The sequence below is a fragment of the Apodemus sylvaticus genome, chromosome 6, assembly GCF_947179515.1.
Source record: "Apodemus sylvaticus chromosome 6, mApoSyl1.1, whole genome shotgun sequence".
NCBI classification, from domain to species: Eukaryota; Metazoa; Chordata; class Mammalia; order Rodentia; family Muridae; genus Apodemus; species Apodemus sylvaticus.
In genome coordinates, this window is record NC_067477.1 from 8,556,843 (window position 1) to 8,628,931 (window position 72,089).

At 39.2% G+C, this 72,089-nt stretch overlaps 1 gene segment (V, D, J or C); it reads left to right on the forward strand.

Moving 5' to 3' along the window:
* The first annotated feature begins 33,277 nt into the window (after positions 1–33,277).
* On the forward strand, positions 33,278–46,928 carry LOC127686868 (Ig heavy chain V region PJ14-like). The segment is given in 2 exon segments: positions 33,278–33,382; positions 46,474–46,928. Coding segments are annotated over 2 exon segments (486 nt in total).
* The last annotated feature ends 25,161 nt before the right edge of the window (positions 46,929–72,089 follow it).

The following is a 72,089-nucleotide window of genomic DNA, read 5'->3' on the forward strand; positions in this document are numbered from 1 at the left end:
TTCCATTGATCTGCCTGCCTGTCACTGTGCCAATACCATGCAGTTTTTAACACTATTGCTCTGTAGTATTGCTTGAGGTCAGGGATACCTCCAGAATTTCTTTTATTGTTGAGAATAGTTTTAGCTATCCTGTTTTGTTTTGTTTTGTTTTGTTTTGTTTGTTATTCTAGATGAATTTGAGGATTGCTCTTTCTAACTCTGTGAAGAATTGAGTTGGGATTTTGATGGGCATTGTGTTGAATCTGTAGATTGCTTTTGGCAAAATGGCCATTTTAACTATATTAATCCTGCAGATCCAGGAGCATGGGAGGTTTTTCCATTTTTGAGGTCTTCTTCCATTTCCTTCTTCATAGTCTTGAAGGTCTTGTCATACAGATCTTTCACATGTTTGGTAAGAGTCACCCCAAGATACTTTATACTGTTTGTGGCTATTGTAAGGGGGACATTTCCCTAATTTCTTTCTCAGCTTGCTTATCCTTTGAGTATAGGAAGGCTACAGATTTACTTGAGTTGATTTTATAACCTGCCACTTTGCTGAAGTTGTTTATCAGCTGTAGAAGTTCTCTAGTAGAAGTTTTTGGGTCACTTAGGTAGACTACCATATCGTCTGCAAATAATGATACTTTGAATTCTTCCTTTCCTATTTGTATCCCTTTGACCTCCTTATATTGTCTAATTCGCCGAGCTAGTACCTCAAGTACAATATTGGAAAGATAAGGAGAAACGGGGCACCATCAAAAGGACAAATCGGCAACCAACAAATTGGGAAAACCTCTTCACCTACCCTACATCAGATAGAGGGCTAATATCCAATATATATAAAGAACTCAAGAAGTTAGACTCCAGAAAACCAAACAACCCTATTAAAAAATGGGGTACAGAGTTAAACAAAGAATTCTCACCTGAAGAACTTCGGATGGTGGAGAAGCATCTTAAAAAATGCTCAACTTCATTAGTCATTAAGGAAATGCAAATCAAAACAACCCTGAGATTTCACCTTACACCAGTCAGAATGGCTAAGGTTAAAAATCTCAGGAGACAGCAGGTGGTGGCGAGGATGTGGAAAAAGAGGAATACTCCTCCACTGCTGGTGGGGTTGCAAATTGGAACAACCACTCTGGAAATCAGTCTGGCAGTTCCTCCAAAAACTGGGCACCTCACTTCCAGAAATTCCTGCTATACCACTCCTTGTCATATACCCAGAAAATTCCCCAGCATGTAATAAGGATACATGTTCCACTATGTTCTTGGCAGCCCTATTTATAATTGCCAAAAGCTGGAAAGAACCCAGATATCCCTCAACAGAAGAGTGGATGCAAAAAATGTGGTATATATACACAATGGAGTACTATTCAGCTATTAGAAACAATGAATTCATGAAATTCTTAGGCAAATGAATGGAGCTGGAGAACATCATACTAAGTGAGGTAACCCAGACTCAAAAGATGAATCATGGTATGCACTCACTAATAAGTGTATGTTAACCTAGAAAACTGGAATACCCAAAACATAATCCACACATCAAATGAGGTACAAGAAGAACAGAGGTGTGGCCCCTTGTTCTGGAAAGACTCAGTGAGGTAGTATAGGGCAAAACCAGAACAGGGAAGTGGGAAGGGTTGGGTGGGAAAACAGGGGGAGGGAAGGGGGTGGATGGGACTTTCAGGGAGTGGGGGTCTAGAAAAGGCGAAATCATTTGAAATGTAAATTAAAAATATATTGATGTGGAAAGCCGTGGCAGTATTCGCCATTACAAGATGGCGCTGGCTTCCACTGTGCCAGCTCGGCTTTCTTAGTAAACAAGCTATCTGCACATGTGCAAGAGTATTTTCGCGCCAAATCTCTTCCCATCCCGGGGCATTCTAATGAGGTGATGGGTGAACAGCCAATTAAGTGTGTACACGCCATGACAAGGGGTATATAAGCAGCGCCCATTTTGGGCTCGGGGTCTTCCTCCACGAAAAGCTTCAATAAAAGCTTGGCTGCAGAAGGATCCTAGTGTCCTGTGTGCGTTCTTGCTGGCGAGACAAAAGCGTAGGACATCTGGTGCCAAAACCTGGGGTATGCCTTATCATCGCTGGCACCGAGGAGACCCCCCCCCACCCCGTCATGGGGCAGGGTTCAGAACTGCAGTGATTTATGGTAAGGCTCTAAGAGGCATGTTTGGCCTTGATCTCTCCCACCTCTCTCCTCAATTAGCTGGGGCGATTGAAGCCTTCCCGATTGTTTTCATGGCATTCATTCTTTTTCTTTTGTTTTCATATTGCTTCCACCTACAGTGGTGTTAAATCATCATCATTAGGCACAGTTAGAAGGACGTAGATAAGCCGCAGTGCCTGCCCAATACATAAGCTTCTCCTGTAGATAAAGGAGCAGTATGGGGGCTTCACATTCGGTGGTCACAGCATTGTGGTTCCTTCTGATACAGCGCAATCTGAAGGTCTCAACAGAGACTTTAGATTGTTTTTTCAGAGAGTTGGATCGCGTGGCTCCCTGGTACGCATGTTCTGGGTCACTAACGCTTGCTTCATGGGAGAAGCTAGAGAAAGACCTAATTAGAGAACAAAAGGCTGGGAAACTAAAAGCAGGGACGATGCCACTGTGGAAGCTTGTGAAATCATGTCTTGAGGATGAAAAATGCCGCTCGTCCATAAGAGCAGGGCAGGAGGTTTTGGAAGAGATTCAGGACAGTCTGTCAGAAATAGAGTGAGGTAAAAGGGCCGGCACAGTTAAGAAGAAAAGGGGTGCACCTAAGAAAAAAGGCCCTTCCAAGGACTCTGGATCCGAGGAAGTGAGAGATCAGGAAAAGTATACCCCGGGAGAAAAAAGTGAAAAAGAAACAAAGAAAGACAGGCAGGAAACCCTGTATCCGTTCAAAGAGCTGGAGGCTCTAAACTTAGACAATTCAGACTTAGATGATTCAGACACGGAGGAGCTAGGTCCCTCCGAAGAGGAGGAATTGGAGGATACTTTATATCCATTAAAAGCAGTTGTGCCCCAGGGGATGAAGTACAAGTCACCCAGAGAAAATACTTTGTATCCATTTAAAGAATATAAATAGCCTTAGATCTGGCTAGCAGTGACTCTGAGCAGGAGTTGTCAGAGTTAAAGGAGGAAGAGTTAAAAGAGGAAGCAGCTAAATATGAGGAAGAAAAGATATGGGCTTGGGTAGGAAGCCACCGTCCCCCGCCTTATACAGACAAAGGAGATTGTGGCTTGTTAGCCTCGCCCTGCAGATTAAGGCGGAGGGGGGGGGGGAGTTCATGGTGGAACAAAAGGAAAGAGGATTTACATAATAATAAACTAAAAACAAACTTCACAGTTAAGTGAGAACTACAAGAAAGTTCACAACCCTACTTTTAAAGTAGCCTTTTGTTAGCCTGCTTGGTTATTTGGGAGAGCAAGAGCTTGCTTTAAGTATAGCCCTCTTAAAGGAGCTCCACAGAGGGCTGGCTCACACCTGAGGAATTTATGCAGCCTACTCGAGCTAAATTCTCTAGAGAAAAATTTATTCTTTAAAAGTCTGAGACAGTTAAAACGGCCAGACAAAGAAATTCCTGGGCTCTCCTCCCCTCCTACCTCTCTCTACAAGGTCACTGTGTCTTTCCTCCCTTCTCTGGCAGAACTCCCAGAAGGAAAAGAAGATAAGAAGTTAACTCTTAAACAAGAGAAAAAGCAGGTTTCTGAAAAGCAGTTTTTCCATGTACAGGACATGGTATTAAAAAGTATAATAATAATAATAATAATAATAATAATAATATATAATAATGGTTAAAAGATAATTTCAAAACTCTCCGGAAAACAGAAGAAAATGGGAGACGTCCTATTTTCTCTCTGAATCCTAATGGAGATATTCTTAGTTCTGGTTAAAGTATTTGGATCTTTTTGGGACATTAAGTTCCATTTCTGTCTGTTGTCTATTTTTGGTGCACCAAACTTGTCTATATGTGTGTCAATTCATGTTGTCTATTGTTTGAGTGGCTGAATGATTGTTGTGTTTATGTTATGTGTTAAAAAGAAAACATAAAATGGTAAAAAAAAAAAGGGGGGGGGGACGTTATCTACTGGCAGTCCTGCCAGTCTACAATTTACAAAGAAGAAGATGATTAAAGGTGTTTCACATTCTTAACTATGAGTTTAAACATAGCTGGAGAAAAAAAGCTACTTTTTAAGAGACCAACACCCTCAAACTTAATGGTTAATTCTCCTGAAAAAATGTCTACCATGGTGATTGTTGGGTTCAAAGTGTTTTATTCCCCTGAAATTACAGCTAGAAAAAATATATATTTGGTTTAAATTAATGAGATTTGTATAATTGCTTTATTTTTATTTCTAATTGGTCTTAAAGGTATAAATGTTTTACATGCCTTGACTATAGAATATTGGCTCATAAGTTAATGGACATGATTTTAAAAATATAATGATGTTAACAAAAGGTAAGTTTAAAACTGATAATTTAGGGTTAAAGCTATTTTAAGCAACATGTGGCATGACAGAAGCCAAGAAATACAGGTTTCTAAGATATTTCTAAATTGATATAATGTTTTATGTGATTCTTATCCTAGAACTCAGACTTATAAAAAATAAGACCTAAAGTAATATCTCTTCAATAAGTTATACTGTCATACACTCAAACACACAAGCTGGTGGACAAACTTTGCAATATGAAAATAATGTGTTTGCTATTATTTTAAGGAGAAAAGATTGTTTAAAATTGGGTTTTGCTTTCAAAAAAATTGTAGTTATGCTTTGACATTACAAGTTCCTTTTGTTATTTGACCTTCATACAGTGGGGTCTGGTTACAGGCTACTCCTTGCAAGATTGATGGGTGTAGGTCTGGCCTTATCTTACAGGCTTCACCTAGAGAGTTCTGGCCAAAAGAACATTTTTAACAGATACACTCAGATGTGGTTCAAAATAAAGTTTCAAACTTAGATCTATAAAACTTTAACAAGGCTATATAGAAATTATAAAGGCATTAAAATTCGGCCTTGGATTCACACCAAATATTAACACAACAGGCTAGAGTAGCCCTCAAAAGAATAGAACAAGGGTTACAAGATGCAGTATTGTTTAACTACAAAGAAAGAGAGAAAATTGCTTTATGCATTTTCTCTACCTTTTTGCTGCCTACAGGCCTGCTATGGCAAGAAGGTCCTTTGTTGTGGGTGCATCCTAGAGCCTCACCAGCAAAATCTATTGATCATTAATCTACTGTGGTTGCTAAATTGGCCCTTCTAGAGATACAATACATATAGTTTTTTGAGAAAAATCTTACATCATTGAACATTCCCTATACTGCCTCTCAGGTGCAGATTTTGTGCGGAACAATTAATGACTGGGTCATATTGAACTGCTGTTTTGATGGATTAATAGATAATCATTATCCCAGACATCCTTTGCTTTCATTTTTTAAAGAACATCCTGTGGTGTTTCCAAAAGTAACTGCACAAGCACCCTTGCCAGGTGCCCTCAATATATTTACAGATGGATCAAAACAGGCTGTGGAGATTATATGATCGAGCAAAATGAGCCCGTTTTGTGCCAATATCAGCCTGGCTCCCCACAGGTGGTTAAATTACAAATTATGTTAAAAGTTTTCAAATAATGCTCCTTTCAATTTAATTTACTTTCAGATTCATCTTATGTGGTGAATGCTGTTAGGTACGGTAAGTTATCTCATGAAAAAATTATAAAAAATTATCTGGTCCAGGGATTCAAAATTTTTTATACAATATATTAGAGCCCATTCTGGTCTGCCAGGGTAAGGGCAATGACCTTGTTGATAGATGCACCAGAATGGAATATGGCTTCCTGGCCTCATCCCTGGAAGCTGCACAAAAATTTCATCAACAATTTCATGTTTCAGCTAGGACATTACAACAAAAATTCCATCTTTCCCGTGCAGATGCACGAAAAATCGTGCTGGAGTGCCTACAACATATGGTTTTTCACCATCCCCCGGGTCTAGGAGTTAATCCAAAGGGCCTATTGCCCCTAAAATTATGGCAGATGGATATGACTCATATATCTGAGTTTGGAGCCTTAAAGTATGTTCATGTCTCTGTGGATACATGCTCTGGCATTATTCATGCTACTGCCATGAGTAGAGAGAAGGCTCACAATGTGATTGGACATTGCCTTGAAACATGTGCTGCCTGGAGGCAGCCTTGTCAGTTAAAAACAGATAATGGTCCAGCTTATACTGCTCAGTCGTTCCAGTTTTTCTACAAACAAATAAATGTACAGTTAAATCATGGCCTTCCCTATAACCCCCAAGGTCAGGGCATTGTAGAGCGTGCCCACTACATCTTAAAGAAATGCTTAATAAAATAAAAAAAGAGAGAGAGAGAGAATTGGCTATGGTCACATCCCTAAGGACGGCATAGCATTTGCCCTCTTCTGGTGTGAAGACAGCTACAATATACTTATCTATAGTTTAATTTTTAAAAAGAAGGTGTCTGGACAGGACCCTTTGGGACAAGACACATAAAGTGTGTATCCAAAAGAGGCTATATAGAAACATTCAGATATATAAGTATGTTTATTATTCATATCATAAAAAAGGTAATGGCTTAAAAAACAATTTTACATTTTTATATACATCAAATTATAAAGATTTGTTCTTGATGTATCACATAATGATGTTGATTCTAAAGGACTTAATTAGCTTTTGCAGATGGTTGATACTCATATTTCTAATTTAAAAAATCAATATATGTGCATATAACTATGATTCATCTTGGGACATCATTTTCATGAATGGCTCTTCTGAAGGAAGAGCTAGATATCTTATTTATAATCAACAGGTGGCTATAAAAATATATGGGCTCAGCTCAGTTAGCAGAGCTGACAATGATCAACTTATAAATTATACTTTTAATCCTTTTACAATTTGCCAAAGGGCTCATGCTCTGAGTAATCTGTCATCTAGCGCTGCTCATGCAATTGATGTGCAAGTGAGCCTTTATGTTCAACTGAAAGGAGGCTTAATGGTTATAAACCAAAAAAAAAAAAAAAAAAAAAAAAAAAAAAAAAAAAAAAAAAAAAGATTTAATACAAGAACAAATTGAGACCTTGTGGCAGCTAGCCCAATTGGGATGTCAGTGGAAGTATTCTAGTTTATGCATTACCAACATTCAGTATGAAAAATTTACAAGAGCTGCAAATTTGTTTAAACAAATGTCTAAGTATCTTTTAGGAAATTGGACTGGTGAATTTGACGCCCTGATGGAACAAGTGCGTGTGGCCACTGTGACCGTGAATTCAACACAAGTTGATGCTTCTCTCGCAGAGGGACTCTCTTCCTGGATCGCTTCAGCCTTTTCTTACTTTAAGGAGTGGGTGGGGGTAAGTTTATTTGGCGCAGCCTTATGCTGTGGATGCTGTGTTCATGCTTTGGCTGGTCTGAAAACTCAGATCTCAACAAAAATGTGACAAGGTTGTGATTGCTCAAGCACTTGCGGCTATTGAACAAGGCGCATCCCCAGAGATCTGGTTATCCATGTTAAAATAATTTTGCAAGTACTGGACTGCTCAGCTCTTGCACCCCTAGAGGCTAGACTCATTGCACAGGGATGAGTGAGCAAGTCTTTCACTCTGATGGATTGTCGGGCTAAGCACCGCATAAGGGTTGTTCAGAGTTTTGGACACTCTTAGAAGACAAGTCGAGTTGCATGAGGGTTGCATGTCCAAGTGTCCCTCCCCTAGGAAAAACGGCACAAGTGCAGGTCAGGACGACCCTGGGAAAAGGAACCTAAGGGTCTTGTTCTGTACATGGTACTCTTACGCATCTTACTAGGGATTCGACCTCTACCTTCGTCCATTACAGAGTGGCTTGCATTTTTTAATAAAACAGTAAGGGAGAGATGTGGAAAGCCATAGCAGTATTCGCCATTACAAGATGGCGCTGGCTTCCACTGTGCCAGCTCCGCTTTCTTAGTAAACAAGCTATCTGCGCATGTGCAAGAGTATTTTCGCGCCAAATCTCTGCCCATCCTGGGGCATTCTAATGAGGTGATGAGTGAACACCCAATTAAGTGTGTACACGCCATGCCAAGGGGTATATAAGCAGCGCCCATTTTGGGCTCGGGGTCTTCCTCCACGAAAAGCTTCAATAAAAGCTTGGCTGCAGAAGGATCCTAGTGTACTGTGTGCGTTCTTGCTGGTGAGACAAAAGCGTGGGACATATTGAATAAAAAAAAAAAAAAAAAAAACACCAGTGGGGGGAAAAAGAAAAAGAAACCTCTGTGAAACATTGTGTGGCTGAGGACAGCCAGGAAAATTTGGTAACAGATTGTTATTCACATGACTACTGTTTTAGTAACAGGTCTATTGTTTACTGAAATAATGTTTAAAATCAGTTGTATTCATCTTCTCTAACATGAAGCTTTCAAACACATGTCTGCAATTTAATGATGGCACACACATCATTCTGAGTGTTAATTCATAAGATTTGATATTCATACATTAAGAACATGATAATAAGTGTGGCCAATACACATACATATTATTAATGAAATAATCCCTCCCATCTAACTGACTGGTCTTCTCATTCTATACTGTACAAGCTATGATCATCCTGCCCTGATTCACTTTACTTCAGATCTGTTTGTTTGTTGTCCACTTGATATTATGGTGAGTAGGTGTCATTGAAAATATGCCCTACAGATTCACACAGATTAATGTGACATTTATTCCACTGTAAACAGAGCTGCAGTGAAAAGTATGAAGGAATGTTATCCTTGCTACATCAGGTGCCTTAGAACCAGTTCAATGTTTAAGGAAAAAAAAAAACTGTTCTTGGGGGAGAACCATGCTATGATCGTTTTGCCCACACTGTGTACATCATAACCTCATGTAATGTCAGAAAACCCAGTATAATCTTGGCTTCCATGAGCATTACACTGCTCCTACTTGAAAGATAGGTCCCACCTACCCTCTGTCGTCTTGGAGCCTCATGCAATGACCTCACTAATCCTTATAGTTTCTTTGGCACCACCTCAAGTACTCTGTACCTCTTTTACCAGTCTCTCTCTCTCTCTCTCTCTCTCTCTCTCTCTCTCTCTCTCTCTCTCTCTCTCTCTCTCTCTCCCCAAGTATGTGCTGATGCCATGCACATTATGTTATTATGACACCTCAGTGCAACTTCTTGAAAACAAGTGTGATAAGACCCCACCAGTATTTTTTTTGGTGGTTACCTTACCTGTGCTTTATATCACATATAGCAGGTCTTCTGTAAATGCCTGCTCATGCATAGCAAGCCAAGGAGAAGTAAATATTTGAGTTAATGTTATATCCAGCCACTTTGCCCAAGTTGTTTATCAGCTTTAGGAGTTCTCTGGTAGAATTTGGGTATTTGTATATATATACAATCCTATCATCTGTAAATAGTAATAACTTGATTTCTTACTTTTCAATTTGCATCCCCATGATCTCCTTTTGTCATCTGAGACAGATGCAGGTATATCCATAAATAGACTGAGGTCACAGACCCATTTGGAAGAGTTACGGGAAGGACTGAAGGAACGGAAAGTAAGGCAAGCCCTTAGGAAGAGCAACACTATCAACTACCAAGGGCTTCTGGAACACCCAGAGGCTGAGCCACCAAACAAAGACAATACACTGCCTGGTCCGAGATCATAGAAACTTTTGGGGGAGTGGGGTGCCTTGTGTAGACTCATTAAGAGAGGATGTGCCTAATCCTGTACAGATCTGATGCCCCAGGGTCCAGGTATACAAAGAAGACACCCTTTCAGAGGAAAAGGTAGGAATTGGGTGAACAACTCTTTGAGGGGCAGTGGTGGGAGGAAATATTTGTAATATAAATAAATAATTAAGAACAATAAATAAATCTTTTTCATTAATTACTTTATCTACTTTATATACCAATTTCACCCATGCCATATCTCCACATTACTCACTCACAAACACACTCTCAATATTCCCCTTCCACCTTTCCTCTAAGATGCAGGAACCAGCTCTCTGGGAAGAAACCCATCAAGGTGTATCCTGTCATTACAAAATGAAACACACCATCTCCCACTGAACACTGTCCATGGGAAGTTGATTCTACTATGACATTAGTGAATAATGCGGCTGCCTCTCAGAAAATGACACACACAAAAGTCTATGAAACCACAATCTCCTGTGTGAGTGAGTAGATAAGAGAAGAAGGGAGGGATGAAGGAAATCAGAAAAAAACATGAAAGAAAAACAGAAGAGACATGAGACTAGGAATTGACAGACGTGTCTTCAGGAAGGAGAGGAAGAAACAAGAAGGTAATGGAGATGAACCAATATAAGCACAATACATTGTACATAATCATGACATGTTTATTTTAAGTAGAACAGGTAACACATACTGAAAAACTATTTTGAATATCACAGGATATTAATATGCATATGTGTATCTTTTCTTGTATGTGTGTCTTTTTATAGTTTGTCTACTGTGTATGTCTGTGCATCTACATCGAGGTATTTATATTTGCTTGTGAGATGCATATTTTATCATAATATGTACATTGTCTACATAGCAAAATTTAGGTTACCATAACATCCTATGATTGCATAGCCAAGTTCAGGGGTCAAGTTCTGAGGGAAGGTGGGAGTGAGTTCTTCTTCAAGATTAGGTACCAAAACTACTGGGGAGCATAGCTCCACTTCCTACCTAAGATTCAAAGAGAGTCTCAGATGATCAGAGCCTGATAATGCACTTCAGCTCCTGCCTTCATCATTTCAATTTTCAATGTGTGGCAAAGACAGTCTTGATCATCTGTGCAGTCCAATCTTATTAGTTCATACTTTCATTCATGATTGTGGTGTTGAGCAACAAATTAGGAGATTCCTGGATATTCTGTGAGTCATCGTCACAGTACAATTGAGGATGAAATATAGGCCAGAATCAGAAGAAGAGTAACCAGTTGATAAAAATTTTCTTCCTCCTTTTCTTATTCCTGCTCATGCCTTCTCCCTTTATAAGTGTATATGAGTGTGTTCTTACTTAATATTCCTCCCTACTTCTACCTTCTTTAGGCTGGCACTCAGATCACTAAGCCTTGATATTTTATTTTTATATTTTCTGTACCATAAATGCTGGTTATCAAGAACAATATATGGGCAGGTAGTGTTTATTTTAAGATTAGATAAACCAGTCAGTCATCAAAACATTATTTTCTGTAGGAAAGGGTAAAGATTTAAAAGACAGAAGTGATATACAAATAGCTGCATGGTAGAATGCTTGGCCACACATGAAATATCTTGACTTCAAAAACCAAAACCAATAAACAAGAAAATACCAGTATAGGTATTTTGCACAGAATAATGTCATGTCTCATATTCATAGACTTGAATGAGGCAGTCTCATCACTAGAGAGGAAATGGCAGTCCCTAGAGTATAAATCACAGATGTAAAGTGGTACTGAGGGAACAAGTCTAGAGTGATTTCAGCTCTTGAGTTACATAAATACCACAGCTCAACTAAGTTCTGTGGCATCCATGAAACAGTTATAAATAACTTAAAACCATGAATACAATGCAAAGCAAAGGCAATGTTTGGACAAATGGCGAGGCTACTCTCTGAGACTGGGTGGTCACATATGCATGTTTGCATATGCCCATGGAGGCCACTATTTTATTCTGAGTATAATACAATGAATTGCTATTTTACCTTTTGTAAAAGGGTCACAGAGTGAAACTGGAGCTCACAGATTCAGATACAATGATTAAATATAACGTCCCAGAGACCCACAGGTCAGCACCTCTCTTTGTTGGGAATGTACTAATAAGACATCGATTCAGCTTCTTAGAGTTCGAAGTTCTTGTGAAGCAAAGCACACAAGAAAAGAAAGAATGAGTTGAATTGACTCCAATGACTGTGCAAGAAGGTGAGAGTCTCTCACAGGGGGAAAGAGGAAAAGAAATAGTGCTGAGAGTTACTTGAGTGAGAAAAGCAGAAAATGCAGGAGGACAATGTAATGAAAGAGGATCTTTTGAAAGGAAGTATTAATCTCAATCCAACAGTGCTGTTACATTTAGAGGATGGGCATCCTGGAGTTACAAGATCATAGTCAGCCTTCCCATTATTCATACAGCATATTCCTGATAATGGTGCATAGTAAGGTTTTGACAAGGTAGAATGGTACCCTATAAAATATATATAGATCTAAGGCATTATAAAGGGATCATAGTTTTATACGTAATACACTCAAGATAGCCATAAAAAATCAAGATACCTTGACATACTCAAAATAGGCTTATACCTCAAGATTGAAAGGAATTAGTAACATTTGTACTGGAGGCTCTTCTGCTGTTGCATTCATTAACATGGTGGAGGGAAGAAGAGTGAAATAGAGGAAGGGGAAAGAATACAGTAAAGTACGAGTTACTACTTAAAGGCAGTACTCTGATTACTTAGGAGGGCACTGCCAAAATATCAATGCCCTGATCCTTACAATTGTTGGTTATCAAGCCTATGCAAGTAGATCAGTAGCCCATAACTAAGGATAAATTATAGGCGCTTGAACAGCTGGCAGGAGAACAGTTGGAGTCTCAACATACAGGAGTTTAAAAGCCTATGGAACTCCTTTCTATTCGTTATGATAAGGAAATCTGGCAAATGGAAAATGTTAATAGATTTAAGAGCAGTTGTCAGAGAAATTCACCCAACGGGCCCTTTGCATCCTGGACTTCCTTTACCTTGTTTATTACCCAAAGAACACCTTATAACCTATAATAGTAATTGATTTAAAAGATTGTTTTTTTTTTTCGTTCCTTTTCATGAGCGGGATAGGAGAAGATACAGAATAGTAGGATAGGTTGGCTTCCACAATACCTATGTATAAAAATGCTTAACCTGTCAAAAGATATCTGTGGAAAATTCTTCCATGGGGCATGTAAAACTGTCGAACTTCAACTCAATATTTTGGGAAGCAACCACTAGAAATAATCAAAGGGCAATTTCCTCAATCCATTATGTTTGATTACATGGATGATATCTTTTTGGCCAATTCTGATGCAGATACTTTCCAGAAAAAGTTTAAGGATACACAAAGAATTCTGTAGCAGTTTCAGGCTCCTTCTAAAAATTAGAAAGGAGAAATTCTATTACCTATTTTGGTCTACGAACAGTAATCAAAAGAAGTTATGTCATTATGCATAATCTATGAAGTTTAGCAAACAACTTGTAACAACCATTTGGAAGAAATTGACAGCAAATATTCAAAAAGCAAGCATCTCCCCTTTATAAAAAGGACTATTTGGATTCTCGAATGAAATTTTAAAGAAATGCAAATCCATGAAATACCTACATTCTATACTGATACAAATAAGTTGGGAATGGCAAGCTAAACATCAGAAAAAAAGGAGCAAAATAATTCAAAGTTAATACATATAAGTTAAAAAATCAGATCTGTACACAAAACTTTTGGTATTATTACATTTTTGGAATGTCTTAATATAATTACAGGCTCTCAGTATGAAGAGTACTAGATACAGAAATTGCTGAATTTCTTTCTTTGTTTCTTTCCTTTTTCTTTCTTTCTTTCTTTCTTTCTTTCTCTCTTCTCCTGCTCCTCCTCCTCCTCCTCCTCCTCCTCCTCCTCCTCCTCCTCCTCCTCCTCCTCCTCCTCCTTCCTTCTTCTTCTTCTTCTTCTTCTTCTTCTTCTTCTTCTTCTTCTTCTTCTTCTTCTTCTTCTTCTTCTTCTTCTTCTTCTTCTCAAGGCAGGATTTCTTCATATAGCTCCAATTGTCCAGGAACTCACTCTGTATATCAGGCTAGCCTTGCACTCAGAAATCTGTATGCCGCTGCCTCCCAAGTGCTGGAATTAGAGGAATGCATCATCACTGTCCAGCCTGAATTTACTTCTTATAATTCAGAATTAAAATTGTCAGTTTTACAGCTGCAACAATCAATCAGAAATTGAAATTATCCATTATATATCATGGATACTCAGTCTCATAACAGAAGCACAGGAAATGGGCTACTGATCTATTGGCATAGGCTAGATAACCAACAATTGTAATAATAAGGGCATTCAAAAGTGAATTTATTAGGAGACTAATATATTCATGAAAAGCTCAATGTTAACACTAAATGTTTAAAGAAAAAATTCTATCACCTGGCCGCAATCGAAAAAAAAAAATATAAGAAAATTTCTTGCCTGTTCTTTGTATAACAAAATCTATCACCCACTGCAAGTAACTCTAAGGGTCCCAAAAGCTATGACATCAGGCCAATGAATGTGAAACATTTTGCAGTGAAACAAAAGTTTATACTCTGTAAATTGATAAATGTTCAGACCTTCAATGGGCAACTGCTTTGACTTCTAAAATGTTTGTTTTGTTAACTCACATTTACTGGAAGTAATTGCTATGATAATGAAACTATATTTGTGACAGTATGTGTTAGATGTGTGGAATATGACAGTAAATGAGACTGTTTGTGTGCTGTTGCAGTGATAGCTGTGCACACTGTAAACTTCCCCACATCCATACTCTAAGCAGAAGCATTTTATGTAGTCCAGGTATGTTATCTATTGATGTTATCAATACTATGCCTAAAAACAATTTGGAAAGAAATGGGTTTATTTCATCCTAAACCACATAGTCATTGATGATGTGAAATCAAGGCAGGAATCTGTGGGTGAGAACTAAATCAAAAACCATAAAGGACTCTGATTATCAGCTGGCTCTCTGTGGTAGTTCAGCATGCTCTTGGACACAAACCAGGAACCCATGCTCATTCATAGCAGACCTGTGCCATCACTCATCAATCACTAATCAGGAAAGCATGCCACAGTCTTGCTGGCAGACCAATCCGATGGATGCAGTTTTACCAAGTGATGCTTCTTGTTCCCTAATGACCCTATTTCCTACTATACTGACAAAAGTTGACTACACAAGTGATGAGGATGGTACTGTCATTTCAACATGACTCATTAAGTAAGTGTCCATGTGCCTACTACACTTAAGCAAACAAATGACTGCAAAAACACTCAAGAACAAGGATCCCCCTCCAAGAAAAATATGTGTACAAATAGTGTGTGGCTTTGCCATGATCTCATTCCTTTTGCAGATGACTTTTTCCTAGTGAGGGTTTCATGGAAAAGAGAAAACCATGGAGACAAAGAGTACAGAATGCAGACACAAACAAACTCTATAATAACCAACCACACAAACACATGAATAAGACAGTCAGCAGTACCCACCTTATAACAACAGTATTTTCTAGGCAGAAGAAGATGTAACTCTGTTAGTTAGAAGCCTGGTCTACTGTCAAAGCCATCTTCAACTAAATAAAATGAATGAAGGAGGACAGTGAATGTGGAGTCAGCAAATGGGATCCTTCTTAATATCAGCTGACAGGGATCAGATTACCAGGGTACTCGGGTTGGTTCAGATAGCAAATGACAGGGCCTTTGCTAACAGTGGCAGGCAGTTTATTCCATCAACACTAGCAGTGCTGATGAAAAAAATCTTAATTATCTGGGGCTGGGACTCTCTGTGAACTGTCAGAAATTCTGAGCTCTTTAAACTCTTTCGAAGAGAGCTAGAAAGAAAAGGAAAGAGAACTTTATACACTTATTCACAAAAACAGTGGGTAAATTAAATCAGGTCAAACAATTTCAAATATACACAGACAAACAGACAGATGGACAGACAGACAGGCAGGCCGGCAGACAGATATAATAAATGGAAGGACCAGAGCATCATCAAGCAGACTTCCAAACATTTAACATATAGACAGACAGACAGACAGACAGACAGACAGACAGAGATACACAAACACACACACACACACACACACACACACAGAGAGAGAGAGAGAGAGAGAGAGACAGAGAGAGAGAGAGACAGAGAGAGAGAGACAGAGAACTATATACTATTACAAATTGGATGGAGCAAAATTTCAACATGCAGGCTCCAACAATTTTAAATATGCATGCATATTTAACATGTATGATGGATGGGCAAACTCTAATGAGTTGGTTGCAACAACCCTACACATATTTATTCGCATGCAGATTTGATAGGGAAGCTAAGGTCCAATTACATTATTTTTTCTTCCTTGGTGTTTATAGACCAGAAAAATACTCCATAATTACAAAATGATTACATTGTGTATTTCATTTACTTAATGACTATGCAATGACACTATTTTCTTCAACACATTTGATTGAAAACATATTATGTAGTACAGGGGAAGAAAACAAATTAACTGAAGAATGCATGTATTTTCATAACGAAGCAAATTTTTAGATTTGCAAAGTGTGAGCAAGTGAGGTAAATTTTACAAAAGTGTTTTCAAATTGGCAGAGAGCAATATACCTTTACAGAGAAAGAATCTATTATTTTACTGCTTATCTTAATATTAGTCTTATAAAATCATTGTATTGGTTTTATTTATTTACATTTGAAATGTTATCCCTGTTCCCAGTTTCCCCTCCACTAACTCTCATCTTTATCCCAAATCACCCAGCCTCTATGAGGGTGTTCCCCCTCCCAACCATCCACTTCTGCCTCAGCACCCTAGCATTTCCCTATGCTGGGTCATAGAGCCTCCACAGGACCAATGGGTTCCCCTCCCACTGATGCCAGATAAGGCAATCCTCTGCTACATATGCAGCTGGATCCATGTGTATACTTTGGTTGGTGGTTTAATCCCTCGAACCTGTGTGTGGGGTTCTGGATGGTTGATATTGTTGTTCTTCCTATGGTGTTTCAAAGCCTTCAGCTCCTTCAGATTTCTCCTAACTCCTCCATTGTGGTCCCTGCATTGAGTCTGTATTGGTCAAGTTCTGGCAGAACCTCTGAGGAGACAGAAATATCAGGCTGCAAGCAGTAAGCATTTATCAGAATCAGCAATAAAGTCTGGGTTTGGTGTCTGCAGATTGGATGGATCCCTAAATGGGGAATTCTCTGGATGGTCTTTTCTTTAGACTCTTCCATTCTTTGTCCCTGTATTTTCTCCTGAGATTATTTTCCCCCTTCTGAGTATGACTGTAGCATCCACAATTTGGTCTTCCTTTTTTTTAGGTTTCATATGGCTTGTGAGTTGTATCAAGGGTATTCTGAGATTTTAAGCTAATATCCATTTATCAGTGAATACATACCATGTGTGTTCTTTTGTGACTGGGTTAGAGCACTCAGGATGCTATTTTCTAATTTCATCCATTTGTCTGTGAATTGCATGAAGTCTTACATTTTCTGCATCCATTCCTCTGTTGAGTGACATCTGGTATATGCTCAATAGTGGTATAGCTGAGTCCTCAGGTAGAACTATTTCCAAATTTCAGAAGAACGGCCAAACTTATTTCTAGAGTGGTTGTAACAGATTTCAATCCCACCAGAAATGGAGGAGTGTTCTTCTTTGTCCACATCCTCACCAGCATCTACTTTCACCAGCGTTTTTTATCTTAGCCATTCTGACTGGTATGAGGTGGGATCTCAAGTTCATGACAAAGGATGTTGAACATTTCTTTAAGTGTTCTTGAGCCATTAGAATTCCTCTGTTGAGAATTATTTGTTTAGCTCTGAACTTCATTTTTAATAGGATTATTTGGTTCTCTGGACTCTAATATCATGTGTTCTTTGTATACTTTCAATATCAGCCATCTATCAGATATAGGGTTTATAAATACTTTGTGTTGCTGTTTTGTCCTACTGACAGTGTCCTTTGACTTATACAAGCTTTATGAGGTCGGTCCCATTTGTCAATTGGTTATATAAGAGCGTGAGCCATTGGTGTTCTGTTCAGGAAAATTTCCCCTGTTCAGATGTGTTTGTGACTCTTTCCCACTTTCTCTTCTGTTAAATTCAGTGTATCTGGTTTTCTGTGGAGGGTCTTTATCCACTTGGAATTGTGAGTTTTCTACAAAGAGATATAAAGGGATCCATTTGCATTCTTCAATATGCAGACCATCATTTGAAACAGCATCATTTGTTGAAAATGCTGTCTTTTTTCCACTGGGTGGTTTTGGCTTCTTGGTCAAACATCAATTGACCATAGATGTGGGGTTAATTTTTGGGTCTTCAATTCAATCCCATTGGTCTATTTGCCTGTCTCTGTACCAGTACCATATCCTTTTTATTAGTATTGCACTGTATACACCTTGAGGTCACGGATGGTGATTCTCCCAGAATTTCTATTATTCTTTAGAACAGTTTTCACTGTCCTGATTTATTGTTATTGTTGTTGTTGTTATTCCAGATGAATTTGAGAATTGCTCTTTAAATCTCTGTGAAGAATTGAGTTGAAATTGTGATGGGGTTTGCATTGAATTTGTAAATTGCTTTTGGAAAAAAAATGGACATTTTTAATATATTACTCCTGTTGATCCATGAGCATAGGCAATCTAAGAGTTCTTAGATTTCTTTCTTCAGAGACTTGAAGTTCTTGTCATTCAGATTTTTCACTTGTTTGGTTAGAGTCACACCAAGATTTTTTTTTTTTATGACTATTGTGAAGCATGTCATTTCACTAATTTATTTCTCAGCCAGATTGCCCTTTGAGTAGAGAAAAGCTATTGATTTGTTTGAATTAATTTTATATCCTGGCACTTTGCTGAAGTTGTTTAAGAGCTGTAGGAGTTCTCTTATGGATTTTTCTGGGTCACTTATGTATACAATCATCTACAAATAGTCTTCACATCCTCCTTTCCAAATTGAATCACTTTGGTCTCCTTTTCTTGCCCAAGTTCTCTGGCTAGAACTTCAAGTACTATATTGAACAAATATGTGATGAGTGGAAAGCCTTTCCTTGACCCTGATTTTGGTAGGCTTTTCTCAAGTACCTTCCACTTAGTGTGATGTCGATGATTAGTTTGCTCTATGTTTCTTTTATTATGTTTCAGTATGAACCTTGAATTCCTGATCTCTCCATGACTTATAACATGAAGGGGTGTTTTATTTCATCAAAGATTTTTCAGCCTCTAATGAATTGGTCATGTGTTTATTTTTTCTTTTGAGTTTGTTTCTATAGTGGATTACATTGATAGATTCCCATATATTGAACCATCTCTTCATCGCTAGCATGAAGCCTACTTGATCATGCTGAATGATCATTTTGATGGGTTCTTGGATTCAGTTTGTGATAATTTCATTGAGTACATTTTCATCAATATTACTGAGAGAATTTTGTCTAAAATTCTTTTCCTTTGTTAGGTCTTGGTGTGGTTTATACATCAGTGTAACTGTAGCTTCATAGAAGGAAAGGGGTAGTATTCTCTTTCTATTTCATGGATTAGTTTGAGAAGTATTGGTATTAAGACTTCTTTTGAAGGTCTGATAAAACTTCTGCACTAAAATTATCTGGTCCTGGGCTTTTGGGGTTGGAATCCTTTTAATGACTGTTTAAATTTCTTCATAGGATATGGGACTATTTAGATGGTTTATCTGATCCTGATTTACTTTTGGTACCTTGTATATAACTAGAAAATCATGCATTTAATCTAGATTTTCCAGTTCTGTTGAGCATGGGCTTTTGTAGTAGAATCTGTTGAATTTTTTAAGTCCTTCAGTTTCTGTTGTTATGTCTCACATTTCATTTCAGATTTTGTTAAGTTGGATACAGTCTCCATGCCCTATGGTTAGACTGGCTGAGGGTTTATCTAGGTAGTTTATTTTCTCAAAGAACAAGTTCATGTCTTTGTTGATTCTTTGCATATTTCTCTGTTTCTACTTGCATTTGAACCCTGGGTTTGATTATTTCATACCATCTACTCCTCTTGGGTATATTTGCTTCTTTTTGTTCTAGAGATATACATTGTAGCTGCATAATGATTGTGAGGCATCATGTGGTTGTTGGGAATTTGAATTCAGGAGTTTTGCTCACTCCAGTTCACCCTGGGCACTCCAGTTCTGATTGCTCTGGCCTAAAGGTTTATTTATAATTATATCTAAGTTCACCATAGCTGTTTTCAGACACACCAAATGAAGGCATCATGTCTCATTATGGATGGCTGTGAGCCACCATGATATTGTTTGGACTTGAACTCAGGACTTTCAAAAGAGCAGTCAGTTCTCTTAACCACTGAACCACCTCTCCAACCCAGGTGCAATGTTAAGTAGCTAGTGTAGTCTCTCACCAATTTATTTATAAAGGCAATCAGAGATATGAGTTTTCCTCTTAGCACTGCTTTCATTGTTTCCCATAAGGTTTGGTATGTTGTGCTGTCAATTTTGCTATATTCTAAAAAGTATTTAATTTCTTTCTTTATTTATTCCCTGACCAAATAATCATTGAGTAGAGAGTTGTTCAGCTTCCGAGTGTATGAGGGCTTTCTGTATAAAAACAACTAGTAATTTCTCCTCTAAATCTACAGAAGTCACATTTACTCATTAATAATTTTATTAAACTACATTAGGGAGTCGAGGGCTGAAATGGGTATACGAAAACCATTACCTTAATCACCAGCTTCACTTCAACCAAACAGTTATATCAGCTTTAGATCTCTGGGAGTGCAAACCACCAGGGGACTGCCAGCACCCAAGAACTGAGCACATAGGCAATTCATCTGCCAGACCTCTGGCCATGGGACATGTTTCCTGCCTGGAGACCAGCAGAAGGAGAGAATCCTCGCAGCCATATTTGCTGCCTGCTGAAGCAGAAGAGCATCACTAGGTACTGTGTCACCCAAAGCTTTAGATTTCTGGGGGTGCAAACCACCAGGGGTCTGCCTGCACCCAAGAAATGAGCACATCACATCAGAACTCTGCCTCCAGCCAGTCAGTTACGAGAGAATCTCTCCCATCTTGGATCTCGGGCACCAGAGAAATCAGACAGACTGAGGTACATAAATATAACCCGAGACCAACATCGCAAGGGTCTAAGTGCAACAGGTGTTGGCCTCCCCCCACCCCCCAGGCCCTGGGCTGCTCATTGGGCCATCTGTGTGCCAACCCAGCCAGGAGGTTGTTAGCCTAGTAGACTCACCAACCCGGTTTGGAGATCTACTGCCCAGCACAGTGACCAGCACTCAGAAAAGGTTCCACAGCATACACCCTGGGCACTCCCTGAAAGTGCAAATGGGCACCTCCTGGTTCACACAGACAATCTGGGGCAAGGCACACTAGGGCTCCAAGGGCACCCAAGAGGAGGACAGCACATCAGCGATCTGTAACAGGGAAACCAAGCCATCCAGTGTTGCAGAAATAGCCCTACAGCCTCACAGGAGGCACAAACACCAGCCAGAGACAAGACCAACTAACACCAGAAATAACAAGAGGGCAAAGGGCAAATGCAGGAACTCTACTAACAGAAATCTAGGCAATATGGCAGCATCTGAACCAAACTCTCCAACACCAGCAAGTCCTGGTTATACAAACACACCAGAAAAACAAGATTTGGATTTAAAATCACTGTTCATGATGCTGCTAGAACACAAAAAGGACACAAATGAATCTCTTAAAGAAATACAGAGGAACATGAATAAGCTAGAAACCCGTAAAATGGAAACACAAAAATCACTTAAAGAAATTCAGGAGAATAAGGCTGAAGAGATAGAAGCCAATAAAGAAGAAACACAAAAAATAAACATAAAGAAATGCAGGAGAAAGTGAGTCAAACAGCAGAAGTCATGAAAGAGGAATCACAAAAATCTCTTAAAGAATTACAGGAAAACACAAATGAGCAAGTGAAGGAGCTAAGCAAAACCATCCAGGATCTAAAATCAGAAGTAGAAATAACTAAAAAATCAAAAAGGGAGACAGCTTTGGAGATAGAAAACCTTGAGAAGAAATCAGGGGCCGTAGATGCAAATAGCAACAACAGAATACAAGAGATGGAAGAAAGAATCTCAGATGCCGAAGATACCATAGAAACCATTGACTCAACAGTCAAAGAAAATGCAAAATGCAAAAAGCTTGTATCCCAGAACATCCAGGAAATCCAGGACACAATGAGAAGATGAAACTTAAGGATTATAGATATAGATGAGAGTGAAGATTTACAACTGAAAGTGCCACCAAATATCTTCAACAAAATTATGGAAGAAAACTTTCCCAACTTAAAGAGAAAGATGCCCATGAATATACAAGAAGCCTACAGAACTCCAAACAGACTGGACCTATACAGAAATATCTCTCGTCACATAATAATCAAAACCCCAAATGTACTATACAAAGAAAGAATATTAAAGGCAGCAAGAGAAAAAGGCCAAGTAACATATAAAGGAAGGCCTATCAAAATCACACCAGACTTCTCAACAGAGACCATGAAAGCTAGAAGATCCTGGGCAGATCTCATTCAGACTCTAAGAGAACACAAATGTCAGCCAAGACTACTATACCCAGCAAAACTCTCAATCCCCATAGATGGAGAAACCAAGATATTCAATGACAAAACCAAATTTACACAGTATCTTTCCACAAACCCAGCCCTACAAAGAATAAAAAGAGGAAAACTCCAATACAAGGAGGGAAATGACACCCTGGACAATGCAAGATAATTACCTTCTTTCATCAAACCCAAAAGAAGATAACCACTCAAATATAAAAATAACATTGAAAATGACAGGAAGTAATAATCACTATTCCTTAATATCTCTTAACGTCAATGGACTCAGCTCCCCAATAAAAGACATAGACTAACAGGCTGGATAAGGAAACAGGACCCTACGTTTTGCTGCATACAGGAAACACATCTCAATGTCAAAGACAAAAACTACCTTAAATTAAAAGTCTGGAAGACAATTTTACAAGCCAATGGTCTCAGGAAACGAGTCTGCATAGCCATTCTAATATCAGATAAAATTGACTTTCAACCTAAAGTCATCAAAAGAGATACAGAAGGACACTTCTTGTTGGTCAAAGGAAAAATCCACCAAGAAGAACTTTCAATTCTGAACATCTATGTGCCAAGTGCAAGGGCATCCTCATTTGTAAAAGAAACTTTAATAAAGCTAAAAGCACACATTGCACCTAACACAATAATTGTGGGTGACTTCAACGCTCCACTCTCCTCAATGGACCGATCGGGAAAACAGAAACTAAACAGGGACACAGTAAAACTAATTGAAGCTCTGGACCAATTGGACTTGACTGATATTTATAGAACATTTCACACTAAAACAAAAGAATATACATTTTTCTCAGCACCTCATGGTACCTTCTCCAAAATCAACCATATAATTGGTCACAAGACAGACCTGAACAAATATAAAAAGATCGAACTAATCCCGTGCCTCCTATCAGATCACTATGGAGGAAGAGTGGTCTTCAATAGCAACAAAACCAACAGAAAGCCCACATACACATGGAGGCTGAACAATACTCTACTCAGTGACCCCTTGGCCAAAGCAGAACTAAAGAAAGAAATCAGAGACTTTTTAAAATTTAATGAAAATGAAGGCACAACATACCCAAATCTTTGGGACACAATGAAAGTGGTGCTAACAGGAAAAGACCTAGCCCTGAGTGCCTCCAAAAAGAAAATGGAGAGAGCATACACTAGCAGCTTAACAACACACCTGAAAGTCCTGGAACAAAAAGAAGCCAGTTCACCCAGGAGGAGTAGAAGACAGGAAATCATCAAACTCAGGGCTGAAATCAGTCAAGTGGAAACAAAGAGAACAATACAAAGAATCAACAAATCCAGGAGCTGGTTCTGTGAGAAAATCAACAAGATAGATAAACCCTTAGCCAGACTGACCAAAGGGAACAGAGAAAGTATCCAAATTAACAAAATTAGAAATGAAAAGGGGGATATAACAACAGAAACTGAGGAAATTCAAAAATCATCAGATCCTACTACAAAAGCCTATACTCAACACAACTGGAGAATCTGGAGGAAAGGGACAATTTCCTAGACAGATACCAAATACGAAAAATAAATCAGGACCAAATAGATCATCTAAACAGTCCAATAACCCCTAAAGAAATAGAAGAGGGTCATAGAAAGCCTTCCAACCAAAAAAAAAAAAAAAAAAGAAAAGCACAGGACCAGATGGCAGATGGCTTCAGTGCAGATTCTATCAGACCTTCAAAGAAGACCTAACACCAATACTCTTCAAACTATTCCACAAAATAGAAACAGAGGGAACACTACCCAATTCCTTCTACATAGCCACAATTACGCTGATACAAAAACCACACAAAGATCCAACAAAGAAAGAAAACTTCAGACCAATTTCCCTTCTGAACATCAATGCAAAAATACTCAAAAAATGCTTGCCCACCCAATCCAAGAACACATCAAACGATCATCCACCATGATCAAGTAGGCTTTATTCCAGTGATGCAGGGTTGGTTCAATACACGGAAATCCATCAATGTAATCCATTACATAAACAAACTCAAAGAAAAAAAACATGGTCATTTCATTGGAAACTGAAAAAAGCATTTGACAAAATTCAGCATCATTTCATGCTTAAAGTCTTGGAAAGGACAGGAATTCAAGGCCCATACCTAAACATAGTAAAAGCAATATACAGCAAACCGGTAGCCAGCATCAAACTGAATGGAGAGAAACTTGAAACAATCCCACTAAAATCAGGGACTAGACGGGGCTGCCTCCTTTCTCCTTATCTTTTTAGTATTGTACTTGAGGTACTACCTCGGGCAATTAGACAACATAAGGAGTTCAAAGGGATACAATTTGCAAAGGAAGAAGTCAAACAATCACTATTCACAGATGATATGATAGTCTATCTAAGTGACCCCCCCCAAAAAAAAAAACTCCACTAGAGAACTCCTACAGCTGATAAACAGCTTCAGCAAAGTGGCAGGTTATAAAATCAACTCAAGCAAATCAGTAGCCTTCCTATATTCAAAGGATAAGTAGGCTGAGAAAGAAATTAGGGAAATGACACCCTTCACAATAGCCACAAACAGTATAAAGTACCTTGGGGTGACTCTTACCAAACATGTGAAAGATCTGTATGACAAGAATATCAAGACTCTGAAGAAGGAAATAGAAGAAGACCTCAAAAATTTGAAAAACCTCCCATGCTCATGAATCGGAGGGATTAATATAGTTAAAATGGCCATTTTGCCAAAAGCAACATGCAGATTCAATGCAATACCCATCAAAATTCTAACTCAATTCTTCATAGAGTTGGAAAGAGCAATTTTCAAATTCATCTGGAATAACAAGAAACCCAGGATAGCTAAAACTATTCCCAACAACAAAAGAAATTCTGGGGGAATCAGTATCCCTGACCTCAAGCAATACTACAGAGCAATAGTGTTAAAAACTGCATGGTATTGGTACAGTGACAGGCAGGCAGATCAATGGAACCAGATTGAATATACAGAAATGAACCCACACACCTATGGCCACTTGATCCTAGACAAAGGGGCTGAAAACATCCAATGGAAAAAAGATAGACTTTTCAACTAATGGTGCTGGTTCAACTGGAGGTCAACATGCAGAAGAATGCGAATTGATCCATCCTTGTCTCCTTGTACTAAGCTCAACTCCAAATGGATCAAGGACCTCCACATAAAGCCAGACACTCTGAAGCTAATAGAAAAGAAACTGGGGAAGACCCTTGGGGACATATGTACAGGGGGAAAGTTCCTGAACAGAACACCAATAGCTTATGCTCTGAGATCAAGAATTGTCAAACGGGACCTCATAAAATTACAAAATTTCTTTAAAGCAAAGGACACCATCAAAAGGACAAATCAGCAACCAATAAATTGGGAAAAGATCTTCACCAACCCTACATCAGATAGAGGGCTAATATCCAATATATACAAAGAACTCAAGAAGTTAGACCCTAGAAAACCAAATAACCCTATTTAAAAATGGGGTACAGAGTTAAACAAAGAATTCTCACCTGAAGAATTTCAGATGGTGGAGAAGCATCTTAAAAAATGCTCAACTTCATTAGTCATCAGGGAAATGCAAATCAAAATAACCCTGAGGTTTTACCTTACACCAGTCAGAATGGCTAAGATTAAAAACTCAGGAGACAGCAGGTGTTGGCAAGGATGTGGAGAAAGAGGAACACTCCTCCAAGGCTGGTGGTGTTGCAAATTGCTACAATCACTCTGGAAGTCAGTTTGGCAGTTCCTCAGAAAACTGGGCACCTCACTTCCCAAAGATCCTGTTTTACCACTCCTGGGCATATTCCCAGAGGATTCCCCAACATGTGGTAAGGATATATGCTCCACTATGTTCATAGCAGCCCAATTCATAATAGCCAGAAGCTGGAAAGAACCCAGGTATCCCTCAACAGAAAATAGATGCAAAAAATGTGGTATATATACTCAATGGAGTACTATTCAGCCTTTAGAAACAATGAATTCATGAAATTCTTAGGCAACTGGATGGAGCTGGAGAACATCATACTAAGTGAGGTAACCCAGACTCAAAAGGTGAATCATGGTATGCACTCACTAATAAGTGGTTATTAACCTAGAAAACTGGAATACCCAAAACATAATCCACACATCAAATGAGATACAAGAAGAAAGGAGGAGTGGCCCCTGGTTCTGGAAAGACTCAGTGAAACAGTATTCAGCAAAACCAGAATGGGGAAGTGGGAAGGGGAGGGTGGGAGGACAGGGGAAGAGAAGGGGGCTTACGGGACTTTTGGGGAGTGGGGGGGCTAGAAAAGGGGAAATCATTTGAAATGTAAATAAATTATATCAAATTAAAAAAAATAACTAGCTTTACCAAGAAATTATGAGAAACTGTTTCTAGGAATGATGTCAACACCTTGAGCCTGTTCCACCATTACACCTCCCAAACCTTGTAAGCTTCCCTTTATTTTTTTTCAGTTTTTTTATTAGATATATTTTTTATTTACATTTCAAATGATTTCCCCTTTTCTAGCTCCCCACTCCCCGAAAGTCCCTGAATTTTTAATCTTAGCCATTCTGACTGGTGTAAGATGAAATCTTAGGGTTGCTTTGATTTGCATTTCCCTAATGACTAATGAAGTTGAACATTTTTTAAGATGCTTCTCCGCCATCCGAAGTTCTTCAGGTGTGAATTCTTTGTTTAACTCTGTACCCCATTTTTAATAGGGTTGTTTGGTTTTCTGGAGTCTAACTTCTTGAGTTCTTTATATATATTGGATATTAGCCCTCTATCTGATGTAGGATTGGTGAAGATCTTTTCCCAATTTTTTGGTTGCCGATTTGTCCTCTTGATGGTGTCCTTTGCCTTACAGAAACTTTGTAATTTTATGAGGTCCCATTTGTCATTCTTGCTCTTAGAGCATACGCTATTGGTGTTCTGTTCAGAAACTTTCTCCCTGTACCGATGTCCTCAAGGGTCTTCCCCAGTTTCTTTTCTATTAGCTTCAGAGTGTCTGGCTTTATGTGGAGGTCCTTGATCCATTTGGATTTGAGTTTAGTACAAGGAGACAAGGATGGATCAATTCGCATTCTTCTGCATGCTGACCTCCAGTTGAACCAGCACCATTTGTTGAAAAGGCTATCTTTTTTCCATTGGATGTTTTCAGCCTCTTTGTCGAGGATCAAGTGGCCATAGGTGTGTGGGTTCATTTCTGGATCTTCAATCCTGTTCCATTGATCCTCCTGCCTGTCACTGTACCAATACCATGCAGTTTTTAACACTATTGCTCTGTAATATTGCTTGAGGTCAGGGATACTGATTCAGCCAGATTTTCTTTTGTTGCTTGGAATAGTTTTAGCTATCCTGGGTTTTTTGGTGTTCCAGATGAATTTGATAATTGCTCTTTCTAAATCTGTGAAGAATTGAGTTGGGATTTTGATGGGTATTGCATTGAATCTGTATAGTGCTTTAGGCAAAATGGCCATTTTAACTATATTGTTTCTACCAATACATGAGCATGGGAGGTTTTCCCATTTTTTGAGGTCTTCTTCCATTTCCTTCTTCAGAGTCTTGAAGTTCTTGTCATACAGATCTTTCACATGTTTGGTAAGAGTCACCCCAAGATACTTTATACTGTTTGTGGCTATTGTGAAGGGGGTCATTTCCCTAATTTCTTTCTCAGCCTGCTTATGCTTTGAGTATAGGAAGGCCACTGATTTGCTTGAGTTGATTTTATAACCTGCCACTTTGCTGAAGTTGTTTATCAGCCGTAGGAGCTCTCTAGTGGAGTTCTTTGGGTCACTTAGGTAGACAATCATGTCGTCTGCAAATAATGATAGTTTGACTTCTTCCTTTCCAATTTGTATCCCTTTGACCTCCTTATGTTGTCGAATTGCCCGAGCTAGTATCTCAAGTACAATATTGAAAAGATAAGGAGAAATGGGGCAGCCTTGTCTGGTCCCTGATTTCAGTGGGATTGCTTCAAATTTCTCTCCATTTAGTTTGATGCTGGCTACCGGTTTGCTGTATATTGCTTTTACTATGTTTAGGTATGGGCCTTGAATTCCTGTTCTCTCCAAGACTTTAAGCATGAAGGGATGCTGAATTTTGTCAAATGCTTTTTCAGCATCCAATGAAATGACCATGTGGTTTTGTTCTTTGAGTTTGTTTATGTAGTGGATTGTATTGATGGATTTCCGTATATTGAACCAACCCTGCATTCCCGGGATAAAGCCTACTTGATCATGGTGGATGATCGTTTTGATGTGTTCTTGGATTCGGTTGGCAAGAATTTTATTGAGTATTTTTGCATCGATGTTCATAAGGGAAATTGGTCTGAAGTTCTCTTTCTTTGTTGGATCTTTTTGTGGCTTGGGTATCAGCGTAATTGTGGCTTCGTAGAAGGAATTGGGTAGTGTTCCTTCTGTTTCTATTTTGTGGAATAGTTTGAAGAGTATTGGTGTTAACTCTTCTTTGAAGGTCTGGTAGAATTCTGCTCTGAAGCCATCTGGTCCTGTGCTTTTTTTGGTTGGAAGACTTTCTATGACTCCTTCTATTTCTTTAGGCATTATGGGACTGTTTAGATGGTCTAGTTGGTCCTGATTTAATTTTGGTATTTGGTATCTGTCAAGGAAATTGTCCATTTCCTCCAGATTCTCCAGTTGTGTTGAGTACAAGCTCTTGTAGTAGGATCTGATGATTTTTTGGATTTCCTCAGTTTCCGTTGTTATATCTCCCTTTTCATTTCTAAGTTTGTTAATTTGGATACTTTCTCTGTGCCCTTTGGTCAGTCTGGCTAAGGGTTTATCTATCTTGTTGATTTTCTCAAAGAACCAGCTCTTGGTTTTGTTGATTTTTGTATGGTTATCTTTGTTTCTACTTGATTGATTTCGGCCCTGAGTTTGATGATTTCCTGCCTTCTACTCCTCCTGGGCGAAATAGCTTCTTTTTGTTCTAGGGCTTTCAGGTGTGTCATTAAGCTGGTAATGTATGCTCTCTCCATTTTCTTTTTGGAGGCACTCAGGGCTATGAGTTTTCCTCTTAGCACTGCTTTCATTGTGTCCCATAGATTTGGGTATGTTGTGTTTTCATTTTCATTGTGTTCTTAAAAGTCTTTAATTTCTTTCTTTATTTCTTCCTTGACCGAGGTATCATTGAGTAGAGTATTGTTCAGTTTCCACGTGTATGTGGGTTTTCTGTTGTTTCTGTTGCTATTGAAGACCACTTTTACTCCATAGTGATCAGATAGGAGGCATGGGATTAGTTCGATCTTCTTATATTTGTTGAGGTCTGTCTTGTGACCAATTATATGGTCGATTTTGGAGAAGGTACCATGAGTTGCTGAGAAAAAGGTATATTCTTTTGTTTTAGGATAGAATGTTCTATATATATCTGTTAAATCTAATTGGTCCAAAGCTTCAATTAGTTTCATGGTGTCCCTGTTTAGTTTCTGTTTTCCTGATCGGTCCATTGAGGAAAGTGCAGTGTTGAAGTCACCCACAATTATTGTGTTAGGTGCAATGTGTGCTTTTAGTTTTAATAAAGTTTCTTTTATGAAAGAGGGTGCCCTTGCATTTGGGGCATAGATGTTCAGGATTGAAAGTTCTTCTTTTTGTATTTTTCCTTTGACCAGCAAGAAGTGTCCCTCAGGGTCTCTTTAGATGACTTTGGGTTGTAAGTCAATTTTATCTGATATTAAAATGGCTACTCCAGCTTGTTTCCTGAGACCATTTGCTTGTAAAATTGTCTTCCAGCCTTTTACTCTAAGGTAGTGTTTGTCTGTGACCCTGAGGTGTGTTTCCTGTAAGCAGCAAAATGTAGGGTCCTGTTTACGTATCCATTCAGTTAGTCTGTGTCTTTTTATTGGGGCATTAAGTCCATTGATGTTAAGAGATATTAAGGAATAGTGATTGTTACTTCCTATCATTTTTGACGTTATTTTTTAAATTTGAATGCTTAACTTCTTTTGGGTTTGATGAAAGGTTACTATCTTGCTTTTTCCAGGGTGAAGTTTCCCTCCTTGTATTGGTGTTGTCCTCCTATTATCCTTTTTAGGGCCGGGTTTGTGGATAGATTTTGGGTAAACTTGGTTTTGTCATGAAATATCTTAGTTTCTCCATCTATGGTGATTGAGAGTTTTGCTGGATATAGTAGTTTTGGTTGGCATTTGTGTTCTCATTTGTGATCCTTTCTATGGGGTCTTATTTACACTGTTCTTTCAGCAATTGTGATGTGTAATTCCTATGACAAAATCTGTACAGGGGTTCTTTATTCTAAGCTCAGATGTACTCAGATTATATCTTGGGATTCTTCAGGAGTCAAAAAGAATCTGTGAGTCTTTATCAGTGGCAGTTTGGGATCCTGAGCATAGAATATATTGAAGGAGGATATGTAAGGCAATAGATGATGTGTGTTCAATTAAAGCATAGTAATACCTAGAACCTAACTAATATATTGCTGCTCATATGGCCTTCAAATTGTGTCACCTGTGATGATCGAATATCAAGAGTCCAAGACACCATAAGATCCTGTGAGTTCTGGAGAAACTATACAAATTGAACAAAAAGCATGCTATCCACTTAAAACAAGAAAAAGAAAATCACACATTAAATAAACCAAATTGCAATTATACAAAAATGTATTTGTATATCCGGAGGAAAAATAAACTTCACTCTGGTCTGTGTGCTCCACCCTAGGCAGAGGGGATTATGGCTAACACAGTATAAAGTTTACCAAAAAGTCACTGTATACTTTGGTGAAACCTCAAGGCTTATATACTAGAAAAAGATCAGGATTGTATTAATAGATGTAGATTTTAAAGTCATGTCACAAAGATAAGTACTTCAGATCACAGGGAAATGGTGGATACATACAAGAAATGTGTATAGATCCATAGAGAAAATTAGATAGGGAGTAAAAAGTATTCTGAAAAGAAAAATATGTAGGGAGTCTATGGGTGTGACCCTAGCTTGGATTCCTACCAGAAAGGGATACAGAGCCTGACGTGGCTACCTCCTATAGCCAGGCAAAACTTCCAGAGGTAGGAGGGAGAAATCAATCCATCTCCAAAAGCTTCAACCCAAACTTTGTCTTGCCTACATGATGTGCGGGGATAAAGGTGGAGCAGAAATTGAGGTAACAGCCATCCAATGATTACCCACCTTGAGACCCATCACATGTGAGAGATTCACCCCAACACTATTAATGATACTCTGCTACACTTGCAGAGAGGAACCTAACATATCTATCTCTGGAGAGGCTTCAACCAGCAACAGATGGAGGCAGATGCAGAGACCCACAGTCAAACATCAGGTAGAACCCAGTTAGTGTTGTGGATATGTGAGAAGATTAATAGTATGGAGCAGATTGCAGGTGTCAAGAACACTGAGTCAACTAATCTGGAACCATGGGCGCTCACAGAACTTAGGCCACCACCCAGAGAACATGCAGAAACTGGACCTAGACCCCCCTACACATTTGTTGCAATGTTCAGCTTGGTCTTCATGTGTGCCCCCTAACAAGTGGAGTGGTTTGTCAGAATTTCATGAAACAATCTCTCTAAAATGTGCACAAGAAATTCCTTATCTTAATTACAACCCCAGCTTCAACAAAAGAGTCATATCAGCTAGTGTTGCCAATGTTCCTGTTCTTTGACCTTAAAAAACCTGTAGCTTAACTATGAAGACTATGTTTTCAGGAATTGTTTCCTAAGATTCTTGTCTGTGCTAACCATCAGAACACTTTGCATGAGCTCTAAAGCAGTCTGTTGTTTCTAGTGCATGGCCCTTGAGGGGCTACAAAGCAAGTTCCAGGACAGGTAGAAAACCAGGAAAGCTAGGACTTCAGAGAGAAACACTGTCTTGAAAACAAAAATTCCAATACATCAATCAATATATAAATAAATAAATAAAACCCAAATCTGAGTAAGTGGACTTAAACAGAATCAGTCACAACTTGCACACGATGGCTGTCTCCCTAATGTTAAGACCTGTCTCCATCTCTGTCATTCAGAAGTTTATGCACAACTAAATAGGAAACCTAAAAGCTGAGGACTCCAATTGCAAGGAACAGACCCACAGTCTCTGAGGTCTGACTGGAAAGTTTGGATCCAGCCCTTTACTTCTCTTCCCTGGGGTTTATATTACCAAGGCATGGGGGAAAGCTCTAAAATATCTGTTCTCTATGGTGCTCAGCACCTCAAGGAACAAGTTCCCTATATTCATGCCTGACTTCTACTATACGTCTTACAATAACATAGAATATTTCAGCTTATTTTGCATTTCAGTTAACAAAACTCTAGACTACCAGCATGTTCATGCTTATTCTCAAGTGCTATGCACACAAGACATCCCATCCCTCACCAATGCAATAATCATATTTAGGAATTTTGGTTTTTATGTTCTATAAACTAGGGGAGAGAAAGAAAAAACTACATAGATAAATAAAGACTGACAGAAACCAAGACTTACATAACCTAGTCCCCAGCTCCATGTCCCTATGTGTCCATGAGAACAGTCTGAGCCTACTGAGATAAGATATGAATCAGATTCTTTGTTTTTTTTTTTAGATAAATGTATAAGATCAATTGCAGTATATGTCTGGGATGGGCTTCCTTGCAATCACTTTTCCAAATGAGATAAAAATAGAACTGATTCCCCAGACACCCTGAGAATAATTTTAATTAGTTCCTTAAACAGGATGCCTAAACTCAAGAGCCCAATTCTGAAATATACAAAGTCATTGAAAAAAAAAAGCACATAGGACATGGGACATCATTCTGTCTGAATGTGATTTGATTTAGTGTAAATATTCCCACATTTTTCTTCCTAGCCCTGTACAGAGCTAATCCTACAACTTCCTGTTTACTTATAAATTGAACTCCAGATAGTACCAGAAAAATGTTCCTTATTTCCCTATCCAGGTGCTCTAGAAAGCACAAGGCAAATTTCTGTCACCCAGAGGGAAAACTGGAAACCTTTTTATCCTCTCAGGAACCTCCCCCAATGCAAAGCAGCCCTCAGGCTCAGGCTGAAAGCCCAGGCCTAGCTGAGGAGCCCCATCCTCTTCTCATTAGAGCCTCCATCAGAGCATGGCTGTCCTGGTGCTGCTCCTCTGCCTGCTGACCTTTCCAAGCTGTAAGTGTTCAGAGTTTCAGAAGAGGGACTCAGACATGTCTGCTAGCAGATGACTAATGGTGATGTTCCTTGTCCCCAGGTGTCTGTCTGGTCTTAGGAGCAACTGAAGGAGTCAGGACCTGGCCCGGTGCAGCCTTCACAGACCCCGTCCATCACCTGCACTGTCTCTGGGATCATGTAAGCCAGGTATGACATACACTGGGTTTGCCAGCCTCTTGAGTGGATGGGAGTAATATGGTATAATGGAGACTCATTATAATTCAGCTCTCAAATCCAGATTGAGCATCAGTAGGGACAATTCCAAGAGCCAAGTTTTCTTAAAACTGAACAGTCTACAAACTGATGACACAGGAAACATTGAGGAAAGTCCAGTGTGAACCTTCATAAAAGCCTCTCTACAGTGATGCTCAGGACCAGCAGGGGTCAGTAACTACCAACAAAGACTTTCCAAGATCATTTCAGAATCTAGGAAGTTCTGGTTTAGGCTGTATAAGCAAATGCTTTAATGTTAGATGTTGTATTCTGTAGCTCCCTGCAGCTACTACGAACTGGGTTGCTGGAACGGAAGCTGAGGGATAGATGGGGAAGGGGCAAAAAGAACAAGGTCCCAACTTTAATTGAGGTCAGCACTTTTAACAGTTTGGGCAAATCTCTCCCCCCCTCCCCACCCCAGACTCTGGGCTGAGTTCCTGGAAAGTCTTCTGGCAGTCCTTGGCTCTATTGCTCAGGCCACTGGGTGGGTCACCTGCTTAATTCAGGAATTTGTAGACCTGGAGGAACAAAGAATTTAACCTTCACTCTTAGCTTCTCCATCCTAGGATAAAAATTCCTGCTTGTAACTGACTTCCCTATTATGCCCTAAGGTCAGATTCCTGCCAGAATCCAGGAATTGTCCTTGGGCTAATGTCAAGTTCCCACCAAGTGGCATGACACCCCAATATGGCTCTGTACAGTTAGAGATGTGGACTATTCTTCTAGCCCTGGTAATCCTCTAGAGTCTGCTATTTAGTGTCAAAACTTTTGGGTTGTGCACACACTATAAGAATTTTTAAATGGTTCTATAATGTAACAGTGTTTAATGAGAAGTTTTGAACTGGAATTAATCAGGAAAACTGAGTGAAACATTGTGTGGGTGAGGACAGCCAGGGAAACTTGGTAAGAGATTATTTCTTTCATGACTGCATTTTAGTAACATGTCCACTGTCAACTTAAATGATGTTTGAAATCAGTTGTAATAATAGTATCTAACATGGTTTTCAAACACAGGTCTCCAATTTAATGATGACACAGTTATCATTCTGAGTGCTAACACATAAGATCTGCTCTCCATACATGAAGAATATAATATGCTGTTAACTGTGTCCAACACCCATACATATTATTAAAATAATCCTTCCCATCTAACTGACTAGTCTTCTAATTCTACACTGTCCAGACTATGATCAGCCTGCCCTGAATTCACTTTACCTCCGATCAGCTTTTTTGTGTTCTACTAGATATGATGGTGCCTGGTTGTCATCGTACAAGGGTGCTACTGATTCACACAGATTAATGTGACATTCAGTCCATTGTAAAGAGAGCTGCAGCAAAAAAAAATGAGAAGGAATATTTTCATTGTTAAATCAGGTGCCAAAGAACTAGTGCAGTGGTTAAGAAAACAAACTGTTCTTTGAGGAGAAACATGTTATGTTCCTGATGCCTGTATGTAAGACCCCAAAAACCAAGGGTGCCCCAGCACCCCACACCCCGGAAGGCGACACCCAAATCACTCGGCGAGAAAAGGTCTCGATGCAATAGCATGAGTATTTCTTTATTCCAGAATTCTGGGTTCCATAGCCATGCACCATGCAGGGTCAGAGGACTATGGACCCCGAGTGCCGAATTGAGACAGCTTTTATAAGCTTATGACAAAGCCCGCGAATCACAAACCAATCATTTCTTAGCATGGAGAGCCCGCAAAATGCAAGCCAATTGATTTGTACCACTCCATAGTTTTTAGGCAAATCAGTTTAAATTATCGGAGCCCGCACTCAATGAACCAATTAGTTTCCTATAATGTCTACAGCTGCATGAACTCCTGCTTAGGGGCAATGGCAGAAGCAAGATAAGCTTAGCCCACTTCCAGTTACCCTATGGGGCCAGGATCACCTATTCAAGGTCTTTCTGCTAGGTCTAAACAAAGGGCGGGCTCTGGAATGTGACCTTTTACCAAGTTTCTAACAAAGCGAGATAGCATTTTAAACTACTGATTCCTTGGGGTCAATAGAATTAGGCTGTATTATTTTCTATCCTTTCATTCCCCAGTTCTTTTCTTAAATAGTTCTTGGTAAATAGTTCTAATCTTAGAACTATAGAGCTGAATCTCTCACTCTATATATTCTGGATTGTCCTGCCCTAAATCTCTGATAGTTGGCATAGCATAAGAATCTGCACAGCATTTATACCTTTCCCTAATAAAAGCCATTAACCGGTTAGTCACACAGATCTCAATTGTAAGCAAAAGTAGAAAAATTACAAAGGGTCTCATCAAAACAGAAAGTAGGATGGTAAAGAGTACAAGATAGGGGCTTTTCCACAGAGACTCAAGATTTTTTGCGCAGTGGCATCTAACATAGACCGAATCTCCAAATTGGAAGCGATGTGGAACTTGCAATTCTCTTTCTCTTGAGTGGGCCTCCCTGAGCTGCTTCCACACTTGCTGTCTCACCCACTCGAGGGCCTTGAGCCTAGAGAACAAAAGCCTGAAGCAAAAAGGGTAGGAGAGCTATCTAATAATCAGTCAGAACTTTAACAGTTTGGGCACGCCCTTTACCCCAGACCCTAGGTTGAGTTCCAGTGAACTCATCTGGTGGTTTTTGACTCTACTGCTGGGTGGGTCACCTGCCTAATTCAGGAATTTGTAGACCAGGAAGAACAATGTGCTCAACCTTCACTGAGCTTCTCCACCCTAGGATAAAAGTCTTACTGTAACCTACTTCCCTATTATGCCCTAAGGTCAGATTCCTGCCCAAAGTCAGGGATTGTCCTTGACCAAAGTCAAGTTCCTACCATGAGGCGTGACTCCCTAATATGGTTTAAGAATATGGCAATACAACTTAAGAATTAACATTGTAAGAATTGACTTATGTCCTGGCTTTAAATTTTATGTCACCTGAAAATCATTTAAATTTGTATCTGCTTTCTCAAGATTAAACAGCTTGGGCTGTCTATGAGTCTTCAATACCATCAGAAATCTAAGAGTGACCAATATTAACTGAAAACATATAGAAAGCTTTGCAAAGCTTTTAAGACATAAGCATCATATACAATGGATTTTTGACATTTTTGAAAACCAACTATCTATGTAAAGCAATGTGGACTGTTGTTTATGAAACTATCTTCAGCTATTTCTGATTAAAACCTAGAAAACACCCTAATAATAAACTCAGAGCCTTATTTTTTATTTAGCCCTAAACTCATAGACTTAGACGCATCTCAGATCAGTAATAACATAGAAGTGGGTGTAAATACTGTACTTTCAAATTTAGTATTTATACCAATGAAAACCTTGATTTTGTATCAAAATAAAACCTGTATCAAATAAGAACTTATGCCTTGAACTTAATACCAATTATAAAGATTTTAGTATCACAAAGACAGATTTTTTTTACTTAATATTTTAGAATCTAGTCTTCTGGAGGTCTCCCTTATTTTGACCTCTCTCCCAGAGGAGCAATATAACCACAAAGTTTAACATCACATCGAGCATAGCAATTTAAACAAGTTAAAATAAAAGAAACCATTTGTACCAACTTAAATCCAAAATTCTCACACCTGCCACATTGCACAGCTTGTTAAGACTTCTTTTCCTTTTCAGGGGGCATCAGAGAACAAGTATTTTTGTCTCTCCTTTTGTTCTAAGTTGGCGTGCTTGAGTCACGTGGCCTGATTTTGGCGCCACAGAGTTGCTTTTCAGTCAAAGTCAAAATTTTGTCCGTCTAAGTCCAAGAACATAAAACACAATACAAAACACCACCACATAGACAGCCTGACCCTGCCACCATCAGGCCTCTACATTCAAGAATGCAGAGCCAGGAAAATCACACAATTTGCCTCTAGAGGACACTAGATACCAGATTCCAGCAGAACATGGCTTCTGCCATTACTGACTTGCTGTTTAGAGATGGAGAGCCTTATTCAGCTTTCTCCCGGTCTAAAGCTTTCTCTAGACCCCTGCAGTCTCAACTCTAGCCACAGCCAGTAGAACACACTGCACAAGACAGACTCTCTGAGCCCCCAGAAGCTTGTAAGCAAAACCAAAAAGCTTTCAGACACAGTGAGACAGACAGAAAACAAATAGCTGCAAAAAGCTACCTCGTGGGATTCCACATCCATGTTGTTTCCAGTAGAAGGAGCACTCCATCCCCTTCATCCCAAAAAACCACAATCAGCCTCCCCCAGATTGTCCCTCACCCATGAAGCATCCTTCAGGGTTACAGCCTGTGGCCCTAGGGTGTCTCCTTCCACAGCACTGGGTCGTCATGGGCCGCAGCGGTAGCTGCAAAAGCAGGGTTCCACGTCTGCTTTATTACACGCAAATCGAAACCAAAAACACAGACACAGCAGCGCCGCACTCAAAACACTCAGGACATTAGAACAAAAACATCGCCAGCACACACACATTCCAGAGGGGATCCCCTTTACCTCCGAGTTGGTTCTCGTGTGTGAAGAGAAATTGCACGTCCCGGCACATGCACCAAGAAATGTAAGACCCCAAAAACCGAGGGTGCCCCAGAACCCCACACCCCAGAAGGCGACACCCAAATCACTCGCGAGAAACGGTCTCCATGCAATAAATAGCATGAGGATTTCTTTATTCCAGAATTCTGGGTTCCATAGCCATGCACCACGCAGGGTCAGAGGACTATGGACCCCGAGTGCCGAATTGAGACAGCTTTTATAAGTTTACGACAAAGCCTGCGAATCACAAACCAATCATTTCTTAGCATGGAGAGCCCGCGAAATGCAAGCCAATTGATTTGTACCACTCCATAGTTTTTAGGCCAATCAGTTTAAATTATCGGAGCCCGCGCTCAGTGAACCAATTAATTTTCTATAATGTCTACAGCTGCCTGAACTCCTGCTTAGGGGCAATGGCAGAAGCAAGATAAGCTTAGCCCATTTCCAGTTACCCTATGGGGCCAGGATCACCTATTCTAGGCCTTTCTGCTAGGTCTAAACAATGGGCGGGCTCTGGAATGTGACCTTTTACCAAGTTTCTAACAAAGCAAGATAGCATTTTAAACTACTGATTTCTTGGGGTCATTACAATGAGGCTGTATTATTTTCTATCCTTTCAATGCCCACAATGTGCACCTCAGAACCATGCATAGTTCCAGAAATCTCAGGATAAACTTGGCCTCCATAAGCACTACACTGCTTCAACTTAAAGATAAGTCCCACCTACCCTCAGTTGTCTCTGAGCCTTATATACTGACCTCACTAATCCTTATTGTTTCCTTGACACCTCCACCTAACCCTGAGTACTATGGACCATCTAAGGTACTGTGACTCTTCTATCACACTCCTCCTCTTCCTCCTCCTTCCCCTTCTCTCTCTCTCTCTCTCTCTCTCTCTCTCTCTCTCTCTCTCTCTCTCTCTCTCTCTCTCTCTCTCCCTCTTTCCATTTTCTCTCTTGTCCCTCCATCTCTCTCTCTTCTCCCTCCATCCCTCCCTTTCTCCATCCCCCTCTCTTTCTCTCTCTTCTCACTCCATCACTTACTTTCTCCCTCCCTCCTTTACTCTCTCCTTTATACTCAGTCTGTCTCTCTACTCTGTCTCTCTGTCTCTGTGTCTGTCTCTCTCCCCTTTCCCTTTCTGCACTTTTTTCTTCTCTCTGTCTCTGCCTATCTCTGTCTCACTCTTTCTCTTCCTTTCTTCCTTTCACTCCTCCCTGCTTTACTCCCACCTGCAAAATAAAGGCATTATATTTTCCAATACATTTATATAAAATATTATTATCTAGGATAGGTAAAGAACACAAATTAACCTAAGAACCCATGTATACTCATTACAAAGCAACATTTTAGATTCACATAGTGTGTGCAAGGTAATTTTTTTCAATCAGTTTTTCTTACTAACAGGCAACATTTCACAGTTACAAAGAAAGGATTTATTATTTTATTGTTTATCTTTAAATAAACCTTACAAAAATCATAATAATAATACAAATTTAAATTTTTATATAAAAAGAACTATTTCTAATTAAATCCAAAAAATTGACATATACTCCTCAATAATGATCAGATCATATTAGAATGCTGAGGGCTAAAATGGGTATAAAAATATCATTACCTTAATCACCAGTCCAGCTTTAACAAACGACTCATATCAGCTACTGCTGCCAATGTTCTTGTTCCTTGACATTAATAAAACCATAGCTTAACTATTGAGAGTATTTTTCTAAGAGCTTCAGATTGTTTCTTAGTATTCTTGTTTGTACTAACCATTGGGACAGATCCCATGGCTTCTCAAACTGTTTGATCCTCATACATGACCCTTTATGCTCTACAGTGCAAGTTCCAGGACAGGTAGAGAACCAAGACAGCTAGGACTACACAGAGAAACTCTATCTTGAAAACAAAAATTTCAAAACAAAAATAAATAAATAAATAAATAAATATATCAAAAGCCCAAGTTTGAGTAAATGGACTGACACTAATTCCTTCACCACTTATACAGGACGACTGTCACACAAAAGTTAAGACCTGTCTCTATCACTGTCATTCAAAAGAAAAAAATTATGCAGAAGGATTCAGCACAAAGGGAGGTCCTAAGACCTGATACTATTACTGAGGTTATGGAGCACTCACAAAAAGGGACCTAGCATGACAGCACTCCAGAAGACCCAATAAGAATGTGAAAGAGTCAGAAGCAGATATATGTGTAAGACCCCAAAAACTGAGGGTGCCCCAGCACCCTACATCCCGGAAGGCGACACCCAAATCACTCGCGAGAAACGGTCTCCATGCAATAGCATGAGGATTTCTTTATTCCAGAATTCTGGGTTCCATAGCCATGCACCACACAGGGTTAAAGGACTATGGACCCTGAGTGCCAAATTGAGACAGCTTTTATAAGTTTACGACAAAGCCCGCGAATCACAAACCAATCATTTCTTAGCATGGAGAGCCCACAAAATGCGAGCCAATTGATTTTTCCCACTCCATAGTTTTTAGGCCAATCAGTTTAAATTATCGGAGCCCACGCTCAGTGGACCAATTAGTTTCCTATAATGTCTACAGCTGCTTGAACTCCTGCTTAGGGGTAATGGTGTAAGTTTACAGAAGATAAGTTTAGCCCATTTCCAGTTACCCTATGGGACCAGGATCACCTATTCAAGGCCTTTCTGCTAGGTCTAAACAAAGGGCGGGCTCTGGAATGTGACCTTTTACCTAGTTTCTAACAAAGCGAGATAGCATTTTAAACTCCTGATTTCTTGGGGTCATTAGAGTTAGGCTGTATTATTTTATATCCTTTCATGTGCACCCAACAAATAGACAGAAGCAGCTGATCCCTGCTGTTGAATTAGGGAAGGCTGAATGAAGCTGAGGGAAACCATGTAAGAGGACCAGAGGTCTCAATTAATCTGGACCCCCAGGATCTCTCAAACATTAGACCACCAAACAGGCAGCATATACAAGCTGATATGAGGCCCCTAGCATACATACAATAGAGGACTGCCCAGTGTGTAATCATTCAGAAATGATGCACCTAACCCTCAAGAGACTGGAGGCCTCAAGGAGATTAGAGGTCATATGGATTAGGGGGTAGGAACATCCTTGTGGAGACCGGGGGAGGGGAGATGGTATGGAATGGGAACAGTAAGAGGGTGGACAGGGGTTGGCAGGGTGGGGAATAAAATGTGGAGTGTATAAAATAATTAATAAAAATATTTATAATAAAAATAAAAAACCAAGAAAACAAAAACCGGAGGACTCCATCTGTGAGTAAAAGTCCCAGACTGACAGTCTCTGAGACCTGATAGGGCAGTTTGGATCCAGCCCTTTACTTCTCTTCCTTGGGGTTTACATTGCTAAGTCATGGAGCAAAGCTCTACAATATCTCTTCTATATAGTGGTCAACACCTCAAGGCACAGGTCCCCCATATTCATGCCTGCCATTACCTACACTTTATTCCATAAAGTGGACTACTCCGGCTTATTTTGTATTTCAGTTAACAAAACTCATTCTAGCAGCATGTTACTGCTTATTTTCAAGTGTTATGAACAGTTTGCCTCCCACACCTCTCCAATGCAATAATCATATTTATGAATTTGGGTTTTCATGTGCTATAAGCTCAGAGGAGAAATAGAGAAAAATGCATAGAGAAATGAAGACTGACAGAAATCAAGACATACATAACCTAGTCCCCAGGTACCATGTCCCTAAGTGGCCAGGAGTATAGTCTGAGCCTAGTGAGGTTAGATCCGAATCATAGTCTTCAGTCTTCTTTTAGATAAATATGTGAGATCAATTGAACTAAATGTCTGGGATGGGCTTCCTTGCAATCTGTACTCCAAATGAGGTAAGAATAGAAGTGGTTCCACAGACAACGTGAGAATAATGCTAAATAGCTCCTCAAAAAGGATTTCTGATCACCAAGAGCCCAATTCCATCCTAAATACTTTTCTGGAATATACAGTGTCCTAAAATGCACACAGGACATAGGACAATGTTCTGCCTGAAGTTCATGAATGTGGGTTCATTTACTGTAACCATCCCCATGTTTTTCTTCCTAGTCTTGCACAGTGTGAATCCTATAACATCTTGTTTATCTCTATGTTGTGCTCCAGAGAGTACTAGATCAATGTTCCTTATTTTCTTCTCTATGTGCTCTAAAGAGCACAAGACATAGTTCTCTCATTTGGAGGAAAAAATGAAAATCTGCTGAGTGCTTCTTTTATCCTCTCAGGAACCTCCCCCAATGCAAAGCAGGCCTCAGGCTCAGGCTGAAAGTCCAGGCCTAGCTGAGGAGCCCCATCCTCTTCTCATTAGAGCCTCCATCAGAGCATGGCTGTCCTGGTGCTGCTCCTCTGCCTGCTGACCTTTCCAAGCTATAAGTGTTCAGGGTTTCAGAAGAGGGACTCAGACATGTCGGCTAGAAGATATATGAGTAATGTTGACATTGCTTTTCCCCAGGTGTCCTGTCCCAGATGCAACTGAAGGAGTCAGGACCTGGCCTGGTGCAGCCCTCACAGACCCTGTCCATCACATGCACTGTCTCTGGGTTCTCATTAACCAGCTATCATGTACACTAGGTTCATCAGCCTTCAGGAAATAGATTTGAGTGGATGGGAGTAATATGGGCTGATGGTGGCACAGATTATAATTCAGCACTCAGATCTTGACTGACCATCAGCAGGGACACCTCCAATAGCCAAGTTTTCTTAAAAGTGAACAGTCTTCAAACTGAAGACACAGCCATCCATGTACAACTGTGCCAAAGACACAGTGAGGTACATCCAGTGTGAACCTGCACAAAAACCTCCCTACAGGGAATTTCAGGACCAGCAGAGGACAGTGAAAACCAACCAGGAATTCCTAGGCTCACTTCAGGATCTAGAAAATTCTGGACTATGCTGTATGAACACATGTTTTAGTGTTAAAGACAGGGACACTTCTTCCAGCCATGGAAATTATCTAGAGCTTTATCCAGGGTCATAATCTATTAAACATCTTGTTTTTTCACACACTAGTAAAATGTTTAAGTGGTTCTATAATCTAACAGTGTAAAATAAGAACAAACTAGAGTTGATATTTATCAAGAAAAGTCAGGGGATCACTGCGTAAGTAAGGTCAGCCAGGGAGACTTGCTAATGGATTTTTTTTCTCTCACAGCTGCAGTTTTAGTAATATTTCTACTGTTTACTTAATTGATCTTTAAGATTAAATGTACTCATTTTCTCTAACGTGAAACTTACAAACATGTCCACAATTTAATGAGGACACAGTTATCATTCTGAGAACCAACTCACAAGCTCTGCCCTCCATATATGAAGAACATAATATGCTATTATTAACTGTGGCTGACATTCATACATGTAATTATTGAAATAATCCTTCCTATTTAGCTGACTAGTCTTCTCATTCTACACTGTCCAAGCCACTGATCAGGCCACGCTGATTTCACTTCACCTCAGATCAATTTTTGTATTCCACTTGATAAGATTGTACCTGGTTGTCATTGTTCAGATTCAGACAGATTAATGTGATATTTAGCCCATTGTAACAGAGCTGCAGCAAAAATTAGAAGAAATGTTATCATTGTTACTCCAGGTGCTATTGAAACAGATCTGTGATACAGAGAACAAACTGTTCTTTGAGGGGATCCAACTTAAGTATCTGACTCCCACAATGAGCACCTCATAATCACAAGTAACTACAGAAAACCCAGCATAAATTTGGATTCCATGAGCACTCACTGTTCCCGCTAACACATATACATGTAATTAAAACTAAAATATTTTATAAACATTGCTAATACAGTGCTAGGAGGTAGTCAAAAGAAGAGTTCTTCTGTAATATAGGTATACTTAGTAGATTTAAATGTTAATATTTTCAAAAACACATCCCTAATTTTAAATAATTATTATTTTACTTAAGTCAGCTATATTCACTATTATAGGTAAGAACATTGTCTCTCAAAGAGATCAGTCTTATCTCTCTTCTCAAGAAAAATTCATTTCCATCACTTGCCTGAGATGTAGGTTCACAAGATAACACAGGGATCAGGAAACACAGAACTGAGAGGTGATGTCTTCATTGGTGGACATCCTTCTACCCCCAGTCTCTGATAAGTCTCATTAATCATGGCCAAAGTATGTGGGCAGAGTAGGTTACATAAAGCAATCATCTCTATTCTCCAGTAAATTGATATTAAAGGCAAAATTCTATGCTGTCTATAACCAATCACATGAAATCCATTTACTAAAAGAAAGAAGAAAAATAAATGTTATAAGGATGGACAGAAAGGGGTTCCTGTTCTTGTAATGAGACCATGGTTCTCTCATATTTGAAAATGGTTTGGAGCACAGCAACACATGACACTTCCAGAACATGTCACCCTACTATCTCAGTTCTGTAGAGTAGACAAGGAAAGTGATGTTTTCATTTGAAATAGACTTTTGCAATTCTATTTCCTGATCCTACTACTCTACTATCTCGCAGTGATGGAGTCTCTGTGGAGACCTGCACTCTGAACTCTTAGAAGGACACCCTCAGTCAATTGTGCTTTTAGCTATCACTTGCCTATGGTCCTTCTCTTATGTGTTGTCAGGCTGGACTTGTGCATGAGAATAGTGGGAATATATTTGTATAATCCAATAAGAAACTATGGGGGCGAATTGGGCACCCTGACAGGTTCAAAATCAACTTGACACAAACTACAGTCATCAGAGGGAGGAAGCCTCAATTGACAAAATGCCTCCATACGATCAGGATGTTAGACAACCAGTGAGGTACTTTCTTAAATAGTGATTGAGATGATCGATCTTAGTGCATTATGTGTGAGTCAACCACTGGGCTGGTTGTTCTGGATTCAATAAGAAAGGAAGATGAACAAGCAACACAGATAAAATGCTTCCTATTTCAATGTTCTTATATAAGTTTCCAGCAGAAAACATGGTACAAATGAGATCTCGATTAAAATGTAGATTATATGTGTGTCTTATTACTTCAAATATACAGGTAAGTAGTATATATTCCCAGTTAAAGTTATGCAGAGCTCCCTAACACGTGTTCTCTCTAATTTTAGGTTGTAATCAAAATGACAACAAAAATAGCCATTAGAGAAGGTATACAATAATTTCCATATATTAATATATATCTTTTTAATGGGTTTCCAGGTCAGTAAATAGTTATTAAGAATTAAATATACTGTCAGATAATAAAAACATTCATTGCTCCCAAAGCCAGTATAAATACTCCCTCATCTGATTGTTTGAGATATATTATGGCAGGCATACTGGAACTGCCCATGGCTTCTAAATTAGGTTGCCCATTGCTCCTGGGATACTGAATCTTCCCCTAAAACAGAGGCTGACTCAATTTTTTTCAGATGGAATCAGACTCTCCAGGTTTCACTGTTTCCATTCACATGGATGGTTTGCCTCCAGGTTCTCTCTTTAGCCTGCCTGTTTCTTAAAGAGGGAAGAATCTGTTCTCTATAGCCACATTTTATGTCGTACTATCTTAAAAAATCAACTCTGTGTCTTAATTTAATTAGGTTTTCACAGATATGAGAAAGGTAATTGTCAGGCATCTATCAGGGACCATCCAAGTGTCCCATAGGCTAGGGAGGATCAGGGAACACCTTTAGAGTTCTTCAGTATACCTCACTATTGGGAAATCTCTAAATGTACTATCTAATATCATTCATTTCTTCTCCTGCTGCTAGTATTTGTTCAGAACTACCCAAATTCCAACAAAACTACCAGGGCATTCCAGTTGTCCAACAAACTAAGGAGACCAGTATAATGACTTTGCATATTTAACTCCCAGAGAATCTCCCTTAAGATATAATCCAAACCACTAATTGCCACTGACCCAGGATTGCATGACTCTTCTCCAAGCCCTCTTTGTCATCACTCTTTACAGTTATATGTTCTGCATGGCAGGGATAGGCTCAATTCCTGTAAACATTCCCATGTTTTTCTTCCTAGGACTGCACAGTATGAATCCTACAACTTCCTGTTTATCTATAATTTGAACTCCAGACAGTACCAGAAAAAAATTCTCTTTATTTCCCTCTCCAGGTGCTCTAGAAAGCACAAGGCAAATTTCTGTCACCTGGAGGAAAAACTGGAAACCTTTTTATCCTCTCAGGAACCTCCCCCAATGCAAAGCAGCCCTCAGGCTCAGGCTGAAAGCCCAGACCTAGCTGAGGAGCCCCATCCTCCTCTCATTAGAGCCTCCATCAGAGCATGGCTGTCCTGGTGCTGCTCCTCTGCCTGCTGACATTTCAAAGCTGTAAGTGTTCAGGGTCTCAGAAGAGGGACTCAGACAGGTCTGCTAGCAGATGCATGACTAATGTTGACATTGCTTGTCCCCAGGTGTCCTGTCCCAGGTGCAGCTGAAGGAGTCAGGACCTGGCCTGGTGCAGCCATCACAGACCCTGTCCCTGACCTGCACTGTCTCTGGGTTCTCATTAACTGGTTATGGTGTACACTGGGTTCGCCAGCCTCCAGGAAAGGGTCTGGAGTGGATGGGAATAATATGGAGTGGTGGAAGCACAGATTATAATTCAGCTCTCAAATCCCGACTGAGCATCAGCAGGGACACCTCCAAGAGCCAAGTTTTCTTAAAATTGAACAGTCTGCAAACTGATGACACAGCCACTTACTACTGTGCCAGAGACACAGTGAGGGAAGTCCAGTGTGAACCTGCACAAAAACCTCTCTACAGTGATGCTCAGGACCAGCAGGGGGCAGTAATTACCAACAAGGATATTCCAGGATCCTTTCAGAATCTAGGAAGTTCTGGCCTATGCTGAATGAACAACTGTTTTAATGTTAGAGATGTGGACCATTGTTCTAGCCATGGTAATACTCTAGAACCTACTGTTTAGTGTCATGTACTATTAAACTTCTGGTTTGTGCACACACTGGAAGAATTTTTAAATGATTCCATAATGGAACAATATTTAATGAGAACAAGTTTTGAGCTGGTATTTATCAGTGACACATTGGATGGGTAAGGACAGCCAGGGAGATTTGGTCATAAATTCTTTCTCTAATGGTTGCAGTTTTAGTAACATGTCCACTGATTACTTAAATGATATTTATTGTATTCATTTTCTCTAACATGGAGTTTTCAAACAAATGTGCACCATTTAATGATGACACAGTTATCATTCTCAGTGCTAACTCCTAAGATCTGTTCTCCATATATGAAGAATATAATATTCTGTTATTAACTGTGTCCAACACATATACATATTATTATTGAAATAATCTTTCCTATCTGACTACTCTTCTTACTCTACACCGTCCAGACTATGATCAGCCTGCCCTGATTTCACTTTACCTCAGATCAGTTCTTTTGTTCTACTAGATATGACGGTGCATGGTTATCATTGTAAAAGGGTCCTACAGATTCAAACAGATTAATGTGATATTCAGTCTATTGTGAAAAGAACTGCAGCAGAAAATGAGAGGGAATATTTTATTTGTTACATCAGGTGCAGTAGAACCAGTGCAGTGGTTGAGAAAGCAAACTGTTCTTGGAGGAGAAACATGTTATGTTCCTGATGCCCACAATGTGCACCTCATAACCATGCACAATCCCAGGAAACCCAGGATAACCAATTTGAAAGATAAATTCCACCTACTTTCAGCTGACTCTGGGCTTCATGTAGTGACCTCTGTAATCCTTACGGTTTCCTTGGCACCTCCACCTGACTCTGAGCATCAGGGACATACTGAGGTCTTCTGCACCTCTTTTACCAGTTTCTCCTCTCTCTCTCTCTCTCTCTCTCTCTCTCTCTCTCTCTCTCTCTCTCTCTCTCTCTCTCTCTCTCTCTCTCCCTCTCTTTCTCTCTCTCTCTCTCTCCTCCCCCCCCCGTCTCTCCAACCTGTGTGTGTGTGTGTGAGTGAGTGTGTGTATGCACATACTGACACAAGATGCTCTCCTCTTTCAGTCAGCATCATATTTTTCAGATATGCTCACTCACTTGGCTTCACCTTATCATGTCCATGGAGATCAAAGCTGAGTGGTTGCATCTCAATTAAAGGCATCTGCATAGTAAGAACTTTAGATACACAGGTATCATTACTAGACTCATAGTAGAGATAAAATTTTAAAGTACCCCATTTTTAATAGATTTATTTGATGCTCTGGAGTCTAACTTCTTGAGTTCTTTGTATACATTGAATATTTTCACTCTATTGGGTGTAGAATAGGTAAAGATCTCTTCCCAATATGTCGGTTGCTGCTTTGGCCAATTGACAATGTCCTTGCTTTACAGAAGATTTGTAGTTTTATGAGGTCCCAAAGGTTGATTATTGTTCTTAGAGCATAAGCCATTGGTGTTCTATTCAGGAAAATTTCCCCTGTGCCCATGTGTTCAAGTTTTTTCCCCACTTTCTCCTCTATAAGCTTCAGTGTGACTGGTTTTATGTGTAGATCCTTTATCCACTTGGACTTGAGCTTTGTACAAGGAGATAAGAATGGGTTAATTTGCATTTCTCTGCATGCTGACATCCAGTAGATCCAGTAACGTGTTAAAATATTGCCTTTTTTCCACTGTATGTTTTTAGCTCCTTTGTCAAATATCAAGTGATTGTAGGTGTGCAGGTCCTTTTCTGAGTCTTCAATTCTATTCCAGTGATCATCCTGCCTGTCTTCATAGCAATATCAGACAGTTTTTATCACTATTGCTCTGTAGTAGAGCTAGAGGTCAGGGATGGTGATTGCGCCAGGAGATGATTTTGTGGAGAATAGGTTTTGCTATCCTGGGTTTTGTGTTATTCCAGATGAATTGGAGAATTGTTCATTCTAAATCTATGAAGAATTGATTTGGAATTTTGATGGGGATTACATTGAATCTGTAGATTGCTTTTGGCAAGATGGCCATTTTTACTATATTAATCCTGCCAACCCATGAGTATGGGAGATCAGTACATCTTCTGAGATGATCTTCATTTTCTTTATTCAGAGGCTGGAAGTCGTGTGATATATAACTTTCACTTGCGTCATTAGAGTCACACCAATGTAGGTAATATTATTTGGGACTATTGTGAAGGGGTCATTTCCCTAATTTCTTTCTCAACTTATTTATCCTTTTGAGTAGAGGAAGGCTACTGATTTATTTGAGTTAATTTTATATCCAGACACTTTGCTGAAGTTGTTTATCAGCTTTAGGAGTTCTCTGGTGAAATTTTGTGGTCCCTTAAGAAAACGATCATAGCATCTGAAAATAGTGATATTTTTGATTTCTTCCTCTCCAATTTGTATACATTTGACCTGCTTTTGTTGTCTGATTGCTCTGTTTAGGACTTCAAGTACTATATTGAATAGATAGGAAGAGAGTGGGCAGCCTTGTCTGTTCCCCGATTTTAGTGGGATTGCTTCAAGTTTGTCTCCATTTAGTTTGATGTACACAGCAAAACAGGGAATTCTCAAATGAGGAAACTCTAATGGCCTTGAAGCACATGAAGAAATGTTCAGCATTCTTAGTAATAAGGGAAATGCAAATTAAAACAACACTGAGGCAGTGTGGTGGAGGCTAATGCCTGTAATACGAGCACTCTGGGAGGCATAGGCAGAGTCAAGCAGATTTCTGAGTTCAAGGCCAGCATAGTCTGCAGAGTGAGTTCCAGGACAGCCAGGGCTACACAGAGAAGCTCTGTCTCAAAAACCAAAAAAGAAAAAAAAGAAAAAAAAGAAAAAAAGCTGGGTTTTCCACCTCACACCTGTTAGAATGGCTAAGATGTAAAACTCAGGTGACAGCAGATACTGCAGAAGATGTGAGGAATGAGAAACACTTCTCCATTTTTGGTGGGATTCCAAGCTGGTAAAACTACTCTGGAAATCAGTTTGGTGGTTCCTCAGAGAACTAGACATAGTACTACCTGAAGACCCAGCTATCCCACTCCTAGGAACATGGTCCACTATGACCATAGTTGCCTTATTTATAATAGCTAGAACCTGGAAAGAACTGAAATATCCTTCAACACAGGAATGGACTCAGAAACTGTGTAATATATACACAATGGAGTACTATTCAGCTATTAAAAACAATGAATTCATGAAATTCTCTGGCAAATGGATGGATATAAAAAGTGTCATGCTGAATGAGGTAACCCAATCACAAAAGAACACACATGGTGTGCACTCACTGATAAGTGGATATTAGACCAAAAGCTCAAAATAAACAAGTTACAATTCACAGAGCACAGTAAGCTCAAGAAAGAGGAGTAAAGTGGGGGTGCTTTGATTCCTCTGAGAAAGACAGCAAAATACTCACAGGAGCAATAAAGGAGACAAAGTGTGGAGCAGAGACTGAAGGAAAGGCCACACAGAGACTGCCCTACCTGGGGATTCATCCTATAAACAGTCACCAAACCCTGACACTATTATGGACAACATGAAGTGCATACTGAAAGGAGTCTGTTATGGTTGCTTCTAGGGGGGCCCTTTCAGAGCCTTGCTAATACAGAGGCAGAAGCTAGCAGCCATATATTTGGAGGCATGGGGTGGGAGGAGGTGTTGGAGGTTTTCAGGGAGGTGGGAAATCTGAACAGGTTTTAGCATTTAAAATGTAAATGGAGATTATAAAAATTTCCTAAAAAAAAAAAAGAAAGAAAATAATTTAAAAGTGGCATGTGCCCAGAAATTAACAAAATGAAGAGCCTCACACATGGGAAAAATGATTCCATTTGGGAAAACTATCAGATACAGAAGCAAAGGACCCTGAAGACATGGGATTTCTGGACTCAAGGAAGAAATTCAGTTAGGTGCCCGATTAGGGCATTTTGTGGGAACCTAACATATTAGATCCAGCACAGAACCAGATAAGGTCACAGGTTACTGTGGTGTTCTGTGAGTTATGAAGAAATTGTACAGATAGGGCTGGGACTAAAATGTGTGAGGCTGCAGCACCAAGACTGTGAGGACAATGGAGCCAGTGACACCCACTGAGCTTAAGTTAGCTGCAGTTAGCTCCTCATGAACTCAGGGGAGAGCTTGTCTTTCCTTGCTCTCTCTCTATTTCTTAGTTTGTTATACATGTATTTCCTCTGGTCAAAGGGGTCTAAATACTTTATATTTTTTCAACTATATTATTTCAATGAATATTTCAACAAATTATACTATATTCAACACTATATTTTTTTTTTCTTTTCGCTAGGATCATTTCTATGCCTCTCATGTACACTGTTCCTCCAGGAACTGTAATTTGTAATTCCTGTGACAAAATCTATACAGTTCTTTATTTGAAGCTCAGATGTACTCAGGTTATACACTGGGATTTTTCAGGACTCAAGAAGAATCTGTGAGTCCTTCTCAGTATCAGTTTGGGATTGTGGACATAGAGTATAATGAAGGAGTACATGGAATTCAGTAGAAGATTTGTGTTCAATTGAATCATGATGATATGTGGAATCTAACTGATATTTGTCTGCTAAGTTTGCATGCAAAATGTGTCACCTGTGATGTTGGGATAACAGTCTCTATTTCATCCTGGGATCCTGGGACCTCTGGAGACACTGTACAAGTTGAACAGAAAACATACTAACTGCATAAAAGTAAGAGAAAGTAAATCATATATCAAATAATCTAAATAGTAATTATATAAATATCTATAATTTTGCCATTACTACTAATATAAATTTTGGATACAAATACATGTTGTATCTAGTTCAAGATGACAAGTTGACTTTGAGTCCATAGCGTTTATGAATAAGATTTATTTTATTGACATGTTTATATTTTGGCCATTTCTGGAATAAATTCCCTGTTCCTTCTGTGAAAAATATAAACAGTATAAAGTCAATTATGACATTCCACTATATCTAACCTGTCTTAATCTATCATGTATCCCCTGAGGGACACATTGTATGAATTTTTTAAAATCATAGTAAGCAGGTTTCAAATTAACTGGATAAACACTCTCAAAAAATGACTGCAAATACTATTTGTCTTCAACATGAACTCCTTTCTACTGTAAAAGGGAAGTTTCTTGATGTCTTCATTGTACTGAGGTTCATGAGAAAGGAAAAATCTAATTAGCATAAGATTACAATATACTACACAATCTTAAATTAAAGAGATGTAAAATTACTTGAGTAAGGGGGTCTCTAATCAAGTTCCCGATTTGAAAAAATGTTCAAAGAAATGAACATTTATTTCTTTGATCTTCTTTCCCAAGTTTACTAAGGACAAATATCAGACAAACCCAACTGGGATATGCGGAGCCTGAGCACAATGCCTGAAAAGTATTCTTCTAATCCCGATAGTAGGAACTGAGCAGACACAGAAGGCAGTACCCACCAGAAGTTGCACAGGACGCCTGGCTAATCAATGTCAAGATCTGTCTCCACCATGGTCACTCACAGTAGAAAGATGATGTATAATGGAATAAGAGACATGAAACCTGAGGTCCCCAAATCCAGCAACACAGATACTTGCTTTCTGCTGAATGCACAGGTTGTTTCCAGTTCTTCATGTCTTTCTGGGTGGTGTATTTTACCAATGGAGAAAAGCACTGTGAACTCTTGTTCACTATGTTCATCAGCAACTCAAGGGACAGGGTCCCCATATACATTACTGTCCTCCTCCACACTTCCTTAGCATATAATAGTCTCTGATTTATTTATTAATTCAGAAACAAAACCCTAAAGCTTGGGTGCATGCTACCACTTTGACCTGTAATAAATACCAGGCCATTCAATTCTACACCAATACAAACATACTTAGGAGCCTGGATTTTCATGTGCTATAAGCTGAGAACAGAGACAAAGCAACAAATACAAAAGTACATGCAGATAATCATATTAAATCAAACATATTAAATATTCTAAAAAATGTTAGTGACTAGAAAATGTTTAACATTTCCATGCTTCCTCTCAAAAGCATTTTTTCTTTTTTTTTAAGTCCATAGATGATACTTTTATTAGAAGTGTTACATTCAGGAAAGCCAAATCCATGAACAAAATAAGTATCTCCTCCAGTAAGAACAAAACTTTATCCTTTGATGGTGCAAGTGGTCCAATGTAGTCAACCTGCCATCAGATTCCTCCTCCTGCTCACTTTTATATTTTTTTAACCTGTGGATTGTATATACCTATTTTTAAAATTGGATATTCTATTTATTTAAGTTTTAAATGTTATTATCTTTCCAGGTTTCCTGTCTGGAAACTCCCTATCCCATCCACTCCCTCAATTCAATAAGGGTGATACCCCACCCACCCACCCCTCTTGCCTCTCTACCCTGGCTTTTCCCTATACTGGGGCATTGAGTCTTCCTTGCCGCAGTTCTCTGCAAAAACGGTGACACTGAGTTCATCCCAGTCTCCTCTTCACTTAATTTGCTGGGCTACAGCCACACCTGCATTCCCAGAGGTGTGCTCCTGCCCAGAAAAAGCAGTTGAGACCCAGAAGCAAGAAGTCCCCGTCAACTGTATCTTCAGGCAATCTCAGCAGCCATAAGGTCTACCCTGTCAGCTCTGTGCTCCATCTTCTGGTCCACAGTTCTACCTGCCCCACAGGCCTACAAACATCAAGGACAAACAGCTCTGCCTGCATCCCTGGAAGCCTGATGCCACCCAAGAAAACAACCTCTACCTGCAATAACAGAGACCACCTGACACCAGGGACTATGAACTCTACCTGCAGCTACACAGGTATGCTGCCATCAGGAGTACCAAGCCTTTCAAAACGAAGGACATGCAGATGCCAAAAGGTCAACATAAGGACACAGTCAACAGGCACATCTTGGCATCAGCAATAGTGTCAGGGTTTCAGGTCTGGGCAGGGGATGGATCCCGAGATAGGACAGTTCCTGGGTGGACTTTCCATCACTCTTGCTCCATTTGTTGTCCCCGTGTTTCCTTTAGACAAGAACAATTCTGGGTTAAAATTTTTGAGATTGGTAGGTGGCCCCATCCCTCAACTTGGGTCCATGTCTATGTACTACAGTGAACCTCTACAGGTACTAACTCACAAATTTTAGCCATTTTGGCTATATCATCCACATTAGGTGCTAGGAGGCTCTCCCATCCCTGCTTTCTGAACATTCTAGAGGTTCCTCCTGTTCCCCCACACAATGCTGCTATATATTTCTATTCACCCTCATGGTCAACTTGTCTTATCTCCTGTCTTGCCCCCATAAGTAATTCTGAACCCCATTAATTCCTTCTCTCTCCCCTCTTGAACCCAGGTCCTCTTTTGCTCTGCTTCCAATGCTTATTTTTCCCCTTATTAGTAAGTTTGAAGCACTCACACTTGGGCCTTCCTTGTTAAGCTTCCTGGCATGGCTGTCCCCTGAGAGGCTCTGACAGAACATGAATAATTCCAATATAGATATTTATAGTCAACCATTAGACTGAGCCCAGTGACCACAATAGAATAGTTAGGGGAGGACTGATGAAGCTAATGGGGATTGTAACCCCATAGAAAAAACTACAGTATCAACTAGCCAAACCCCTTAGAGCTTCCTGGGAATAAGCCACCAATCAAAGATTATGCATGGCGTGGTCCAAAGTCCCTGTTCCATGTATAGCAGAGGATCAATTATCTGGCCTCAGTGAGAAGGAATGGGTTAGGTCCTGTGGAGTTTTAATGCCCCAGGGAAGAAGCAAATAGAAAGGTGATATTGGAGTAGGTAGGAAGGCAAAGCGAAAGGGCTTGGGGTGGGGGTATTGCAGAGGGAGAAACAGGAAGGAGGAAAACATTTGAAAGGTAAACACCATAATTAATAAAAATAAGAATAAGCAAAAATACTAAATACTTTTGCTATGCAAACAAAGTAAAAACTTTAATTATGTATTTCCTTTAGTAAGATGTACCTAAGCTATAAATTATATAACAGAAGTTTTGTATATATTTTAGAATATTATAAAATCCAATAGTATATGGTTTCCTTCAATCTCCTTCAACCAAGGACTTGCACTAAATCAAATATCTTGGCTATAGCAGAAAATATCTCCAGCATGTAAAATTAAAATATTATTGCAAAAAAATCAGTAATGATATTTCTGTGATTCTGAATGAAATCTCACATAAAGAGAATGTTACACACAAAAAAGGAACACAATGTTCAAAGGACAAGGCAATATAGAACCTTCAGAGCACAGATATACTGCTACAGTAAGCCCTAGATATCCTAAGGACACAAAAGCACAAGAAGATGATTTCAATCCAATCTTATATAGCAGGTAGAGGCCATTTAAAAGGAACTTAATGAGTCCCTTGTAGAAACACAGCAATACATTGAAACAACAACATTAAAAGAAGAACCAAATAAATATAAATAAATACAGAAAAATAAAATCATACAGGTGAAGAGTATGAATAAATCACTTGAAAACCTGTAAATGGAAATAGAAGCAATGAAGAAAACACAAACTGAGGCAATCCTGGATAAAAATCCTAGGGAAGAAACAAGGAACTACAGACATAATCATCACTAACAGAATAAATGTAATGGAAGAGATAATCTCAGACATAAAAAAATATGATAGAATAAATTGGCAACCGACACACCAGTGAAAGAAAATGCAAAATATTAAAATTTCCTAACACAAAGCATCCAGAAAATTTGGACACATAAACAGAAGAAGCCTAAGAATAATAGTAATAGAGGAAGAAGAACATTTCTACCTCAAAGTCCATGAAAACATCTTCAACAACATCAAAGAAGAAAATTTCCAAACAGAAAGAAAGAGATGCTAAGAAATGCCTAATATACTTACAGAACATTAGACAGATTGGACCACTAAAGAAAATCTTCCAACCAAAAAATAATCAAACCACTAAATATACAAAAAAGAAATAATATTAAAAACGTGCAAGGGAAAAAGGCCAAGTAACATGTAAAAGCACTCCTATCAGAATTAGACCTGATTTCTCAACTGAGACACTAAAAGATAGAAAAGCCAGGGCAGATATCTTACAGACACTAAGAGACCACAGATGTCAGACAACACTACTTTACCCAGCAAAACTTTCAATCACCATTGATGGAAAAAAAAAACAAGATATCCATGTCAAATCCAATTTAAACAATATTTTCTACTGACTCATCTCTACAGAAGATACTAGAAGAAGTATTCCAACCAAATACGGCTAACTACACTCAAGAAATTCCAAGAAATGAATAGTTTCACAGAACTAGAACCAATAGAAGAGAAACACACATACACACCTTACAACCAACAACATGAAAACAATAGGTATGTAATGATCATTGCTCATTCATATCTTTTAAAATCAATGGTCACAATTCCCCAATTTAAAAAAAATAAAGACTAACAGACTAGATCTGTAAACAGAATCCATCATTCTTCTGTATACGAGATAACAGATCACAGCAACATAGATACATAGTACCTCAAAAGAAAGAACTAGATAAAGGTTTTCCAAGCAAATAGACCCAAGAAACAATACCTAATAATAGAGATGCTTAACAAAAATTTATCAAAAGAGATGGAGAAGGACATTTTACAGTCATCAAAAGAAAAATCTACCAAGAGGCATCTCAATTCTGAACATCTGTGAAAAAATACCAGAGCAATCACATTTGTAAAAGAAATGTTAATAAAATCAAATATTAAATGCCACACATTAATAGTGGGAGACTGCAACAAGGTGCATGCCTACATTATAACAAAAGCAATAAAGAGCAAGACAATAACTAACATCATATTAAATGAAGAGAAAGTTAAAGCAATTTAACTAAAGTCAGGAACATGACATGGCTGCCCATCTCTCCCTATCTATTCGCTATAGTAATTGAAGTTCTAGATAGAGCATTAAGACAACTAACAGAGATCAAGGACTTACAAATTAGCAAAGAAGAAATCAAAGTAAACCTATTCATATATAATATGATAGTACACAGAAGTGACCCCAAACATTATAACATAGGGCTTCACTTTTGATCAAGAACAGAAACAACCTGTTATTGAGGTTCTACCATTCTGTACTATGGAATCATGCATACATCCACACTGACATGAGTAAAATATTGAATCAATAGAAGAGAAAAGCATGCTCCTCTGAAGTTAAACAGAAGCACCAATATTATGGAGATGCCCTTGAAATTCTCTCCTATTGGACAGGCTCTTGGATGTTTTTATGAATAATTGAATTATTCCAAAAAAGTAGTCTCTTCTCAATATTGATTAATTTTGTCAGTTGTATGAATTATGAGTCTTCAGGAGAAAATGTAGATCAAAGAAAAGAGAGAGGTAATGTCCCCTTGAGAAGGTACATTTCTGCCCTCCTTGCTATGATTTGTATCCTTCCTTTTGGTCAGTGCACATGGACAGAAAATGTTGAATAAAGCCAACTTCTCCACTCACCAGGGGAATAGAAATCAATGAGAAATGATAATTAATGATAAATTGCTCCATAACCAATGGAATGAGAGCAATTAATGAAAACAAAAAAAAAGAAGGAAACTAATGTGGTGTGGCTGTAAAGGGTACCTATTCCCAAGCAAAATGAGCATGATCCTATATGACATTATTAATTAACATGCAGGCTCCCAGGGAATTATAAATGAAGGGCACATCACTCAGTCATTACATGGCTGGATGTATAAGGATGGCAGGGAGTGACATTTTTATTTCAAATAGATTATTCTATTTCTGTGTTCATTTCCTGACCTCACAGGTGCACTGCCTCTCACTGTGGGTTTCTCTGTAAGAAGGCCTGAGGTGTGAAGTCATATGAAGACACTCTCACTGATGGTGTTTGTAGGTGGCGCGTCCTCCTCCTGTGTGTTGTCAACATGGATCTTGTCCTTGCATAACAGTAGGGACAAAAGTTACCTCAGTCAGAGTGTTGAAAATCGTGGATAGAAGTACAGTTGGTATTCCAGGATTCCTACTTACTAGCATGTATTATATTGAATTTGCATATGTGCAAACACAATGAAGCTACTATACAATAAGACAGAAAAACATTCATTGCTTTCCTGAAGCTCCAGTCAATAATCCCTCACATGACCTTGTGAGCCTCTATATGACAAAGGTCCTGACAATGTTTATTGTCAGAAATCTAAAGAAGTTCTGGCCTTTTCTCCTAACTTTGTATGGAGGTTGACTGATTTTATCTACTGGAAGCCAAACATTCTTGGAACCCAAGACTTCAAGGCTTGGGAATACACTGTATGCAACATCATTGTATCCTACTCTCTTGAAACTCAGCAGATACTCAGTAAATGATAATTAGATGCTTTTAACACATATAGGAAAATTGTAAAATGGAGTAGTTTTCATCCTACTGCAGTTTTACAACTGTCCTATAGGCCTGGAAGACCCAGTCAACACATGTGTTCCTCTTCAGTACCTTACCAATAGGTATTCTCCAAATCATAATCCACTGTTCATCAAGTATATTATATTTTGCTACTGTTCACCCTTCATTCAGGGCTCCTCAGATCACATACACAAACTACCAATGTCCTCCACTTCTTCCACTGTGCTAACAAATAACATAATAATTGATCTAGTGATTTTAGCTCCCTGAACTTTCTTCAAGGGATCTGACAAACCCATTTGTAGCTGCCTAATATTCAGCGCTACTCCCAGAAATCTGATTAAATAGGAAAAAGTTATCCTAAATTTCAAGTAAACGCTCGAGTTATACTCATTATGTTAATTGGGAAAAAGGAGAACTAGCCAAACACAACATAAACACAGTCAGAGGAACATGGTGTAAAGATGCAAACAAAAAAAATGGTGAAGGACTTCAAGGAATAAATGGATAATTTCAGGACTTCAAACATCCAAATTTGCCTCAAAGGGAAGTAAGTGCCCATAGTAAACTGTAAGTAGTAGACAGATAGGGACCTGGAATGTCTCAGGTGAAAGCCTCCATAAGGGCTGAGGACAGCATGCTGTCGGGAATAAGTCAACTTCTAAAGATTCCCATAAAAGAATGAGTATAATAAGTTCCCAGAACTTTGCAGGTATAACTCTTCCCAAGACTCATATAAAGGAAATGCCATAAGCAGCCCAGGCAGTGGGAAAGACTAAGCCCTTACCTAGAAACAAAATTATGTGTTGTGCTATTTAATTACACATTTATACTATACACATGCTAAGCAAAAGTAAATGGAGTGTGGTCAAATTTAAACCAAAAATATGTGAATATGAGACTTCCATACATAGTCAAACTATGTACCATACAACTGTAACTTTGACATCTTACACCTGCTATAAGGACTGCCTTCTGTCCAAGTCCAACTCCAGAGCATGCTCTAGCAGAAAGACATGCAAATGAGACTTCTCTGAACCCATGAAAACCAGTTCTGACCTGATCCTGTATCTCTGACAGAGGAGCCCAGGCCTGGATTCTCAGGTCCTCACATTCAGTGATCAGCATGAACAGAGATCACTCACTATGGACTTTGAGCTCAGCTTGGTTTTCCTTATCCTTATTGTAAAAGGCAATTCATAGAGAAGAGATAGTATCTGTTGTGTACACATGAGAACTAGAAAATTGTTTTGTTTCTTTATTTTGTTTTCTTTTGTTTGTGACAGTTTTCTAGCCAGCATTATCTGTTTGCAAGGTACAGTAGGAGGTGTAACTGGTGGAGTCTGGGTGAGGCTTAGTGTAGCCTGGAGGGTCCCTGAAACTCTCCTGTACAGCCTCTGGATTCACTTTCAGGGACCACTTGATGGCCTGTGTCCACCGGGTCCCAAGGAAGAGGCTGGAGATGGTGGCATTAATTACAGATCATGGTGGTAGCACATACTATTCAGGCACCATGAAGGGGCAATTAACCATCTCCAGAGACAATGTCAAGCCAACCATGTTTCTGCAAATGAGGAGTCTGAGGTCTGAGGACATAGCCATTTATTGCTGTGCAAGAAACACAGTAACTGAATGTTAATGAGAACTCAAACAAAACTCCTGAGGAGCACACAGGACAAGCAGGGTGCATGGAGGGCACACAAAGCTCCTAGTTACAGAGAGTTATATGCTATGCAGAAAAAACCTGGAGAAAAGTCAGGGCTATAAGGCTCTGTGTCTAGGTTACCCTTCTAGAGGAATTCTATCTATAAGTATACCATTGAAAACTACAATTTTTTATTAAAAGTTTTGTTATCCTGTGTTATACATCCTTGGTATTCATTTATTATTGTGTTTGTTTCTTCTTTTAGGTCTGTCTCTGTGTTTCTCAGTTTCCTTGCACTTTGATTTATGTCTCACTGTCTGACTGTGTCTCTCTCTTTCTCTTTCCTTTTCGCATGCTAGGTGGGTGAATATGAGTGATTGTATGTCTGTGAATGTGTGTGTGTGTGTGTGTGTGTGTGTGTGTGTGTGTGTGTGCGCGCGCGCGTGAGAGTTTTGTGGATTGTTCCATAGCTACCAAATCCATCTCCTTTTGTTGGGAATGCGAACTAAACACAGATACTTGTACTTATGTGGTAAGAACTTGAACCACAATGTTATATAAACAGCTGCATTATAGATGAATTTTAAATGTTGGATAACCTCTGACTGGTACCCAAAAGGAAGAGCATCGTACAGGGCAGAAGTGATTCCATATGAAGACCAAGATCAGAACCTGAAGAAGAAAACAGACTCTGTGAAGGCAGAGAATCACCAATACTCCCTTGTTAGAGTACAATGTAGGAATAAAACTGGGGTGCCCAGAAATCATGCAGAAATTGTGACTCATTAAGAAGTTGGTTGGACCTAAAATATTCAGAACCAACATTTAGATAGTCTACTTCTTAAGGACTTAACTTTTGACCAAGCACATGTGCAACGTAATATGAAGATTTGTTGTGGTTTGAGTATCCTTATCCCAGGGAAAGTGAAACTCTTAGAGGGTGTGGCATTCTTGGAGTACATGTGGCTTTTTGTAGGAAATACATCACTGTGGGGGTGGGCTCTGAAGTCCTATGGTCAAGCTCTGTCAAATACAGAATAAAGCCAATCCCTGGCTGCCAGTGGAAAGAGTGTCTCTTCCTAGCTGCCTTCAACTCAAGATGTAGAATCTTGACTTTTAGCACTATGACTATCTGCATGTTGCCATGCTTCACACCATGATAGCAGACTTAACTGATGAAACTTTAATCCAGTCCCAAATAAATGTATTCTTTAATAAGACTGGACTTTGTTATGGTGTCTTTTCACCATAAAATCCAAATGCAAACAAGGGTGTAACTCCCTGTGCTACAGGACCATCCCTATGTCCTTGTTGATGTAACTAAATTATTGAACAAATACTACAGACAAGTTTTATGACCACCAATCCACCCACCTTCTTCAGACCTACTGACCCAGAACCATATAGATTAACTTACTTTTCAGCACTCATTTCGCCTACTTGCCAAAAGATCTGTGGCATTCCCAGATTCCATGATCTACCTGCTGTAACAAAAGACCCCCATTTTCCAGACAACTCTCTTCCGAAATTTATCAGAACTACTGATTCAAAACCATAAAGGTGCTCGCTCAATTTCTGGGAGATTTTCAATCCTCCCTGAGTTCTATTGCCCATCCTAATAATACTCAACAGAGGCCTCCAACATCGGGATCTTACAGGCTATGCCATTTTCCAATAATTACTACCACAGGAATATCTAGGTATAACCAGATGGCTACAAGTCAGGATAAGAACACAATCAAAAAAAATTAGCCCAAGCAATATTACACATTCATAGCACAGCTATCATATTAGAGCAAGCCTTAGATATCCTAACACAATGAAAGAATAAGAAAATGGCCTCAAATTGAATCTTATAATGATAACTTTTTTTTTAAGGAATGAATTTGTCCCTTAAAGAAATAAAGAAAAATACATTCAAACATGTAGAGGCCTTGAAGAGGGAAACAAACCCCTTACAGAAATTTAGGAACTGCTCAGGACCTGAAAATGAAAATATAAGCAATAAGGAAAACATAACCTGAGGGAATCCTAGAGGTTGAAAACCTAGAGAACAGGATCAACACTCTGAAGAATCACCAACAGAATACAATAGCTGGAAGACAGATTCTCAGACATAGAAGATACAACAGGAAAACTTGATATATCAGTCAAAGAAAAGAGTAAATATGAAAAATTCCATATAAAAATATCCAAGAAATCTAAGATTTCATGAAAAGACCTCACCTAACAATAGAAGGAATGGGAGAAGAAGAGTCCAAACTCTAGAGACAAGATAATGTTTTCAACAAATTTTGGAAGAAAATGTTCCCAAACTGAAGACAGAGATGACTATAAACATGCAAGAAGCCTACAAAACACCAACTAGACTGTAACAGGGAAGAAAATACTTCAACACAATAATCAAAAGAAAAACATCTACAAAACAAGAGAGAATTTTAAAAGCTGCAAGGGGGAAAGGCCAGGTAACACATAGAGGCAGACCTATCAGAATTGTACCACTTTTCACAACTGTGACATTAAAAGTTAGAAGGGCCTGGACAGATAGCTTGCAGCCTACAAAAAGCTACAGAGTCCACCCTATACTACTATACACAACAAAATTTTCTATCTCCATAGATGGAGAAAACAAGGTATTTCTAGACAATCCAAATTTGAATGAGATCTATCAATCAAACACTACAAAAAAATACATGAATTCCAACCCAAGACACATAACTAAATGCAAGAAAACACAGAGACTAAGTAATTTCATGCAAGTAAAATAAAATAGTAGATACAACACACACACACACACACACACACACACACACACACACCAAAGTAACTGGAATTAGCATTCAATGGTTATTAGCATCTCTCAACATCAATAGACTCAATTCCCCACAAAAAAGATACATAACAGAATGAATGCAAACACAAGATCTGTCTTTCTGTTATACATAAGAAATACACTCCAGAAATAAAGATACATGTTACATCAGAGTAATAGAGTGGAAAACATGTTTTCAAGCAAACAGACTCAGGAAAGGAGCTGGAGTAGACCTTCTGTAATGAAAGGAAATGGACTTTTAAACAAAATTCATCAGAAGACATGGGTAATGATATTTCATAACCATTCTATTTTCATTAAAGAAAATAAAATCTACAAAGACGTCATCTCAATTCTGAACATTTATGGTACAAATACAAAGGCACCTACATTAGTAAAAGAAATACTGCTAAAACTTAAATTGCACATTAAATCATACACGTTAATAGTGATAGTCCTTAACACACAAATCTCATCAACAACAGGTCATCCAAGCAAAAACAAAACAGGAAAGAAGGAAACTAACCAATATTATGAATCAAATGGTCTTAGAAGATATCTATGAAACATTTCACACAAACTAAAGGAATATACCCTCTCCTTAGCACCTTATGGAAACTTCTCCAAAATTAAACAATACTCAGTAACAAAGAAAGCCTCAACAGATACAAGAAAATGAAAATTATGTTTTGTATCTTATCAGACCACCATGTATTAAAGTTGGATTTCAGCAACAGACAGCCTAAACACATACAGACACACACACACACACACACACACACACACACACACACAGGTCAACAGAACAACTTTACAGTCATTGATGTCTGGGTCAGGGAAGAACTAAAGAAATTAAAGCATTTCAAGAAGACAGTGAAAAGGAAGGAAAAACATATACAAACTCATGGGATGCAACAAAAACAGTCTTAAAAAGTAAACTCATAGCACTAAGGTACTCCAGACATAAATTAGAAAGTTCCAGAAATTAAAAAGTCCATCTAAAATCTCTTGACAAAAAGTAGCCAATAGGGGATGGAGAGATGGCTCAGTGATTAAGAGCACCGACTGCTCTTCTGAAGGTCCTGAGTTCAAATCCCAGCAACCACATGGTGGCTCACAACCATCCATAACGAGATATGATGCCCTCTTCTGGAGTGTTTCAATACAGCTACACTGTACTCACATATAATAATAATAATAATAATAATAATAAATAATAGTATTAGTAATGTAGCAAATAATCCCAAGAGGAGTAGACACCTTGAAATAATCACAATTAGGGGTGAAATTAATCACTAAGCAACAAATAAAACAATGTAAAAGAGCAGCAAAATCATTGTAAAAATTGTATATGCTATACATATATAATTAAATATGTACGGTTACAGTTCAAAGGTATTATTCTCTTCAGCTCACCCCATATCTTCAACAGAACTACCTCTTAACTTCATGACATCTTTAAGTCAAGTCAGTGCAGCCCATATGAGCATGTGTGTAGAGTTAAGGACTACAGCATAGAAAACCTACTAGTGACCACAGCTGGGGGAAAAAGGCTGTCCTAAAACTTAACTAAAATCACTGGTTATACAGATTATATTAATTAGGGAAAATGAAAACTGGCACATTATAAACACTGTCACATGTTACCTGGTATAAAGATGCATAAATACAATGCAGGATGGAGGATTTAATGAGAGGATCCACTGAAGAGCAGGCACCAAACTCTGACACTATTACAGATGCTGTGTTGTGCTTGCAGAAAGAACATAACAAGGAAGAAAAAGGAGAACTTTAGGATGCAAAACAAGTAAGTTTGCTGAAAATGGAAATGTGTCTCCATTGCAAACTCTGAGCCTTAGACAGATGAGGACCTGGAATCCCTCAGGTGCAAAGAATCTCTAAATCCTGAGGACAGAAAGAGATCTGCTCCCATCAGCTCATAGGTGTGACTCTCTACAAAAGCCATATTAAGGAAAAGTTGTATCATGCCCAGACAGTGGTAATAACTGAGCTCATATCTAGAAACATAGTTATGTGAAGTGCTATTTAATTAGCATTTATGCTAAGGAAACATGACAGTATGGAAACAAATCATGTTCTGTGCACACACAGAGAGGGAAACTAAATGAAATATAGTGAATATATGAAACTATCACATGTGTCAAACTCTGTAACTGAAATATGTGTCTTTGTGGTCTTATATTTGCTATGTTCACTGGCTACAGCACAGGTCTAACTCCACAGCATTATACAGCAGGAAGAAATGCAAATAAGGCTTCTCTGTGCCCATGAAAACCAGCCCTGCCCTGCCCTGCCCTGACCGAGAAGCTCTGAGAGGGAAGCTCAGCCCTGGATTCCCAGGTCCTCCCATTCAGTGACCAGCACTGAACACAGAACACTGACCATGAACTTTGGGCTCAGCTTGGTTTTCTTTGTCCTTATTTTTAAAAATAATTTATTGACATGAAATTCCATCTGGTGTGTGCACATGAGAAAGAAAAAAATTTGTTGTGTTTGGTTTGTTTGCTTAGTGACAGTTTTCCAACCAGTATTCTCTGTTTGCAGGTGTCCAGTGTGAGGTGAAACTGGTCGAGTCTGGTGGAGGCTTAGTGCAGCCTGGGGGGTCCCTGAAACTCTCTTGTGTAGCCTCTGGATTCACTTTCAGTAACTACTGCATGGACTGGATCCGCCAGACTCCAGAGAAGGGGCTGGAGTGGGTCGCACACATTAGTAATACTGGCAGTAGAACCTACTATGCAGACGCTGTGAAGGGCCGATTCACCATCTCCAGAGAAAATGCCAAGAACACCCTGTACCTGCAAATGAACAGTCTGAGGTCTGAGGACATGGCCATGTATTACTGTGCAAGAGACACAGTGAATGAATGTTACTGAGATCAAACACAAACCTCCTGCAGTGCAACCAAGACCAGCAGGGGGCGATGAGAGCACACAGAACTCAGAGTTACAGAGAGTTCAGTTGTCCTGGAGGATTTATGGTGTCCCCTCATTCAAACCACATTCAAAATTTTCCAACCAAAATTGTTCCCATCTTTAAAAAAATAAGTAGGAACAAACATGAAGCAGAGACTGAAGGAATAACTGGCCAGTGACAGGCTCAACTTGCGATCCACCCAAGAGAAGGCACCAAACCCTGACGCTATTGCAGAAGCTGTGTTGTGCTTGCAAAAAGGAGCATAACATGGTTGATCTCTGAGAGCCTCTACCAGCAGCTGAAAAAGACAGATGCAGATACGTACAGCCAAGCATTGAGCTGAGATCTGGGACCACTATGGAAGAGTTAGAGGAAGAAATCAAGGATCTGAATGGGATTGCAACACCACAGGAAGACCAACAGTGTCCAGAAACCTGGACTTATGGAATCTGCCAGGGACTAATCACCAACCAAGAGAATATATAGGCTGGTCTGAGGCCCCCAGAACATATGTAACAGGGGACTGAATGCCTTTCCTTGCCCAAGTGGGAGAGGATGATCCTAAGCCTATAACCAGGGAAGGGAGGGTCAGGGGGTCACCCTCTCAGAGTCAAAGTAGCTGGGATATAGGGATAGGAACTCTGGGAGGACAGTATCTGTCTGAAAAGAATAAAATTCAGGAATGTACTGAGTTCCCTGTCACCGGGAAAGAGTGCTGCTAACCTTTCCCAGAAGCTCCGACCTTTTCAAAGATCAATATCAAAGAGAAGCCATGTCCAGATCAAAGAATGGGAAAGACTGGGCTCCCATATGAAAACCCAATTATGTACCATGCTTTTATTTACACGTTAATATTAAGGAGTCAAGACATTATAGAAACACAGCATATTCCATCCATATGCTGATAGAGGAACTAAATGAAGTGTGATAATTCTTAACACAAAAAGTTATACATAGAGGGACCTTACTGTTTCAATTTTTGTACCTGTCATCATTGCCTATGATATTTTATATCTTTTTTGAATACTGCCTTCTTCAGGTCTAACTCCAGAGCAAACTATAGTAGAAAGAGAGTCAAACAAGGCTTCTTCTCTGGGCCCATGGAAACAATCCAGGCCCTGACCACCTCTGGCAAAGAAGCCAAGCCCTGGATTTGCAGATCCTCACGTTCACTGATCAGCACAGAACGCAGACCACCTTGGATGTGGGACACATCTGGGTTTTCCTTCCTGTTGTATGAAGGAAATTTATGGGGTAAAGTTGTTTCATATTTCTATGACTATGATAGGGAGATCCTGGCCTTCGGTCATAGATTTCTGCCCAGGACACTCTGTGTTTACATGGGTCTAGGGTGAAGTAGAGCTGCTGGAGTCTAGGGAAGGCTTGGTGATTCCTGAAATTCCCCAAAACTCCCCTGTGAACCCTCTGGATTCGCTTTCAGTGATTACTCTGCAAGCTGGGTCCTCCAGCCTCTAGAGAAGGGGCTGGAGAACATACATAAATAGAGAAGATAGGAGTTACATCAACTTTGCTGAAGCCATGAATATCCAGTTCACATTCACCAGAGACAATGCCAAGAACAACCTTTACCTGGAAATTAGCAGGCTGAGGACACAGTCCATGTATTACTGTTCAGGATACACAGTGATTGGATGTTAGTGTGAGTTCAGACACAACCATCTCTTCAGACTGAACAGTACAAGAAGGGGTGTTGAAAACTCATGGAGTTATGAATCACACAAGAGCCTGTTTAAAGAGGAATTCAGGACTGTTCTCCTCTGTGTTTGGGCTGCCTATCCATACCACAGTTAGAGATTCTCTCTACAGGTATAGTGTGTAGTATTCATTGATGTATACAATTTTTTTATTTAAAAACACCTACTTTCCATTGTGATATGCTTTTGTACTTACATATCATACTCTCTCTATCTAACTCACTATCTTGTTTCTCTGCTTTGCTTTATCTCCCCCTTCTCTGTCTCTCTCTGTCTCTGTCTCTCTCCCTCTCAGAACCACTAGGGTTGTCAGAGTTTGGTTCAGATATCAGCTGACAGCACCTTCACTAACAGTGGCAGGCAATTTACGGAGTCAGTGCTAGTAATGCTGAAGGGAGCATTTATTAATTATCTGGAGCTTGTACTCTCACTGACCTGTGATAAATTCTGAACTCCTTAAACTCTTTGGAGGATCGCTAGTAAGAAAGGGAAACAGAGAAAATTTATAAACTCATTCACAAAAAAGGTGGATGCAGCAAATCAAGTCCAACATCTTCACATATAAACAGTCAAACAGACAAAAAGACAGAATGAATAGATGGACTAGAGCATCAACAAGTAGGCTTCAAATATTTAACATTCATACATACATGCAAACATACATACAGACAGACAGGCACATAGACCACAGACAAACATTCATATATATGTGTACAAATTGAAGGGATGGAGCAAAGCATCAACAAGCAGGCTCCAACAATGTTAAAAAGTCATGTGCATACATACATGGACTTGATGGACGCAGGAAATGCTGATAAATTGGTTGCACAATCCCTACACACACGTACATACTTACACATCTGATAGATGGAGCTAAGCTCCAAAAATGTTATTTTTCTCCCACACCTTATATATACCACCAGAATATTCCAATATTACAATGTAAATTACAATGTATCTATCATTAATTGAATGGCTATAAAAAGATCCTATATACTATAATACATTTACATGAAAGTTTTTTGTGTTGGATGGGGAAAGAAAACAAATTAACCAAAGAACACAAGTATATTCATAAATAGGCAACATTTTAGATTCACATAGTGTGAGCAAGCAAGGTAAATTTTTCAATCATACTTTCTTCCTGGCAGGCAGCAATTCACAGTCATAAAGAAATGATAAATTACATTAATTTGAAGACCTTCCTCCATCACTATCATTCAGAAGACTATGTCCAACAAAACAGGAAATCCACAAGCCAAGGACTCCAATTGCAAGTAACAGACCCTCAGTCTCTGAGGTTTAACTGTTAAGTTTAGATTCGGCCCTTTACTTCTCTGTTCTGGAGTTTATATTACCAAGGCATAGGGGAAAGCTCGAAAATATCTCTTCTCTATGGTGCTCAACGCCTCAAGAAATAAGTTCCCCATATTCATGCCTGTCTTCACCTACACTTCTTACCATATCATAGAATATTTCACCTTATTTTGCATTTCAGTTAACAAAACTCAAGACTACCAGCATGTTACTGCATATTCTCAAGGGCTATGAACAGATGACATCCCATCCCTCATCAATGCAAGAATCATATTTAGGAATTTGGGTTTTTATGTGCTATAAGCTAGGAAAGAGAAAAAGAAAGTTACTTAGAGAAATAAAGACTGACAGAAACTGAGTCTTACATAAGCTAGCCCCAAGTACCATGTCCCTAAGTGGCCAGGAGAATAGCCTGAGCCTAGGGAGATGTGATCTGAATCAGATTCTTGGGTCTTCTTTTAGATAAATGTTTGAGATCAATTGCATTAAATGTCTGGGATGGGGGCTTCTTAGCAATTAATTTTACAAATGAGATGTCAAAAGAACTAGTACTGCAGATACCATGAGAATAATTTTAATTACTTCATTAAGCAGCACGTCTGAACTCCATGAGGCCAATTCCATGCTAAATACTCTTCTGGCATATACAGAGTTAAACAAAAAAGCACAAAAAAGGACATGGGAAACCATTCTGCCTGAACTTCATGAATGTGAGTTCATTTACGGTAAACATTCGCACATTTTTCACCCTACCCCTGCACAATGGGAATCCTACAATGTCCTGTTTTTCTACAATTTGAACTCCAGACAGTGACAGAAAAACGCTCCTTATGTTCTTCTCCAGGGGATCTAAAAAGCAAAATGCAAATGTCTGTCACCAGGGCAGAAAATTGGAAACCTTGCCCAGTGCTGCATTTTATTGTCACAGGAACCTCCTCCAATGCAAAGCAGCCCTCAGGCTCAGGCTGAAAACACAGGCCAAACTGAGAACCTCCATCCTCCTCTCATTAGAGCCTCCATCAGAGCATGGCTGTCCTGGTGCTGCTCCTCTGCCTGGTGACCTTTCCAACCTGTAAGTGTCAGGGTTTCAGAAGAGGGACTCAGACATGTCAGCTAGGAGATGTATGACTGATGGTGGTGTTGCTTGTCCCCAGGTGTTCTGTCCCAGGTGCAGGCCTGGCCTGGTGCAGCCCTCATAGACCCTATCCAACACATGCACTGTCTCTGGGTTCTCATTAACCAGCACTGGTGTATACTGGGTTCGCCAGCCTCCAGGAAAGGGTCTGGAGTAGATGGGAATAATGGAATATAATGGAAACACAGGTTATAATTCAGCTCTCAAATCCAGACTGAGCATCAGCAGAGATACCTCCAAGAGCCAAGTTTTCATAACAATGAACAGCCTGCAAATTGATGACACAGCAATGTACTATTGTGCCAGAGACACAATGAGGGAAATCCAATGTGAACCTGAACAAAAACTTCCCTAGAGAGATGCTCAGGACCAGCATGGGGCAGTGACCACCAAGAAGGACATTTTAGGATCATTTCAGTATCTAGGAAGTTCTGGCCTAGGCTGTATGAGCAACTGTTTTAACGTTAGAGACGTGAACTATTCTTCTAGCCATGGTAATTCTCTGGAGTCCACTGTTTAGTGTAATAGTCTATTAAACTTCTAGTTTGTGCTCACAATAGAAGAAATTTTAAATGATTCTATAATTAAACAGCATTTAATGAGAACAAGTTATTGAACTGATATTTATCAACAAAACTCACTGGAACATTGAGTGTGTGAGGACATCCATGGAGACTTGGTAATACATTGTTTTTCGCAAGACTGCAGTTTTAGCAACATGGTCACTGTTTACTTAAATGATGTTTGAAATCTTTGTATTCATCTTCTCTAACATGAAGTTTTCAAATACATGTCACTTTGCAAGACAGGGCCACTCCTCCCAATGATGGCTGACAAGGCGATGCTCTGCTCCATATGCAGCAGGAGCCATGAAACCCTGCATGTGTACTCTTTGGTTGGTGGTTTAGTTCCTGGGAGATCTGTAGCATCTGCTTGGTGGATATTGTTGTTCTTTCTATGGAGCTGCAAACCCCTTCAGTTCATTCAGTCCTTTCTCTAACTCCTCCATTGGAGACCAGATGTTCAATCCAATGGTTGTCTGCTAGCATCCTCCTCTGTATTTTCCGGGCTCTGTAAGAGCTTCTCATGAGACAGCTATATCAGGCTCCTGTCAGCAAACACTTCTTGGCATCTACAATAGTGCCTAGGTTTGGTGTCTGTTTATGGGATGGAGACTCATGTTGGGCAGTTCCTCTATGGCCTTTCCTTCAGTCTCTGGTCCACACTTTGTTTCTGTATTTCCTCTCATGAGCATTGTGGTCCCTCTTCTAAGAAGGACTGAAGCATCCACAATTAGGTCTGCCTTCTTTTTGAGCTTAATGTGGTCTGTGAATTGTATCATGGATATTCCAAGTTTTTAGGATAATATGCACTTATCAATGAGTGCATACCATGTGTGTTCTTTTGGGACTATTCTTTTACCTCATTCTGGATGATATTTTCTAGTTCCATCCATTTGCCTAAGATTTTCAAGAATTCATTGTTTTTAATAGCTGAGTAGTACTCCTTTTTGTAGTTGTACAACATTTTCTCTGTCTTTTCAACTTGTGGATATTATAAATAAGAATTCTATGAGTATAGTCAGGCATGTGTTCTTGTTATATGTTGGAGAATATTTTGAGTATATGCGCAGGAGTGGTATAGCTGGGTCCTCAGGTAGTACTATGTCCAATTTTCTAAGGAAGCACCAGAATGATTTCCAGAGTTGTTAAACCAGATTACAATCCCATCAAAAATGGATGAATGTTCCTCTTTCTCCATATCCTTGCCAGCATCTGCTGTGACCTGACTTGGTTATCTTAGTTATTCTAAGTGGTGTGAGGTGGAATCTCAGGGATATTTTGATTTGTGTTTTTCTGATGATTAAGAATGTTGTACATTTCTTTAGGGACTTCTCAGCCTTTTGTTATTCCTCCGTTTAGAATTCTTTGGTTAGCTCTATGCCCCATTTTTCATAGGGTTTATTGCTTCCTTTACCTGTCAATTTATATCACATATAGCAGGGACTCCTTTAAGTGCCAGCTCATACTTACCAGCCCACATTATCTGATATAGCCAGTGAGAAGTGACTATTTGAGTTAATTTTATATCCAGCCACTTTTCTGACGCAGTTTATTAGCTGTAGGAGTTCTCTGGTATAATTTGGGGGGTCACTTATGTGTACTATCACATCATCTATGAATAGA